Genomic DNA, 72089 nt, shown 5'->3' on the forward strand with positions numbered 1-72089 from the left:
TAGCAAGCATAGTGGAAATCTCCTCATTAGGAATTTTCCTTTTGTTAGTGACAATATCTTTCATATACTTTGAATAAGGAGGCAATTTAATAGCATCAATCAAAGGGATTTGCAAGAATAAAGGTTTCATCCAATCGCAAAATTTATTATAATGTTCTTCTTCCTTTGATTTTAGTTTCTTAGCAGGAAAAGGCATTTGATTTTGAACCCAAGGTTCTCTTTCATTACCATGTTTCTTAGCAATAAAATCTTCTTTAGTATACTTTTTATTTTTAGCATGCTTTTCAGGTTCATCTTCAACCTCTTCTTTATCAGAAGCATCATTCTTATCATTATCTTTATCATGTTCATTACCACTTTCAGTTTCAGCATCAGAAATAGAAATACTATTAGGATCATTAACAGGTTCAGAGGATTCTACAACATTTTTATGTTTCTTCTTCTTTTTCTTTGAAGGTGCATAATTTCTTTAGTTCGTTGAGAATCTTGTTCAACTCTTTTAGGATGCCCTTCAGGATATAGAGGATCCTGAGTAGAAACACCGCCTCTTGTTGTTACTTCAAAAGCATGTTTTTCTTTAGAATTATTTTTTAACAAGTCATTTTGCACTTTAGTGAGTTGATCAAATTGAGTTTGAATCATATGAAAATGTTTAACAATCATCTTAACATCATTGGAGGTTCTCTCCACAATATCATGCAAATTGCTAATAGCTTGAGTATTTTCCATTAGATGATTCTCTACTCTCATATTAAAATTTTCTTGCTTAACAATATAATTATCAAACTCATCTAAGCATTGAGCAGGAGGTTTTGAATACGGAATATCTTCCCTAGTAAAGCGTTGAAGGGAGTTTACCTCAATCATGGATGAAGGGGGAGTTATCTTACATAAATCTTCTATGGGAGGCAAGTTCTTCACATCTTCAGATCTAATACCTTTCTCCTTAAGAGATTTCTTGGCTTCCCTCATATCTTCATCATTTAATTTAATCAAACCCCTCTTCTTCAATATTGGTGTCGGAGTTGGTTCAGGTGTAGTCCAATCATCATGATTCCGGCCTATTTTAGCCAATAATTCTTCAGCTTCGTCTGGAGTTCTTTTCCTCAAAAAACAACCAGCACAACTATCCAAATATGCTCTAGACTCAATGGTTAGTCCACTATAAAATATATCAAGTAAATCATTCTTTTCCAGATCATGTCCAGGTCGAGCTCTGATAAGAGAGCAAAATCTTGCCCAAGCTTCAGGCAATTTCTCTCCATCTTCCTGGTCAAAATTATAAATTCTCTGCAAAGCAATATGTTGAGCACTAGCAGGAAAGTATTTTCGAAAGAAAACATCACGCAAATCACCTGGACTTTTAATAGAACCAGGAGGCAAATTATTATACCAAGTTTTAGCATCATCCTTTAATGAGAAAGGAAAAATTTAGCAACAAAATAAGTACGCATCTTGACATCATCAGAAAACAAGCTACTCATAGAAGTTCAATCATGTGTTCTACAGCACTTTCTTTTTCAGTACCACAAAAGGGTGTTTTCTCAACAATAGCTATATGAGATAGATCAAGAGAAAAATCATAATCTTTATCCTTAATGTTTATGGGAGATGTGGCAAATTTAGGATCAGGAGATAGCTTATATCTAACAGTACGTTGCGCGAGAAACTTTTTAATTTTTCTTGCATCAGTAATAGCATTGCATTTATCAATAAAATCATCATTAAGCTCCACATAATCCTCATCAGGATCATTGCTGCGCGTAGTTGACGTATGTCATTCCGTTCAACACGCGACCGTTGGGAACCCCAAGAGGAAGGTGAGATGCGTACAGCAGTAAGTTTCCCTCAGTAAGAAACCAAGGTTTATCGAACCAGTAGGAGCCAAGAAGCACGTTGAAGGTTGATGGCGGCGGAGTGTAGTGCGGCGCAACACCAGGGATTCCGGCGCCAACGTGGAACCTGCACAACACAACCAAATTACTTTGCCCCAACGTAACAGTGAGGTTGTCAATCTCACTGGCTTGCTGTAACAAAGGATTAGATGTATAGTGTGGAAGATGATGTTTGCAGAAAACAGTAGAACGAGTATTGCAGTAGATTGTATTTGATGTAAAAGAATGGACCGGGGTCCACAGTTCACTAGAGGTGTCTCTCCCATAAGATAAATAGCATGTTGGGTGAACAAATTACAGTTGGGCAATTGACAAATAAAGAGAGCATAACAATGCACATACATGTTATGATGAGTAGTGTGAGATTTAATTGGGCATTACGACAAAGTACATAGACCGCTATCCAGCATGCATCTATGCCTAAAAAGTCCACCTTCAGGTTATCATCCGAACCCCCTCCAGTATTAAGTTGCAAACAACAGACAATTGCATTAAGTATGGTGCGTAATGTAATCAACAAATACATCCTTAGATATAGAATTGATGTTTTATCCCTAGTGGCAACAGCACATCCACAACCTTAGAGGTTGCTGTCACTCCCCTAGATTTAATGGAGGCATGAACCCACTATCGAGCATAAATACTCCCTCTTGGAGTTACAAGCAATGACTTGGCCAGAGCCTCTACTAGCAACGGAGAGCATGCAAGATCATAAACAACACATAGATAGATTGATAATCAACATAGCATAGTATTCATTATTCATCAGATCCCAACAAACGCACATGTAGCATTACAGATAGATGATCTTGATCATGTTAGGCAGCTCACAAGATCCGACAATGATAGCACAACGAGGAGAAGACGACCATCTAGCTACTGCTATGGACCCATAGTCCAGGGGTGAACTACTCACACATCAATCCGGAGGCGACCATGGAGGTGTAGAGTCCTCCGGAAGATGATTCCCCTCTCCGGCAGGGTGCCGGAGGTGATCTCCTGAATCCCCCGAGATGGGATTGGCGGCGGCGGCGTCTCTGGAAGGTTTTCCGTATCGTGGCTCTCGGTACTGGGGCTATCTTCGACGAAGGCTTAAGTAGGCGGAAGGGCAGAGTCGGGGGGCTCACGGGGCCCCACACGCTAGGGCCGCGCGGCCCCCCCTAGGCCGCGCCGCCCTAGTGTGGCGGCGCCCCGTGGCCCCACTTCGTCTCTCCCTAGGTCTTCTGGAAGCTTCGTGGAAAAATAGGCCCCTGGGCGTTGATTTCGTCCAATTCCGAGAATATTTCCTTACTAGGATTTCTGAAACCAAAAACAGCAGAAAACAGCAACTGGCTCTTCGGCATCTCGTTAATAGGTTAGTGCCGGAAAATGCATAATAATGACATATAATGTGTATAAAACATGTGAGTATCATCATAAAAGTAGCATGGAACATAAGAAATTATATATACGTTTGAGACGTATCAAGCATCCCCAATCTTAGTTCCTACTCGTCCCGAGTAGGTAAACGATAACAAATATAATTTCTTAAGTGACATGCTATCATAATCTTGATCAATACTATTGTAAGCACATGTAATGAATGCAGCGATCCGAAGCAATGGTTAATGTAATGAGTAAACAACTGAATCATATAGCAAAGACTTTCATGAATAGTATTTTCAAGACAAGCATCAATAAGTCTTGCATAAGAGTTAACTCATAAAGCAATAGTTTCGTAGTAAAGACATTGAAGCAACACAAAGGAAGATTAAGTTTCAGCTGTTGCTTTCAACTTATAACATGTATATCTCATGGATAATTGTCAACATAAAGTAATATAATAAGTGCAATATGCAGGTATGTAGGAATCAATGCACAGTTAACACAAGTGTTTGCTTCTTGAGATGGAAGGAAGTGGATAAACTGACTCAACAATAAAAGTAGAAGAAAGGCCCTTCGCTGAGGGAAGCATGGATTGCTATATTTGTGCTAGAGCTTTTATTTTGAAAACAAGAAACAATTTTGTCAACGGTAGTAATAAAGCATATGTATCATGTAAATTATATCCTACAAGTTCCAAGCCTCATGCATAGTATACCAATAGTGCCCGCACCTTGTCCTAATTAGCTCGGATTACCTGGATTATCATCGCAATACATATGTTTTAACCAAGTGTCACAATGGGGTACCTCTATGCCGCCTGTACAAAGGTCTAAGGAGAAAGTTCGCATTGGATTTCTCGCTTTTGATTATTCTCAACTTAGACATCCATACCGGGACAACATAGACAACAGATAATGGAATCCTCTTTAATGCATAAGCATTTAGCAACAAATAATGTTCCCATATGAGGTTGAGGATATTTGTCCAAAACTGAAACTTCCACCATGAATCATGGCTTTAGTTAGCGGCCCAATGTTCTTCTGTAACAATATGCATACTCAAACCATTCAACTCATGGTAAAATGCCCTTACTTCAGACAAGATGAACATGCATAGCAGCTCACATGATATTCAACAAAGAAATAGTTGATGGCGTCCCCAGGAACATGGTTATCGCACAACAAGCAACTTATACGAGATAAGATGCATAAGTACATTTTCAATACCACAATAGTTTTTAGGCTATTTGTCCCATGAGCTATATATTGCAAAGATAAAGAATGGAAATTTTAAAGGTAGCACTCAAGCAATTTACTTTGGAATGGCGGAGAAATACCATGTAGTAGGTAGGTATGGTGGACACAAGTGGCATAGTGTTTGGCTCAAGGATTTTGGATGCATGAGAAGTATTCCCTCTTGATACAAGGTTTAGGCTAGCAAGGTTGTTTAAAGAAAACACAAGTATGAACCGGTACAGCAAAACTCACATAAAAGACATATTGTAAGCATTATAAGACTCTATACCGTCTTCCTTGTTGTTCGACCTTCACTAGAAAATATCTAGACCTTAGAGAGACCAATTATGCAAACCAAATTTTAGCAAGCTCTATGTATTTCTTCATTAATAGGTGCAAAGTATATGATGCAAGAGCTTAAACATGAGCACAACAATTGCCAAGTATCACATTATTCAAGATATTATACCAATTACCACATGTAACATTTCCCGTTTCCAACCATATGACAATTTAACGAAGCAGTTCAACCTTCGCCATGAATATTATGAGTAAAGCCTAAGGACATATTTGTCCATATGCAACAGCGGAGCGTGTCTCTCTCCCACACAATGAATGCTAGGATCCATTTTATTCAAACAAAACAAAAACAAACAGACGCTCCAAGCAAAGTACATAAGATGTGATGGAATAAAAATATAGTTTCACTAGAGGAACCTGATAATGTTGTCGATGAAGAAGGGGATGCCTTGGGCATCCCCAAGCTTAGACGCTTGAGTCTTCTTGAAATATGCAGGGATGAACCACCGGGGCATCCCCAAGCTTAGAGCTTTCACTCTCCTTGATCATATTGTATCATCCTCCTCTCTTGATCCTTGAAAACTTCCTCCACACCAAACTCGAAACAAACTCATTAGAGGGTTAGTGCATAATCAAAAATTCACATCTTCAGAGGTGACATAATCATTCTTAACACTTCTGGACATTGCACAAAGCTACTGAAAGTTAATGGAATAAAGAAATCCATCAAACATAGCAAAACAGGCAATGCGAAATAAAAGGCAGAATCTGTCAAAACAGAACAGTCCGTAAAGACGTATTTTTCTGGGGCACCATACTTGCTCAAATGAGAAAACTCAAAACTAATGAAAGTTGCGTAGATATCTGAGGATCACGCACGTAAATTGGCATAATTTTCTGAATTACCTACAGAGACTACTGTTCAAATTCGTGACAGCAAGAAATCTGTTTCTGCGCAATAATCCAAATCTAGTATCAACTTTATCATTAAAGACTTTACTTGGCACAACAATGCAATAAAACTAAGATAAGGAGAGGTTGCTACAGTAGTAAAAACTTCCAAGACTCAAATATAAAACAAAGTACTGTAGTAAAATAATGGGTTGTCTCCCATAAGCGCTTTTCTTTAACGCCTTTCAGCTAGGCGCAGAAAGTGTGTATCAAGTGTTATCAAGAGATGAAGCATCAACATCATAATTTGTTCTAATGATAGAATCAAAAGGTAACTTCATTATCTTTCTAGGGAAGTGCTCCATACCTTTCTTGAGAGGAAATTGATATTTAGTATTACCTTCCTTCATATCAATGGTAGCTCCAACAGTTCGAAGAAAAGGTCTTCCCAATATGATGGGACAAGATGCATTGCATTCAATATCCAAGACAACAAAATCAACGGGGACAAGGTTATTGTTAACCATAATACGAACATTATCAATCCTCCCCAAAGGTTTCTTTATAGCATTATCAGCAAGATTAACATCCAAATAACAATTTTTCAATGGTGGCAAGTCAAGCATATCATAAATTTTCTTAGGCATAACAGAAATACTTGCACCAAGTTCACATAAAGCATTACCATTAAAATCATTGACCCTCATCTTAATGATGGGCTCCCAACCATCTTCTAACTTCCTAGGAATAGAAGTTTCAAGTTTTAGTTTTTCCTCTCTAGCTTTTATGAGAGAATTTGTAATATGTTGTGTAAAGGCCAAATTTATAGCACTAGCATTAGGACTCTTAGCAAGTTTTTGTAAGAACTTTATAACTTCAGAGATGTGGCAATCATCAAAATCTAAACCATTATAATCTAAAGCAATGGGATCATTGTTCCCAATGTTGGAAAAAATTTCAGCAGTTTTATCACAGGCAGTTTCAGCAGTTTTTGCAGTTTCAGGCAGTTTTGCTCGCTTTGCATTAGGAGTAGAAACATTGCTAACACCAATTATTTTACCATTGATAGTAAGAGGTGCAGCAACATGTGAAGCATTAGCATTACTAGTGGTGGTAATAGTCCAAACTTTAGCTACATTATTCTCTTTAGCTAGTTTTTCATTTTCTTCTCTTTCCCACCTAGCATGCAATTCAGCCATTAATCTTACATTCTCATTAATCCTAACTTGAATGGCATTTGCTGTAGTAACAATTTTATTTTCATTATCCCTATTAGGCATAACTTTCAATTTCAAAAGATCAACATCAGCAGCAAGACTATTAACTTTAGAAGCAAGTATATCAATTTTCCCAAGCTTTTCTTCAACAGATTTATTAAAAGAAGTTTGTGTACTAATAAATTCTTTAAGCATGGCTTCAAGTCCAGGGGGTGTATTCCTATTATTATTGTAATAATTCCCATAAGAATTACCATAACCGTTACCATTGTTAAAGGGATATGGCCTATAGTTGTTACTAGAATTGTTCCGATAAGCATTGTTGTTGAAATTATTATTTTTAATGAAGTTCACATCAACATGTTCTTCTTGGGCAACCAATGAAGCTAACAGAACATTATTAGGATCAACATTAGTTCTACCACTCACAAGCATAGACATAATAGCATCAATCTTATCACTCAAGGAAGAGGTTTCTTCGACAGAATTTACCTTCTTACCTTGTCGAGCTCTTTCCGTGTGCCATTCAGAGTAATTTATCATCATATCATCAAGAAGCTTTGTTGCTGCCCCTAAAGTGATGGACATAAAGGTACCTCCAGCAGCTGAATCCAATAGGTTTCGTGAAGAAAAATTCAATCCTGCATAAAAGGTTTGGATGATCATCCAAGTAGTCACTCCATGGGTTGGGAAATTTTTAACCAAAGACTTCATTCTTTCCCATGCTTGTGCAACATGCTCAGTATCCAATTGCTTAAAATTCATTATGCTACTTCTTAAAGAGATAATTTTAGCAGGAGGATAATATCTACCAATGAAAGCATCCTTACATTTAGTCTATGAATCAATACTATTCTTAGGCAGGGATAGCAACCAATCTTTAGCTCTTCCTCTTAATGAGAAAGGAAACAATTTTAACTTTATAATGTCACCATCTACATCCTTATACTTTTGCATTTCACATAGTTCAACAAAATTATTAAGATGGGCAGCAGCATCATCAGAACTAACACCAGAAAATTGCTCTCTCATAACAAGATTCAGTAAAGCAGGTTTAATTTCAAAGAATTCTGCTGTAGTAGCAGGTGGAGCAATAGGTGTGCATAAGAAATCATTATTATTTGTGTTTGTGAAGTCACACAACTTAGTATTTTCAGGAGTTTTCATTTTAGCAATAGGAAATAAAGTAAACTAGATAAAGTAAATGCAAGTAACTAATTTTTTTGTGTTTTTAATATGGCAAACAAGATAGTAAATAAAGTAAAACTAGCAACAAATTTTTTTGTGTTTTGTTTTAGTGCAGCAAACAAAGTAGTAAATAAAAGTAAAGCAAGACAAAAACAAAGTAAAGAGATTGGAGGTGGAGACTCCCCTTGCAGCGTGTCTTGATCTCCCCGGCAACGGTGCCAGAAATTTTACTTGCTGCGCGTAGTTGACGTATGTCTTTCCGTTCAACACGCGATCGTTGGGAACCCCAAGAGGAAGGTGAGATGCGTACAGCAGTAAGTTTCCCTCAGTAAGAAACCAAGGTTTATCGAACCAGTAGGAGCCAAGAAGCACGTTGAAGGTTGATGGCGGCGGAGTGTAGTGCGGCGCAACACTAGGGATTCCGGCGCCAACGTGGAACCTGCACAACACAACCAAATTACTTTGCCCAACGTAACAGTGAGGTTTTCAATCTCACTGGCTTGCTGTAACAAAGGATTAGATGTATAGTGTGGAAGATGATGTTTGCAGAAAACAGTAGAACGAGTATTGCAGTAGATTGTATTCGATGTAAAAGAATGGACCGGGGTCCACAGTTCACTAGAGGTGTCTCTCCCATAAGATAAATAGCATGTTGGGTGAACAAATTACAGTTGGGCAATTGACAAATAAAGAGAGCATAACAATGCACCTACATGTTATGATGAGTAGTGTGAGATTTAATTGGGCATTACGACAAAGTACATAGACCGCTATCCAGCATGCATCTATGCCTAAAAAGTCCACCTTTAGGTTATCATCCGAACCCCCTCCAGTATTAAGTTGCAAACAACAGACAATTGCATTAAGTATGGTGCGTAATGTAATCAACAAATACATCCTTAGATATAGAATTGATGTTTTATCCCTAGTGGCAACAGCACATCCACAACCTTAGAGGTTGCTATCACTCCCCCAGATTTAATGGAGGCATGAACCCACTATCGAGCATAAATACTCCCTCTTGGAGTTACAAGCAATGACTTGGCCAGAGCCTCTACTAGCAACGGAGAGCATGCAAGATTATAAACAACACATAGATAGATTGATAATCAACATAGCATAGTATTCATTATTCATCAGATCCCAACAAACGCACATGTAGCATTACAGATAGATGATCTTGATCATGTTAGGCAGCTCACAAGATCCGACAATGATAGCACAACGAGGAGAAGACGACCATCTAGCTACTGCTATGGACCCATAGTCCAGGGGTGAACTACTCACACATCAATCCGGAGGCGACCATGGCAGTGTAGAGTCCTCCGGGAGATGATTCCCCTCTCCGGCAGGGTGCCGGAGGCGATCTCCTGAATCCCCCGAGATGGGATTGGCGGCGGCGGCATCTCTGGAAGGTTTTCCGTATCGTGGCTCTCGGTACTGGGGCTATCTTCGATGAAGGCTTAAGTAGGAGGAAGGGCGGAGTCGGGAGGCTCACGGGGGCCCCACACGCTAGGGCCGCGCGGGCCCCCCTAGGCTGCGTCGCCCTAGTGTGGCGGCGCCCCGTGGCCCCACTTCATCTCTCCCTAGGTCTTCTGGAAGCTTCGTGGAAAAATAGGCCCCTGGGCGTTGATTTCGTCCAATTCCGAGAATATTTCCTTACTAGGATTTCTGAAACCAAAAACAGCAGAAAACACCAACTGGCTCTTCGGCATCTCGTTAATAGGTTAGTGCCGGAAAATGCATAATAATGACATATAATGTGTATAAAACATGTGAGTATCATCATAAAAGTAGCATGGAACATAAGAAATTATAGATACGTTTGAGACATATCAATCATCACTAGAATAATCAACAGACTCAGGTGAACTAACATGTGTAGCAGCATTAGGAGTTTCAGTATTTTCAATTTGTCTAGACCTAGCAATTGTAGCATCTAGAAAAGATCCCAATGAACCACTATCATCAAGCACAGCAGAAACATTATCAATATTATAAGAGTTTTCAGATTCAGCAGAAGTACCAGCAAGTGAAGCTTCCGGCGGTGAAACAAGTTGACTCATCACAGATGGTGAATCAAGAGCAGCAGAGGTAGTCAGAGTTGTACCTTTTCTTGTAGTGGATGGTAATATGGCGACTTTAGGATCGCGAGATTTACCCATGATGGAGAATTTGCAGCGAACAATATCAATCCAAGTGAACTGCCAAATAAAGCTATGCTTCCCCGGCAACGGCGCCAGAAAATAGTCTTGATGACCCAGAAGTATAGGGGATCGCAATAGTCTTCGCGGGAAGTAAAACCCAATTTATTGATTCGACACAAGGGGAGACAAAGAATACTTGAAAGCCTTAACAGCGGAGTTGTCAATTCAGCTGCACCTGGAAACAGACTTGCTCGCAAGAGTTTATCAGTAGTAACAGTTTATAGCAGTAGCAGTAGTGAAATAACAGCAGCAGAGTAACAGAGACAGTAGTAGTGATTTTAGTAAACAGCAGGATTAAAACACTGTAGGCACAGGGATGGATGACGGGCGTTGCATCGATGAGAGAAACTCATGTAACAATCAAAGCAGGGCATTTGCAGATAATAATAAAACGGTGTCCAAGTACAAAGCAATCCATAGGCATGTGTTCCGTATATAGTCGTACGTGCTCGCAATGAGAAACTTGCACAACATCTTTTGTCCTACCAGCCGGTGGCAGCTGGGCCTCTAGGGAATCTACTGGATATTAAGGTACTCCTTTTAATAAATTACCGGAGAAAAGCATTAACACTCCGTAAACACAAGTGATCCTCACATCACTGCCATCCCCTCCGGTTGTCCCGATTTCTGTCACTTCGGGGCCTCAGGTTCCGGACAGTGACATGTGTATACAACTTGCAGGTAAGATCATAAAACAATGCATATCATGATGAAACAATAACATGTTCAGATCTGAGATCATGGCACTCGGGCCCTAGTGACAAGCATTAAGCATAACAAGTTGCAACAATATCATCAAAGTACCAATTACGGACACTAGGCACTATGCCCTAACAATCTTATGCTATTACATGACCAATCTCATCCAATCCCTACCATCCCCTTTAGCCTAGAACGGGGGAATTACTCACACATGGATGGGGGAAACATTGCTGGTCGATGGAGAGGCGTCGGTGATGATGATGGCGATGATCTCCTCCAATTCCCCGTCCCGGCGGAGTGCCAGAACGGAGTTTCTGGTCCCGAGAATGTGGTGGAGTTCTGGAGGGTTTCTGGCGACTTCGATTTTTTTCCTCGCGTTTTTAGATCGAAACCTTTAAGTAGTCCAGAGGAGGGCGTCAGAGGGCAGCCGAGGGGGCCACATGCTAGGGCAGCGCGCCCCCCTCCAAGCCGCACCGGCCTAGCGTCTGGGGGCCCTGGGCCTCCCCCAGGCCTTCCCTTCTGGCTCCGTGATTCTTCTGGTAAAATAAGCCCTTTGGTATAAATTCCGAGGATTTTCCCGAAAGTTGGATTTCTGCACAAAAACGAGACACCAGAGCAATTCTGCTAAAATCAGCGTTAGTCTGTGTTAGTTGTATCCAAAATACACAAATTAGAGGCAAAACAATAGCAAAAGTGTTCGGGAAAGTAGATACGTTTTGGACATATCAGCTCCCGACAGGAGTCAGGTGTCCTACATTTTGTTGAGGAGGCGAGGTCTCGTCCGTAGAAGGGCGAGTCTCAGAAAGAACCAAAGTCCGTGCCATACTCGTAAGAGAAGTCACATTAACAGGGAGCTCTTCCTCCTCGTCGTCACTATGCATCAATAAATAGTATAAGCAACGTTTAGCAAGCGATGTGTCCAAGTGGAAAAAGACGACAGAAACTTACGAGCTAACAAGGGCGTCATTGTAAGGGTTGAAGGTTTCCTCCTCTTCGGGAGAAGTTTCTTCGGCAGGCGGCGGACCAGCTTTGGAGGTGCCGGAATCTGCAATCTCGCCCCTTTTCCTTTTGTTCTTCGGGGAAATAGCAGAGGGGAGAGACTGCACAGACTCAGAAGCCTCAGACTCAGCATCTCTTTCAGAAGAAGCCGCAGATTTGTGAGAACCTGCAACTTCACTCTCAGGGCGAGAAGTACCCTGTACATCGTCAGCAACGATGTCTCGATTGTCAACCTCCCCACCTTCAGGTAAGGGAGGCAGCAAGGAAGTAACTTGGTGGTCCTGAAAAAGGGAAACACAATAGCAGGAGAAATTTGAGGGAAACAGTAAAACAACGAAATAACAAAATAGCAGTCGCAGTTTTAACTCAGGTCGAAAAAACAGCAAAATAGCAAGTGATGCAGGAAATACAAAAACTTGAGAGGAAGGTTTACTTACTTGGGGCACTATATGGTACCACGCGGCAGGAGGTTGGTACTGGATGTTTCTTGCTCAACGACGAAACACGCCGAACAAGCTTATCCAAGTCCTTCACAGAGAGATCTTTGGAGAGGCGGTTGACATCTTTCTCGCCATCATACATCCACATAGGGTTTTTGCGAGCCTGTAGAGTCTGCACCCTACACCTAAGGAAATAAGCGGTGATTTGGATACCCGACAATTCCTTGCCTCGGGTATTCTGCAGCTCATGGATGCGCTTCATCAGCGCCTCAGTCGCCGTTTTATCTTCATCGGTAGCTTCAACATCCCAGGATCGGCGACGGAGAATTTTTGCGCTACCGTCAAAGGGGGCGATGTTGTATTCTAGCGAGTCGGGACACTCCTCGCGAATGTATAACCATCTTTTGCGCCACCCTTGGACGGACTTGGGGAATTTGACGTCGAAATATTCGACATCAGGGCGAACGCAAATAAGAACACCACCTATGTTGTAGGCAATGTTGTGTGAGCCATTGCGGCGGAGGCAAAAAATGCACTTCCACAGAGCCCAATTAGGTTGGGTTCCGAGGAAGCACTCGCAAAGGGTGATGAAAATAGAAACGTGGAGGATGGTGAGTTTATGAAGTTGCAACCCGTACACGAAAAGCAATCTACGAAGAAAATCATGGATGGGGGCAGAGAGGCCGCGAATGAGGTGGTCAACGAAGCTAACCCGATATTCCATAGGGGGCGACAGGTAGCTCTCTTCGCTGGGGAAGCGCAGCGCGTCCTTCTTCTTCATGAGGCTGAGCTTCTTCATCAAGTTGACATCTTGGTTTGAGATCTTGGATCTCTCCCACTCCGAGGCTCCCAGATCTTGTGCCGCCATATTCGCTTTGGGCGTGCTGTGCTTTGTGAGTCTTGAGCGTGGTGTGATACGTCTCAAACGTATCTATAATTTCTTATGTTCCATGCTACTTTATTGATGATACTCACATGTTTTATACACACTTTATGTAATTATTATGCATTTTCCGGCACTAACCTATTGACGAGATGCCGAAGAGCCAGTTGCTGTTTTCTGCTGTTTTTGGTTTCAGAAATCCTACAAAGGAAATATTCTCGGAATTGGACGAAATCAACGCCCAGGGTCTTATTTTTCCACGAAGCTTCCAGAAGACCGAAAGGGTTACGAAGTGGGGCCACGAGGCGCCGCCACGCCAGGGCTGGGGCCGCGCCGCCCTGTTGTGTGGGGCCCTCGTGACGCCTCCTGACCTACCCTTCCGCCTACTTAAAGCCTTCGTCGCGAAAACCCCAGTACCGAGAGCCACGATACGAAAAACCTTCCAGAGACGCCGCCGCCGCCAATCCCATCTCGGAGGATTCAGGAGATCGCCTCCGGCACCCTACCGGAGAGGGGAATCATCTCCCGGAGGACTCTTCATCGCCATGATCGCCTCCGGATCGATGTGTGAGTAGTTCACCCCTGGACTATGGGTCCATAGCAGTAGCTAGATGGTTGTCTTCTCCTCTTGTGATATCATGTCAGATCTTGTGAGCTGCCTATCATGATCAAGATCATCTATTTGTAATGCTACATGTTGTGTTTGTTGGGATCCGATGAATACGGAATACTATGTCAAGTTGATTATCAATCTATCATCTATGTGTTGTTTATGATCTTGCATGCTCTCCGTTGCTAGTAGAGGCTCTGGCCAAGTTGATACTTGTAACTCCAAGAGGGAGTATTTATGCTCGATAGTGGGTTCATGCCTCCATTATATCTGAGACAATGACAGAAAGTTCTAAGGTTGTGGATGTGCTCTTGCCACTAGGGATAAAACATCAATGATTTGTCTAAGGATATTTGTGTTGATTAAATTACGCACCATACTTAATGCAATTGGCTGTTGTTTGCAACTTAATACTGGAAGGGGTGCGGATGCTATCCCGAAGGTGGACTTTTTAGGCATAGATGCATGCTGGATAGCGGTCTATGTACTCTGTCGTAATGCCCAATTGAATTTCACTTTACTCATGATGATATGTATGTGCATTGTCATGCCCTCTCTATTTGTCAATTGCCCAACTGTAATTTGTTCACCCAACATGCTATTTCTTATCGGAGAGTGATATGTCTCCGACGTATCTATAATGTCTTATGTTCCATGCTTGTTTTATGACAATACCTACATGTTTTGTTCACACTTTATGTCATTATTATGCATTTTCCGGAACTAGCCTATTGACGAGATGCCGAAGTGCCAGTTCCTGTTTTCTGCTGTTTTTGGTTTCAGAAATCCTAGTAAGGAAATATTCTCGGAATTGGACGAAATCAACGCCCAGCATCTTAGAATTCCACGAAGCTTCCAGAACACCCGAGAGCCACCAGAGGGGGGCCCTGTGGGCCCCACACATGTAGGCGGCGCGGCCAGGGCCTGGGCCGCGCCCCCCTACTGTGTCGCCGCCTCGTCAGCCCTCCGACTCCGCCTCTTCGCCTATTTAAAGGTCCCTGACCTAAAACTTCGATACGGAAAAGCCACGGTACGAGGAACCTTCCAGAGCCGCCTCCATCGCGAAGCCAAGATCTGGGGGACAGGAGTCTCTGTTCCGGCACGCCACCGGGACGGGGAAGTGCCCCCGGAAGGCATCTCCATCGACACCACCGCCATCTCCATCAATGCTACTGTCTCCCATGAGGAGGGAGTAGTTCTCCATCGAGGCTAAGGGCTGTACCGGTAGCTATGTGGTTAATCTCTCTCCTATGTACTTCAATACAATGATCTCATGAGCTGCCTTACATGATTGAGATTCATATGAGTTTTGTATCACTATTCATCTATGTGCTACTCTAGTGATGTTATTAAAGTACTCTATTCCTCCTCCATGATGTAATGGTGACAGTGTGTGCATCATGTAGTACTTGGCGTAGTTTATGACTATGATCTCTTGTAGATTATGAAGTTAACTATTACTATGATGGTATTAATGTGATCTATTCCTCCTTTCATAGTATGAAGGTGACAGTGTGCATGCTATGTTAGTACTTGGTATAATTGTGTTGATCTATCATGCACTCTAAGGTTATTTAAATATGAATATCGAATGTTGTGGAGCTTGTTAACTCCGGCATTGAGGTGCTCTTGTAGCCCTACACAGCTAGTGGTGTTCATCATCCAACAAGAGAGTGTAGAGTGGTTTTATTATGTGATCAATGTTGAGAGTGTCCACTAGTGAAAGTATGATCCCTAGGCCTTGTTTCCAAATACTGCAATTATTGCTTGTTTACTGTTTTACTGCATCTGTACTTCCTGCAATATCTCCCACATCAACTGCATGCCAGCAAGCACTTTTCTGGCGCCGTTACTACTGCTCATATACATTCAAACCACCTGTATTTCACTATCTCTTCGCCGAACTAGTACACCTATAGATCTGACAAGTGTATTAGGTGTGTTGGGGACACAAGAGACTTCTTGCATTGTGGTTGCAGGGTTGCTTGAGAGGGATATCTTTGACCTCTTCCTCCCTGAGTTCGATAAACCTTGGGTGATCCACTTAAGGGAAACTTGCTGCTGTTCTACAAACCTCTGCTCTTGGAGGCCCAACACTGTCTACAGGAATAGAAGCGCGCGTAGACATCAAGCACTTTTCTTGCGCCGTTGCCGGGGAGGAAAGGTAAAAGGCACTCACACGCTGGTCCCAGGTAACCAAACACTTTTCTGGTACCTTTTGTGAGTACTCGAAGCTATTTCCTTTAGATCCTGCAATTGCATCTTTTTGTTTCTTGTTTACACTAGTTAGGCTTAATGGAAAACAACAACAAAATTAGAGATCTTTATGAACTTTATCTTGAATTAGGACATGATGTGTTTGAAGAGAGAATTAAAAAACCCATGGAACTTTGTTTGCAAAATAGCAATGTTATTAGCATGAACTCTTTGAATACTATTATTGCTAATGCTATGGAAAATTCTAAGCTTGGGGAAGCTGGCTTTGATGAGCATGATATTTTTAGTCCCCCAAGCATTGAGGAGAAAATTTTCTTTGATGATACTTTCCCTCCTATTTATGATGATTATAATGATAGTAGTCTTTTGGTGCCACCTACTATGGAGAGTAAATTTTATTATGATTATATTATGCCTCCTACACTTGATGAGAATAATAATGATAGCTACTTTGTTGAATTTGCTCCCACTACAATTAATAAAATTGATTATGCTTATGTGGAGAGTAATGATACTTTTATGCATGAGACTCATGATAAGAATGCTTTATGTGATAGTTATATTGTTGAGTTTGCTCATGATACTACTGAAAATCTTTATGAGAGAGGAAAATATGGTTGTAGAAATTTTCATGTTACTAAAACACCTCTCTACATGCTGAAAATTTTGAAGTTACACTTATTTTATCTTCCTATGCTTGTTGCATTATGCTTCATGAATTTGTTTATTTACAAGATTCTTTTTCATAGGAAACATTTTAGGCTTAAATTTGTTTTGAATTTGCCTCTTGATGCTCTCTTTTGCTTCAAATACTATTTCTTGCGAGTGCATCATTAAAACTGCTGAGCCCATCTTAATGGCTATAAAGAAAGAACTTCTTGGGAGATAACCCATGTGTTTATTTTACTACAGTACTTTGTTTTATATTTGTGTCTTGGAAGTTGTTACTACTGTAGCAACCTCTCCTTATCTTTATTTTATTGCATTGTTGTGCCAAGTAAAGTCTTTGATAGTAGAGTTGATACTAGATTTGGATTGCTGCGCAGTAACAGATTTCTGTCTGTCACGAATTTGAGTCGCCCCGTCTGTAGGTAACTCAGAAAAATATGCCAATTTACGTGCGTGATCCTCAGATATGTACGCAACTTTCATTCAATATGAGCATTTTCATCTGAGCAAGTTTAGTGCCCCAGAAAAATTCGTCTTTACGGACTGTTCTGTTTTGACAGATTCTGCCTTTTATTTCGCATTGCCTCTTTTGCTATGTTGAATGGATTTTTTTTGTTCCATTAACTTTCAGAAGCTTTGTGCAATGTCCAGAAGTGTTAAGAATGATTGTGTCACCCCTGAACATGTGAATTTTTGATTATGCACTAACCCTCTAATGAGTTTGTTTTGAGTTTGGTGTGGAGGAAGTTTTCAAGGGTCAAGAGAGGAGGATGATATAATATGATCAAGGAGAGTGAAAGCTCTAAGCTTGGGGATTCCCCGGTGGTTCATCCCTGCATATTTCAAGAAGACTCAAGAATCTAAGCTTGGGGATGCCCAAGGCATCCCCTTCTTCATCGACAACTTATCAGGTCACTTCTCTTGAAACTATATTTTTATTCGGTCACATCTTATGTACTTTACTTGGAGCGTCTGTTTGTTTTTATTTTTGTTTTGTTTGAATAAGTTCATGCTTGTGTGGGAGAGAGACATGCTCCGCATGTTCATATGAACACATGTGTTCTTAGCTTTTAATGTTCATGGCGAAGGTTGAAACTGCTTCGTTAATTGTTATATGGTTGGAAACAGAAAATGCTACATGTGGTAATTGGTATAATGTCTTGAATAATTTGATACTTGGCAATTGTTGTTCTCATGTTTAAGCTCTTGCATCATGTACTTTGCACCTATTAGTGAAGAAATACTGTAGAGCTTGTTAAAATTTGGTTTGCATGATTGGTCTCTCTAAGGTCTAGATATTTTTTGGTAAGGGTTTGAACAACAAGGAAGACAGTGTAGAGTCTTATAATGATTGCAATATGTTCTTATGTAAGTTTTGCTGTACCGGTTCATACTTGAGTTTGCTTCAAATAACCTTGCTAGCCTAAGCCTTGTACTGAGAGGGAATACTTCTCGTGCATCCAAAATCCTTGAGCCAAAAAATATGCCATTTGTGTCCACCATACCTACCTACTACATGGTATTTTCTGCCATTCCAAGTAAATACTTCGTGTGCTACCTTTAAACAATTTAAAATGCTTCTTAATTTGTGTCAATGTTTTATAGCTCATGATGAAGTATGTGGTGTTTATCTTTCAACCTTGTCATTTACTCTTGACAGACTTTCATAATGGATTAGTGGCACATCCGCTTATCCAATAATTTTGCAAAAAGAGCTGGCAACGGGGTTCCCAGCCCCGATTAATCAAATTTCATTAATAATTATCTTCACATGTTTTGCTCTGATTAATCAGTAAGCAACTTAATTTTGCAAATTGACACTCCTCCATGGTATGAGATTGATGGAAGGCACCCGAGGATTCGGTTAGCCATGGCTTGTGTAAGCAAAGGTTGGGAGGAGTGTCACCCATAAATAAAAACTAAAGTACATGTGTAAACAAAAGAGAAGAGGGATGATCTACCTTGCTGGTAGAGATAACGTCCTTCATGGGAGCCTCTCTTTGAAAGTCTGCTTGGCAAGGGAGTTAGAGTACCCACTACCATTCGTTGACAACAACAAACACCTCTCAAAATTTTAGTTTTATGCTCTCTATATGATTTTAAAACTTGAAAAGCTCTAGCACATGATTTATCCCTGCTTCCCTCAGCGAAGGGCCATTCTTTTACTTTTATGTTGAGTCAGTTTACCTACTTCTTTCTGTATTAGAAGCAAACACTTGTGTTAACTGTGCATTGATTCTTACATGCTTGCTTATTGCACTTATTATTTTAATTTATGTTGACAATTATCCATGAGATATACATGTTACAAGTTGAAAGCAACCGCTGAAACTTAATCTTCCTTTGTGTTGCTTCAATGCTTTTACTTTGAATCTATTGCTTTATGAGTTAACTCTTATGCAAGACTTATTGATGCTTGTCTTGAAAGTACTATTCATGAAAAGTCTTTGCTATATGATTCAGTTGTTTACTCATTATCTTTACCATTGCTTTGAATCACTTCATTCATGCTTTACAATAGTATGATTAAGATTATGTTGGTAGCATGTCACTTCAGAAATTATCTTTGTTATCGTTTACCTACTCGGGACGAGTAGGAACTAAGCTTGGGGATGCTGATACGTCTCCGACGTATCGATAATTTCTTATGTTCCATGCTTGTTTTATGACAATACCTACATGTTTTGTTCACACTTTATGTCATTATTATGGATTTTCCGGAACTAACCTATTGACGAGATGCCGAAGTGCCAGTTCCTGTTTTCTGCTGTTTTTGGTTTCAGAAATCCTAGTAAGGAAATATTCTCGGAATTGGACGAAATCAACGCCCAACATCTTAGAATTCCACGAAGCTTCCAGAACACCCGAGAGCCACCAGAGGGGGGCCCTGTGGGCCCCACACATGTAGGCGGCGCGGCCAGGGCCTGGGCCGCGCCCCCCTACTGTGTCGCCGCCTCGTCAGCCCTCCGACTCCGCCTCTTCGCCTATTTAAAGGTACCTGACCGAAAACTTCGATACGCAAAAGCCACGGTATGAGAAACCTTCCAGAGCCGCCGCCATCGCGAAGCCAAGATCTGGGGGACAGGAGTCTCTGTTCCGGCACGCCGCCAGGACGGGGAAGTGCCCCCGGAAGGCATCTCCATCGACACCACCGCCATCTCCATCAACGCTGCTGTCTACCATGAGGAGGGAGTAGTTCTCCATCGAGGCTAAGGGTTGTACCGGTAGCTATGTGGTTAATCTCTATCCTATGTACTTCAATACAATGATCTCATGAGCTGCCTTACATGATTGAGATTCATATGAGTTTTGTATCACTATTCATCTATGTGCTACTCTAGTGATGTTATTAAAGTACTCTATTCCTCCTCCATGATGTAATGGTGACAGTGTGTGCATCATGTAGTACTTGGCGTAGTTTATGATTATGATCTCTTGTAGATTATGAAGTTAACTATTACTATGATGGTATTAATGTGATCCTTTCCTCCTTTCATAGTATGAAGGTGACAGTGTGCATGCTTGATGACCCACAAGTATAGGGGGTGTATCATAGTATTTTCGATAAGTAAGAATGTCGATCCCAACGAGGAGCAGAAGGTGTTGACAAGCAGTTTCGATGAAGGATTCCCTATAAATGCTCACAGACAAGTATTCAGGGGGTTTTGATGTAACAGTTGAATAAAGTACGAGTAAGTAAAGTGCTAGAGTAACAATTGCAGCGAGTGGCCCAATCCTTTTTAGCACAAAGGACAAGCCGGTTTGTTTACTTATAATGACCAAACGTTCTCGAGGACACACGGGATTTTAGTCTAGTGCTTTCGCTACATACGGCTAAATAATCTTCATTGTTATGATAAGTGTTGTGTGGGTGAACCTATGCTAATGTACCGCCCTTCCTAGGACTAATACATACTTGTGATTATACCCCTTGCAAGCATCCGCAACTACAAGAAAGTAATTAAGATAAATCTAACCACAGCCTTAAACTCTGAGATCCTGCGATCCCTCCTGCATCGATATACCAACGGTGGTTTAGGTTTCTGTCACTCCGGCAACCCCGCAATTGACAAACGAATACAAGATGCATTCCCCTAGGCCCATAAATGGTGAAGTGTCATGTAGTCGACGTTCACATGACACCACTAGAAGAATAACACCACAACTTAAATATCATACCATTGAATATTACTCAACCATAGTTCACTACTAACATTTAGACTTCACCCATGTCCTCAAGAACTAAACGAACTACTCACAAGACATCATATGGAACATGATCAGAGGTGATATGATGATGAATAACAATCTGAACATAAACTTGGTTCAATGGTTTCACTCAATAGCATCAACAACAAGTAGAAATCGATACCGGGAGAGTTTCCCCTATCAAACAATCAAGATCAAACCCAAATTGCTACAGCGGTGACGAGGTGCTGCGGTGGAGACGGCGGTGATGATGGTGGAGATGATGATGATGGTGATGGAGATGATGTCCAGCTCGATGACGGTGACGATGGCGTCGATTTCCCCCTCCGGGAGGGAATTTCCCCGGCGGATTCCTGCCCACCGGAGAGCTCTTTTCTCTCTGGTGTTCTCCGCCCCGCAAAGGCGGCTGTAACTCTTCGTGAGGTACCCTCTGTGGCTTAGGTTTTCGGGACGAAGGGTTTCGCGAAGAAAAGGAGGCGAAAGGGGCTGTGGGGCCCCCACAGCACATGGTGGCGCGGCCAGGCCATGGGCCGCGCCGCCCTATGGTCTGGGCCCACCTTGGGTCCAGCTGGCTCCTCCTTCTGGCTTCCTTCGTCATCTTGAAATATAGGATTTTTGGTATAATTTCCTTCCACAGTTGATCTTCCGAAATATTGCGTTCTGACGGTGCTTTTTCCAGCAGAATCCTGGCTCCGGTGCTTGATCCTCCAATAATGATGAAACATGCAAAATAGATGAAATAACATAAGTATTGTATCCAAATATGAAATATATCAATGAATAACAGCAAATTATGATATAAAATAGTGATGCAAATTGGACGTATCAACTCCCCCCAAGCTTAGACTTCGCTTGTCCCCAAGCGAAACTGAACTCAGTAAACAGGACCACATGTTTATGGAGTGAAGAGTCGATAAATAAAATACGGACAAGAAGCATCATATTCATTCACACAAGACATTCTAGTAAACAACTTCCTCATATAACTCAACTTGAAACAAGTATAAAGTAATCACAAATAAAGGTGCATAAGAAATCATAGTTGGTGATGGCAAACTTCGTTCTTGGTCAGAGAACATTTAACAGATTATACTTATCTCATTGAGCAGCGCTCTCATGTTAAAGTTTATAAGGCACAACTTGCATACTCAATCATAATAGTCTCCTTGTAATCATTGATAACTTGCAAAGTTATATTCATTCAGATAAAAATTGTACTAAACAAAGAAGAATAAAAGACATGATGAAGCAAATCACAATATAATGGTTTGATCACAACTACTCAAATGCTTGCTTGAGATGGAGGGAAATAGGTTTACTGACTCAACATAAAGTTAAAGACAGGCCCTTCGCAGAGGGAAGCAGGGATTAAATCATGTGCTAGAGCTTTTTCAGTTTTGAAATCATATAAAGAGAATAAAAGTAACATTTTGAGAGGTGTTTGTTGTTGTCAACGACTGGTAGCGGGTACTCTAACCCCCTTGCCAGACAAACCTTCAAAGAGCGGCTCCCATATTATTTTCATTTTACGTGGCACTCCTTCCAACCTTTCTTTCACAAACCATGGCTAACCGAATCCTCAGGTGCCTGCCAACAATCTCATACCATGAAGGAGTGCCTTTTTATTTTAGTTTTATTATGATGATGACACTCCCCCCAACCTTTGCTTACACAAGCCATGGCTAACCGAATCCTTCGGGTGCCGTCCATCAATCACATACCATGGAGGAGTGTCTATTTAGTTTAATTAATTTGGGACTGGGAATCCCATTGCCAGCTCTTTTTGCAAAATTATTGGATAAGCGGATGAAGCCACTAGTCCATTGGTGAAAGTTGCCCAACAAGATTGAAAGATAAAACACCACATACTTCCTCATGAGCTATAAAACATTGACACAAATAAGAGATACTAAGTTTTGAATTGTTTAAAGGTAGCACATGAAGTATTTACTTGGAATGGCGGAAAATACCATGTAGTAGGTAGGTATGGTGGACACAAATGACATAGGTTTGGGCTAAGGTTTGGATGCACGAGAAGTATTCCCTCTCAGTACAGGTTTTTGGCTAGCAAGGTTAATTAGCAAGCATAAGAGTTGAGGGAAACAAACAAATATACATGTGATAGAAACAATCATGCATCTTCCTTGTAAGCACAAACAATTTTAACTTCAGAATAATAAGCTATGAGCTAACAAGAAAGAAAGACAATGAAACAACTACATGTATTTCTCTTTTCTACTTAAACCTCAAAGTGTTGTTGCTATTGACCAATGCTAAGTTTGCCAAAACCAAATAGATTTATTCAATGCTCCCAAAGTGATACCAATACTAATGATAAGATAAATCATATAATAGAGATTGCAAACTAAAATAAGATGTGCAAAATGTAAATGATAAGACTTCTCATTAATATTCCATAACGATAACTCACACCAAGGGATACATAGACAACCAACTAAAGGAGAGATACTTCCAAACTGCAACCCATCTTATATGATAACTTCCCTACTCATGATATGACACTACTTGACAATAAAAAGTAAAAGATAGTGATGATGTGATACCGCGGCACTCCCCCAAGCTTGGAACAAACCAAGGGGATGCCAATACCGATGATGAATTACTCCTTTGGCGATGATGGTGATGAACTCCTCCCACGCTTCTTACAGATCTCCTTCAGCTTCAGTTTCTCAGCTTGGCAGTTCTGCACTAAGACTCGAAGAGATTCATTGTTATCTGAAGTTGGCGATGATGACCTTGTGATGTGAATCGAGTGGTATTCCAGCATTCTTCGGAGACGGCAATTCTCCACCTGGAGTATCTCCACTTCTCTTCTTAGAGCCCGATATTGATCACAAAACTCATCGGTAGTTCGTAGAGCTTCTTCCAACACAGGGAAGGAGTCGAGGCTAAGAGCGGGTGGTAAAGGTCCCTGCAAGTTATGAGAAAAAGAACGTCGAGTGTCAACAGATCCCACCAAGATTTGCTTGCTCCCAACGGCTTGCTGCTCTTGTCTTGATGGCACCCTCTTCACTTCTTCCTCCGAAAGCCCCTTGCCCTTGTTGTTGGAGGCCATGGTGCTTCTAGACCAAAAACAGATCCTGGCAGAAACAGCTCAAAACAAAACACGTCGAGAAAACGATATACGGACCTCCAGGGGTCCGAGGGATTATATAGCAAAAAATTTCACGACAAACGGAAAGTACCAGATCGAACCAGAGTCGGAAAGGGGCGACGAGGCGGCCAGACCATAGGTCGGCGCGGGCCCAGGTCAGGCCGCGCCGGCCTATGGTGGCACGCCCTCGTGCGTCCTTTCCACTCCGTTTCGAACTCGTAATTTTTCATATTTTCCAAAAACAGCAAAAATATTGTTCGGAAAGTAAATTGCGAACTTTTCATTACCAGTACTGTTACCTATTCAAAGTCGAGTTCTGGCGGACTATCAATTTGTCCTTTAATGAAAGCCTCCGATGTTTCCACTTGAATAATATCAACATCAACATTATAAGAATCACCTGAGATATAATGCTTGAGTCTTTGTCCATTCACCACTTGCGTGGCATTGCCTTGGAGAGAGCTAATTTTGATTGCTCCTGAACGATACACCTCCTCGACAACATATGGTCCTTCCCATTTCGAGAGTAATTTCCCTGCAAAGAGTCTGAGACGAGACCGATACAATAGGACTTTATCCCCAACATTAAACTCTCTTTTGATGATCCTCCTATCATGCCATTTTTTAACTTTCTCTTTAAAGAGTTTAGCATTTTCATAAGCTTCACTTCTCCATTCATCTAGAGAACTTAATTGCAACAACCTCTTATCACCAGCTAGTTTAGGATCTTTATTTAGTTCTCTAACAGCCCAATAAGCTTTGTGCTCTAGTTCTAAAGGTAAATGACAAGCTTTCCCATAAACCATTTTATAAGGTGACATTCCCATGGGATTTTTATAAGCAGTTTTATAAGCCCATAGTGCATCCTTCAATTTACTAGCCCAATTCTTTCTAGTTTTATTAACGGTCTTTCCCAAAATAGATTTAATCTCTCTATTTGATAATTCTACTTGACCACTAGTTTGAGGATGATAAGCGGAAGCAATTCTATGATTAATACCATACCTAGCAAGAGTTTTTCTAAAACCTCCATGAATAAAATGAGAACCTCCATCAGTCATAATATATCTAGGCACTCCAAATCTAGGAAAAATAATGTCTAGAAGCATTCTTAAAGAGGTCTCACCATCAGCACTTTTTGTAGGTATGGCTTCCACCCATTTAGTAACATAATCAACAGCAACAAGTATATGAGTGTTACCTTCTGAAGACGGAAAAGGTCCCATGAAGTCAAATCCCCAACAATCAAATGGTTCAATAACAAGAGTATAATTCATAGGCATTTCATTACGTCTGGAGATATTACCAACCCTTTGGCATTCATCACAAGATAAAATAAACTTTCTCGCATCCTTGAAGAGAGTTGGCCAATAAAAACCTGATTGTAGAACCTTTTGCGCGGTTCTTTCTCCGGCGTGATGTCCTCCATAAGCACTACCATGACATTTACTCAATATCTCTTGTTGTTCATATTCGGGAACACATCTTCGCATAATACCATCCACTCCTTCTTTATATAAGTGTGGGTCATCCCAGAAATAATGCCTCAAGTCATAAAAGAATTTCCTCCTTTGCTGAGCTGAAAAAGTTGGAGGCAAGTACTTGGAAACAATAAAGTTAGCATAATCAGCATACCAAGGACTGTCTCGCGAGCTCACCTTCATTACAGCCAATTGTTCATTTGGAAAACTATCATTAACAGGAACATGATCATAAGCAATATTTTCCAATCTAGACAAATTATCAGCAACAGGATTATCAGCACCTTTCCTATCTACAATATGTAAATCAAATTCTTGCAAAAGAAGTACCCATCTAATAAGCCTCGGCTTAGCATCTTTCTTTGTCATAAGGTATCTAATTGCAGCATGATCAGTATGAATCGTAACTTTTGAATCAACAATATAAGATCTAAATTTATCACAAGCAAAGACTACAGCTAATAATTCCTTTTCAGTAGTAGCATAATTTCTTTGAGCAGCATCAAGAGTTTTACTAGCATAATGAATAACATTCAGTTTTTTGTTTACCCGCTGTCCAAGAACAGCGCCTACAGCAAAATCACTAGCATCACACATAATTTCAAATGGTAAGTTCCAATCAGGAGGTTCAACTATAGGAGCAGTTGTTAAGGCTTTCTTAAGAGTTTCAAAGGCTTCCTTACAATCGTCATCAAAAACAAAAGGTACATCTTTTTGAAGAAGATTAGTAAGAGGCTTTGAAATCTTGGAGAAATCTTTAATAAATCTCCTATAAAACCCAGCATGACCAAGAACACTACGAATACCTTTAACATCCCTCGGATAGGGCATCTTCTCAATTGCTTCAACTTTAGCTCTATCAACTTCAATACCTCTCTCAGAAATTTTATGTCCCAATACAATTCCTTCATTAACCATAAAGTGGCATTTCTCCCAATTAAGAACAAGGTTAGTTTCTTCACATCTCTGCAAAACTTTATCAAGGTTTCGCAAGCAACTATCAAAAGAATTCCCATAGACGGAAAAATCATCCATGAATACCTCTACAATACTCTCGCAAAAACCATGAAAAATAGCAGACATGCATCTTTGAAAAGTAGCAGGAGCATTACATAAACCAAAAGGCATGCGTCTATAAGCATAAGTTCCATAGGGACAAGTAAAAGTGGTTTTCTCTTGATCTTTAGTTTTAACAGCAATTTGTGAAAACCCAGAATAACCATCAAGAAAGCAAAAATGAGTATTTTTAGACAATCTTTCTAGCATTTGATCAATAAATGGTAAAGGGTAATGATCTTTCTTAGTAACTTTATTAACTTTTCGAAAATCAATGCACATTCTATACCCTACGACTACTCTTTGAGGGATGAGCTCATCATTATCATTAGGCACAACAGTCATTCCTCCTTTCTTGGGAACGCAATGCACAGGACTAACCCATCTACTATCAGCAATAGGATATATAATACCAGCTTCAAGAAGTCTTAATACCTCATTCCTTACCACTTCCTTCATCTTCGGAATTAGACGACGCTGAGGTTCAACAACAGGCTTCGCATCATCTTCCATATTAATGGCGTGTTGGCAAATAGAAGGAGAAATCCCCTTCAAATCATCAAGAGTGTAGCCAATAGCTCCTCGGTGTTTGTTCAATATTTCCAATAACCTTTCTTCTTCAAACTCTGTAAGCTTAGAACTAATAATAACAGGATATATTTTCTTATCATCAATATGAGCATATTTAAGATTATCAGGCAAAGGCTTTAAATCAAAGACAGGATCTTCCTTTGGTGGCGGTGTTGTACCCAGATCTTCCACCGGTAAATCATGCTTAAGAATAGGTTGGCGAAGAAAAATTTCCTCAAGCTCATCTCCTTCTTTCCTAAAAACTTCACTCTCGCTATCCTCCAAATGTTGCTGCAAAGGATTATTAGGAACAAGAACAATAGATGCACACTGCTGCATTTTAAAATCATCACTAGGCAAATCAGCTTTATAAGGGGTTTTGGTAAATTTAGAGAAGTTAAACTCATAAGATTCACCAGCAAATTTAGTCAAAATTTTCTCTTTCTTGCAATCCATAATAGCTCCACAAGTATTTAGAAAAGGTCTACCAAAAATGATAGGACAATAATCACTAGCAGCGGAACCAAGTACCAAAAAGTCAGCAGGATATTTAATCTTACCACATAAAACTTCCACATCTCGAACAATACCAATTGGAGAAATAGTTTCTCTATTAGCCAGCTGAATAACCACATCAATATCTTCAAGTTCACAAGAATCAATTTCGTGCATAATCTCCGTGTAAAGCTCATAAGGAATAGCACTAACACTTGCACCAATATCACATAATCCATAATAGCAATGATCACCAATTCTAACAGATAGCATAGGAACACTAACTTGTTTGGGTTTATTAGGATGTGAAACAATATTAGAAGCATCTTTACAGAAAATAATATGACCATCCTCCACATTTTCAGTCACAAGATCTTTAACTATTGCAACAGCAGGTTCAACTTTTATTTGTTCTTCAGGTTCTACAGGTTTCTTTTCACTTTTATGAACCGCACTATTTATAACAGAGTACTCCTTCATTTTAGCAGGGAAAGGAGTTTTTTCAATATAAGCTTCAGGAATAACATGATCAACAGTTTCAACTAAAACGCATTTATTAATAGATGAATCAATTTTATCTTTATACGGTTCATGATACTTATCAAAATTCTTCTTTGGCAATTCATAATGAGAGGCAAACGCTTTATAAAGATTTGCAGCAACTTGAGAATCAAGACCATATATAGCACTCATATTACGAAATTTATCAGTATCCATAAAAGCTTCAATGCATTTATAATCATAAATTGTACCTGATTCTCTATCCTTGTCGTTCTCCCAACCTTCAGTATTTTCTTGGATCCGATCAAGAAGGTCCCTCTTAAACTCTTCTTTGTTGCGTGTAAATGATCCAGAACAAGAAGTATCCAGCAAGGTCTTGTCTTGAAAAGAAAGTCTTGCATAGAAATTATCAATAATAACATTACCAGGAAGCTCATGAATGGGGCATTTGAGCATTAAAGACTTCAATCTCCCCCAAGCTTGGGCAATACTCTCTCCATCATGAGGCCAAAAATTATATATGCGATTCCGATCCTTGTGAATTTCACTTGGAGGATAGAACTTAGAATAAAACCGGGGCACAATATCATTCCATTCAAGAGAATCCCCATTATCCAGTAATTTATACCAATGCGCCGCCTTACCAGACAACGATAAAGAGAATAGTTTCTTCCTCACTTCATCCATAGCAATACCTGCACACTTGTATAAACCGCATAATTCATGTAAGAACAATAAATGATCTCCAGGGTGGACAGTTCCATCCCCTTCATAGCGGTTATCCATAACACGTTCAATAATTTTCATAGGTATTTTATATGGTATCACTTCCTCACCTGGCGCCTCATCCACTACCATTGCAGTAGTAGTAGATTTCCCAAATAGAAATTGAAGAGAAGATCTCTCCATAATGACTTATAGCAAGAAAGTGTAAATAAAATCAGCACAAACAAGAAAGATTTTCCTTACCAATTCCACTTACCAATAGCGCTTCACTCCCCGGCAACGGCGCCAGAAAATAGTCTTGATGACCCACAAGTATAGGGGGTGTATCGTAGTATTTTCGATAAGTAAGAATGTCGATCCCAACGAGGAGCAGAAGGTGTTGACAAGCAGTTTCGATGAAGGATTCCCTATAAATGCTCACAGACAAGTATTCAGGGGGTTTTGATGTAACAGTTGAATAAAGTACAAGTAAGTAAAGTGCGAGAGTAACAATTGCAGCGAGTGGCCCAATCCTTTTTAGCACAAAGGACAAGCCGGTTTGTTTACTTATAATGACCAAACGTTCTCGAGGACACACGGGATTTTAGTCTAGTGCTTTCGCTACATACGGCTAAATAATCTTCATTGTTATGATAAGTGTTGTGTGGGTGAACCTATGCTAATGTACCGCCCTTCCTAGGACTAATACATACTTGTGATTATACCCCTTGCAAGCATCCGCAACTACAAGAAAGTAATTAAGATAAATCTAACCACAGCCTTAAACTCGAGATCCTCGCGATCCCTCCTGCATCGATATACCAACGGGGGTTTAGGTTTCTGTCACTCCGGCAACCCCGCAATTGGCAAACGAATACAAGATGCATTCCCCTAGGCCCATAAATGGTGAAGTGTCATGTAGTCGACGTTCACATGACACCACTAGAAGAATAACACCACAACTTAAATATCATACCATTGAATATTACTCAACCATAGTTCACTACTAACATTTAGACTTCACCCATGTCCTCAAGAACTAAACGAACTACTCACAAGACATCATATGGAACATGATCAGAGGTGATATGATGATGAATAACAATCTGAACATAAACTTGGTTCAATGGTTTCACTCAATAGCATCAACAACAAGTAGAAATCGATACCGGGAGAGTTTCCCCTATCAAACAATCAAGATCAAACCCAAATTGCTACAGCGGTGACGAGGTGCTGCGGTGGAGACGGCGGTGATGATGGTGGAGATGATGATGATGGTGATGGAGATGATGTCCAGCTCGATGACGGTGACGATGGCGTCGATTTCCCCCTCCGGGAGGGAATTTCCCCGGCGGATTCCTGCCCGTCGGAGAGCTCTTTTCTCTCTGGTGTTCTCCGCCCCGCAGAGGCGGCTGTAACTCTTCGTGAGGTACCCTCTGTGGCTTAGGTTTTCGGGATGAAGGGTTTCGCGAAGAAAAGGAGGCGAAAGGGGCTGTGGGGCCCCCACACCACATGGTGGCGCGGCCAGGCCATGGGCCGCGCCGCCCTATGGTCTGGGCCCACCTTGGGTCCAGCTGGCTCCTCCTTCTGGCTTCCTTCGTCATCTTGAAAAATAGGATTTTTGGTATAATTTCCTTCCACAGTTGATCTTCCGAAATATTGCGTTCTGACGGTGCTTTTTCCAGCAGAATCCTGGCTCCGGTGCTTGATCCTCCAATAATGATGAAACATGCAAAATAGATGAAATAACATAAGTATTGTATCCAAATATGAAATATATCAATGAATAACAGCAAATTATGATATAAAATAGTGATGCAAATTGGACGTATCAATGCTATGTTAGTACTTGGTATAATTGTGTTGATCTATCATGCACTCTAAGGTTATTTAAATATGAATATCGAATGTTGTGGAGCTTGTTAACTCTGGCATTGAGGTGCTCTTGTAGCCCTACACAGCTAGTGGTTTTCATCATCCAACAAGAGAGTGTAGAGTGGTTTTATTATGTGATCAATGTTGAGAGTGTCCACTAGTGAAAGTATGATCCCTAGGCCTTGTTTCCAAATACTGCAATCATTGCTTGTTTACTGTTTTACTGCATCTGTACTTCCTGCAATATCTCCCACATCAACTGCATGCCAGCAAGCACTTTTCTGGCGCCGTTACTACTGCTCATATACATTCATACCACCTGTATTTCACTATCTCTTCGCCGAACTAGTGCACCTATACATCTGAAAAGTGTATTAGGTGTGTTGGGGACACAAGAGACTTCTTGCATTGTGGTTGCAGGGTTGCTTGAGAGGGATATCTTTGACCTCTTCCTCCCTGAGTTCGATAAACCTTGGGTGATCCACTTAAGGGAAACTTGCTGCTGTTCTACAAACCTCTGCTCTTGGAGGCCCAACAGTGTCTACAGGAATAGAAGCGCGCGTAGACATCAGAGAGACACCTCTAGTGAACTGTGGACCCCGGTCCAATTCTTTTACATCGAATACAATCTACTGCAATACTTGTTCTTACTGTTCTTTGCAAACATCATCTTCCACACTATACATCTAATCCTTTGTTTACAGCAAGCCGGTGAGATTGACAACCTCACTGTTACGTTGGGGCAAAGTACTTTGATTGTGTTGTGCAGGTTCCACGTTGGCGTCGGAATCCCTGGTGTTGCGCCGCACTACACTCTGCCACCAACAACCTTCACGTGCTTCTTGACTCCTACTAGTTCGATAACCTCGGTTTCTTACTGAGGGAAAACTTGTTGCTGTACGCATCACACCTTCCTCTTGGGGTTCCCAACGGACGCGTGATGTACGCGTATCAAGCTCTTTTTCTGGCACCGTTGCCGGGGAGATCAAGACACGCTGCAAGGGGAGTCTCCCACTTCCAATCTCTTTACTTTATTTTTGTCTTGCTTTACTTTATTTTATTTACTGCATTGTTTGCTTCCTTATATCAAAAAAACAAAAAAATTAGTTACTTGCTTTACTTTATTTAGTTTGCTTTATTTACTAGTGTTAAAATGAATACTCCTGAGAATACCAAGTTGTGTGACTTTACTAGCACAAATAATAATGATTTCCGATGCACACCTATTTCTCCACCTGCTACTACAGCAGAATTTTTTGAAATTAAACCTTCTTTACTAAATCTTGTTATGAGAGAGCAATTTTCTGGTGTTAGTTCTGATGATGCTGCTGCCCATCTTAATAATTTTGTTGAACTTTGTGAAATGCAAAAGTATAAGGATGTAGATGGTGACATTATAAAATTAAAATTGTTTCCTTTCTCCTTAAGAGGAAGAGCTAAAGATTGGTTGCTATCTTTGCCTAAGAATAGTATTGATTCATGGACTAAATGTAAGGATGCTTTCATTGGTAGATATTATCCTCCTGCTAAAATTATATCTTTGAGAAGTAGCATAATGAATTTTAAGCATTTGGATAATGAGCATATTGCTCAAGCATGGGAAAGAATAAAATCTTTGGTCAAGAATTGCCCTACCCATGGACTGACTAGTTGGATGATCATCCAAACCTTTTATGCAGGATTGAATTTTTCTTCACGGAACCTATTGGATTCAGCTGCTGGAGGTACTTTTATGTCCATCACTCTAGGCGCCGCAACAAAGCTTCTTGATGATATGATGATTAATTACTCTGAATGGCACACGAAAAGAGCTCCACAAGGTAAGAAGGTAAATTCTGTTGAAGAAACCTCCTCCTTGAGTGATAAGATTGATGCTATTATGTCTATGCTTGTGAATGGTAGATCTAATGTTGATCCTAATAATGTTCCTTTAGCTTCATTGGTTGCTCAAGAAGAGCATGTTGATGTGAACTTCATTAAAAATAATAATTTCAACAACCATGCTTATAGGAATAATTCTGGTAACAACTATAGGCCATATCCTTCTAATAATGGCAATGGCTATGTTAATTCTTATGGGAATTCTTACAACAATAATAGGAGTGTACCCTCTGGTCTTGAATCCATGCTTAAAGAATTTATTAGTACACAAACTGCTTTTAACAAATCTGTTGAAGAAAAGCTTGGAAAAATTGATATTCTTGCTTCTAAAGTTGATAGTCTTGTTGCTGATGTTGATCTTTTGAAATTGAAAGTTATGCCTAATGAAGATAAAGATATTAAGTCATTTTCTACAGCAAACGCCATCCAAGTTCGAATTAATGAAAATATTAGATTGATGGCTGAATTGCGTGCTAAGTGGGAAAAAGAAGAAAATGCTAAAGAGAATAATGTAGCTAAAGTTTGGACTATTACCACCACGAGTAATGATAATGCTTCACATGTTGCTACACCCCCTACTATCAATGGTAAAATAATTGGTGTTAGCAATGTTTCTACTCCTAATACAAAGCGAGCAAAACTGCCTGAAACTGCTAAAACTGCTGAAACTGCTTGTGATAAAACTGCTGAATTTTTTCAAAATATTGGGGACAATGATCCCATTGCTTTAGATCATAATGGTTTAGATTTTGATGATTGTCACATCTCTGAAGTTATAAAGTTCTTACAAAAACTTGCTAAAAGTCCTAATGCTAGTGCTATAAATTTGGCCTTTACAAAACATATTACAAATGCTCTCATTAAAGCTAGAGAAGAGAAACTAAAACTTGAAACTTCTATTCCTAGGAAGTTAGAAGATGGTTGGGAGCCCATCATTAAGATGAAGGTCAATGATTTTGATTGTAATGCTTTATGTGATCTTGGTGCAAGTATTTGTGTTATGCCTAAGAAAATCTATGATATGCTTGACTTGCCACCATTGAAAAATTGTTATTTGGATGTTAATCTTGCTGATAATTCTACAAAGAAACCTTTGGGGAGAATTGATAATGTTCGCATTACGGTTAACAATAACCTTGTCCCCGTTGATTTTGTTGTCTTGGATATTGAATGCAATGCATCTTGTCCCATTATTCTGGGAAAACCCTTTCTTCGAACTGTTGGTGCTATTATTGATATGAAGGAAGGTAATATTAAATACCAATTTCCTCTCAAGAAAGGTATGGAACACTTCCCTAGAAAGATAATGAAGCTACCTTTTGATTCTATTATTAGAACAAATTATGATGTTGATGCTTCATCTCTTGATAATACTTGATACACACTTTCTGCGCCTAGCTGAAAGGCGTTAAAGAAAAGCGCTTATGGGAGACAACCCATGATTTTACTACAGCACTTTTGTTTTATATTTGAGTCTTGGAAGTTGTTACTACTGTATAAATCTCTCCTTATCTTTATTTTATTGCATTGTTGTGCCAAGTGAAGTCTTTGACAGTAGAGTTGATACTAGATTTGGATTGCTGCGCAGAAACAGATTTCTTGCTGTCACGAATTTGAGTCGCCCTGTCTGTAGGTAACTTAGAAAAATATGCCAATTTACGTGCGTGATCCTCAGATATGTACGCAACTTTCATTAAATTTGTTCATTTTCATCTGAGCAAGTTTAGTGCCCCAGAAAAATTCGTCATTACGTACTGTTCTGTTTTGACAGATTCTGCCTTTTATTTCGCATTGCCTGTTTTGCTATGTTTGATGGATTTCTTTGTTCCATTAACTTTCAGTAGCTTTGTGCAATGTCCAGAAGTGTTAAGAATGATTATGTCACCTCTGAACATGTGAGTTTTTGATTATGCACTAACCCTCTAATGAGTTTCAAGGATCAAGAGATGAGGATGATATAATATGATCAAGAAGAGTGAAAACTCTAAGCTTGGGGATGCCCCCATGGTTCATCCCTGCATATTTCAAGAAGACTCAAGCATCTAAGCTTGGGGATGCCCAAGGCATCCCCTTCTTCATCGACAAATTATCAGGTCACCTCTAGTGAAACTATATTTTTATTCGGCCACATCTTATGTGCTTTACTTGGAGCGTTTTTATGTTTTTATTTTTGTTTGTTTGAATAAAATTGGATCCTAGCATTCAATGTGTGGGAGAGAGACACGCTCCGCTGTTGCATATGAACAAATATGTTCTTAGCTTTATTCTTAATGTTCATGGCGAAGGTTGAAACTGCTTTGTTCATTGTTATATGGTTGGAAACAGAAAATGCTACATGTGGTAATTGGTATAATGTCTTGAATAATTTGATACTTGGCAATTGTTGTGCTCATATAGATCATGTTTAAGCTCTTGCATCATGTACTTTGCACCTATTAGTGAAGAAATACCGTAGAGCTTGTTGACATTTGGTTTGCATGATTGGTCTCTCTGAAGTCTAGATATTTTCTGGTGGGGGTTGTGATGTCTACGCCCCCCTCCTTTTCCTGTAGACAGTGTTGGGCCTCCAAGAGCAGAGGTTTGTAGAACAGCAGCAAGTTTTCCCTTAAGTGGATCACCCAAGGTTTATCGAACTCAGGGAGGAAGAGGTCAAAGATATCCCTCTCATGCAACCCTGCAACCACAAAGCAAGAAGTCTCTTGTGTCCCCAACACACCTAATAGGTGCACTAGTTCGGCGAAGAGATAGTGAAATACAGGTGGTATAAATAAGTAGTGGCAACGGCACCAGAAAAGTGCTTTGCCCAGGACAGTAAACAAGCAGTAGTAACACAGCAGTAGTAACGCAGTAAAACAGTAAACAAGCAGCGATAGCAGTATTTAGGAACAAGGCCTAGGGATCATACTTTCACTAGTGGACACTCTCAACATTGATCACATAACAGAATAGATAAATGCATACTCTACACTCTTGTTGGATGATGAACACCATTGCGTAGGATTACACGAACCCTCAATGCCGGAGTTAACAAGCTCCACAATTCAATGTTCATATTTAAATAACCTTAGAGTGCATGAAAGATCAACACGACTAAACCAAGTACTAACATAGCATGCACACTGTCACCTTCACACTATGTAGGAGGAATAGATCACATCAATACCATCATAGCAATAGTTAACTTCATAATCTACAAGAGATCATAATCATAGCCTACGCCAAGTACTAACACGGATGCACACACTGTCACCATTACACCGTGCAGGAGGAATAGAACTACTTTAATAACATCACTAGAGTAGCACATAGATAAATTGTGATACAAAACACATTGCAATCATAAAGAGATATAAATAAGCACTTCACTATGCCATTCATAACAGTGAATAAGTATTCTGTGAAATATAGCCTAAGAGACCCACACGGTGCACACACTGTCACCTTTACACACGTGGGACAAGGAGTCTCCGGAGATCACATAAGTAAAATTCACTTGACTAGCATAACGACATCTAGATTACAAGCATCATCATATGAATCTCAATCATGTAAGGCAGCTCATGAGATTATTGTATTGAAGTACATAGGAGAGAGATGAACCACATAGCTACCGGTACAGCCCCGAGCCTCGATGGAGAACTACTCCCTCCTCATGGGAGACAGCAGCGTTGATGGAGATGGCAGTGGTGTCGATGGAGGAGCCTTCCGGGGGCACTTCCCCGTCCTGGCGGCGTGCCGGAACAGAGACTCCTGTCCCCCAGATCTTGGCTTCGCGATGGCGGCGGCTCTGGAAGGTTTCTCGTACCGTGGCTTTTCCGTATCGTGGTTTTAGGTCCAGGGGCTTTATATAGGCGAAGAGGCGGCGTCAGAAGGTCGAAGGGGCGCCGACACTATAGGGGGGCGCGGGCCCCCCCTTGGCCGCGCCGGCCTAGGGTTTGGTGGGCCTGTGCCTCCTCTCTGGCGGTTCTCGTGTGTTCTGGATGCTTCCGGGAAAAATAGGAACCTGGGCGTTGATTTCGTCCGATTCCGAGAATATTTCTTTACTAGGATTTCTGAAACCAAAAACAGCAGAAACAAAGAATCGGCACTTCGGCATCTTGTTAATAGGTTAGTTCCAGAAAATGCACGAATATGACATAAAGTGTGCATAAAACATGTAGATATCATCAATAATGTGGCATGGAACATAAGAAATTATCGATACATCGGAGACGTATCAGCATCCCCAAGCTTAGTTTCTGCTCGTCCCGAGCAGGTAAACGATAACAAAGATAATTTCTGGAGTGACATGCCATCATAACCTTGATCATACTATTGTAAGCATATGTAATGAATGCAGTGATCAAAACAATGGTAAATGACATGAGTAAACAACTGAATCATAAAGCAATGACTTTTCATGAATAGTACTTCAAGACAAGCATCAATAAGTCTTGCATAAGAGTTAACTCATAAAGCAATAATTCATAGTAGAGGCATTGAAGCAACACAAAGGAAGATTAAGTTTCAGCGGTTGCTTTCAACTTGTAACATGTATATCTCATGGATAGTTGTCAATGCAAAGTAATATAACAAGTGCAATATGCAAGTATGTAGGAATCAATGCATAGTTCACACAAGTGTTTGCTTCTTGAGATGGAGAGAGATAGGTGAACTGACTCAACAATAAAAGTAAAAGAAAGGTCCTTCAAAGAGGAAAGCATCGATTGCTATATTTGTGCTAGAGCTTTGATTTTGAAAACAAGAAACAATTTTGTCAACGGTAGTAATAAAGCATATGTATCATGTAAATTATATCTTACAAGTTGCAAGCCTCATGCATAGTATACTAATAGTGCCCGCACCTTGTCCTAATTAGCTTGGACTACCGGGATTATCGCAATGCACATGTTTTAACCAAGTGTCACAAAGGGGTACCTCTATGCCGCCTGTACAAAGGTCTAAGGAGAAAGCTCGCATTGGATTTCTCGCTATTGATTATTCTCAACTTAGACATCCATACCGGGACAACATAGACAACAGATAATGGACTCCTCTTTTATGCATAAGCATGTAGCAACAATTATTTTTCTCATATGAGATTGAGGATATATGTCCAAAACTGAAACTTCCACCATGGATCATGGCTTTAGTTAGCGGCCCAATGTTCTTCTCTAACAATATGCACGCTCTAACCATAAGGTGATAGATCGCCCTTACTTCAGACAAGACGAACATGCATAGCAACTCACATGATATTCAACAAAGAGTAGTTGATGGCGTCCCTAGGAACATGGTTATCGCACAACGAGCAACTTAATAAGAGATAAAGTGCATAAGTACATATTCAATACCACAATAGTTTTTAAGCTATTTGTCCCATGAGCTATATATTGTAAAGGTGGAGAATGGAAATTTAAAGGTAGCACTCAAGCAATTTACTTTGGAATGGCGGAGAAATACCATGTAGTAGGTAGGTATGGTGGACACAAATGGCATAGTGGTTGGCTCAAGGATTTTGGATGCATGAGAAGTATTCCCTCTCGATACAAGGTTTAGGCTAGCAAGGTTATTTGAAACAAACACAAGGATGAACCGGTGCAGCAAAACTCACATAAAAGACATATTGAAAACATTATAAGACTCTACACCGTCTTCCTTGTTGTTCAAACTCAATACTAGAAATTATCTAGACCTTAGAGAGACCAAATATGCAAACCAAATTTTAGCATGCTCTATGTATTTCTTCATTAATAGGTGCAAAGTATATGATGCAAGAGCTTAAACATGAGCACAACAATTGCCAAGTATCACATTACCCAAGACATTTATGCAAATACTACATGTATCATTTTCCAATTCCAACCATATAACAATTTAACGAAGAAGAAACTTCGCCATGAATACTGTTGTGGGTATACTTCATGGGTGTACCATCGATAGTGCCTAGATCCGGCAAGCCCGGGTGGCCCACAGATGGTGATGAGGCATGTGGCCCATCGGGCGGCCCAGTTGCTGTTGATCATGAAGGAATAAGTCCAGCCCAGGATCAGTAAGCCAGATCCGTACCGACATTAGGAGGAACCCGGATCCGCGGAGGCCCGTGAGGAACCCGGATCCAGTACGACGTATATGGAAGGCGGATCCTTGACGTACACGGCAAGACATTGTACCGTAGTTAGGCTATCTGTAATCCAGCTAGGACTCTCCATGTAAACCCTAGATCCGTGCGCCTTTATAAGCCAGATCCTGGGAGCCCTAGAGGCAGAACAACCATAACTCATTGTAACATCGCGAAAGCGCCCAGATAATTCCAGACAAGCAGCAGTAGGCCCTGTCATCGTGCAGGTGTTCCGAAGCTGGGTAACTCGCGTACCACCGTCCCGTGTGCACTCCGCCCTATGGCCCCTACTTCTTCTCCCCCTCGTGAGGATCCCTCCTCCGAGGTACCGTCGAATAGGCAACGACAGTTGGCGCCCACCGTGGGGCCTGTGGCGTCTGGAGGCCGGAACAGGGAGGGTTCCGCCGTGGGAAGCTACGACGACACCATCGCTGTGGGGCGCGTCCTCTACGCCGGAAATCTGCCGATCGTCCCTCCGGATGAGTGTTGGATTCCGGCTAGGACAAACCCCGTCAAGCTCTCCATCGTCCCAATAGGCGGCATACACATCTTCATCGGGGAAACCGTCGATTCCGACGGAAACCCACTAGTAAGTAACACAGACGCGACCGCCGCAGAGCTGGACGCTGTCGCGAAGATCCGATCTGAGATGCAGGAGCTTCCCAAGGAAGATTCCGCCTCGGATCTGGAATTTTCAAAGCCCACCCAATCCACCCCTGTGCAGGAAACAACGGTGGAAGACCAATGCAGATCCGCCTGGGTCTCCCAGGTGTTAGAAAAGCAGAGGTGCCACTTCGTACACTTCTTGGCCCATACCGCCGGAACCGCCCCTCAAGAAGACGGAGCTGGCCCTGAGCAGGTAGAGGCACCGGAAAACGGCGCGGATCCGGATCAGGCTGAGCCTGTCGGAGAAAGCAAAGTTCCGGTTGAAGAGTCAATTTTGGGCAATCTGAGCCCAATTTCCGGAGATACCCCCTCCATGGATACTGACGAGTTTAACCGCAAGCTAGGGGAGTACGGTTTCGGTGATCAGCCTGAAGTCGACTCCGCCCAGCCTAAGCAGGTTATCGCAACGGTAGCAGCGCTGGGACAAACTGGATCTGAAGAGCCAACCAGCCAATCCGACTCTCAGCTATCCCGCCAAGGATCTCCAATGTCTCGGGAGCGACCCCGCAGGGATTCTTCCTCGGAGGAACTCCTGTCAGCTGAGGAGATGGTGGCGCGAGCAGTTCTTAACAAACCTATAACCCCGGGCGACGCCGCAGATCTGGAGGCTCTAGAGGCCACTAGACAGGAAATGCTGGCCACAGCCAAGAAGCTTGCCGATACCGAAGCCGCATTAAGGGAAGAGAGGGAACAAGCTGCAGGTTTGGCGGACCAATTCGACAGACTGGATCGCGAAATTACTGCCACACTCGAGCAGGTCAAGAGCATGGCGAAAGAGTGGGAAGTAAAGATGACCTATGCGCAAGCGGAGGCTGATCGAATTGTTAGAGAAGCAATCCCGCCTCGCAGAATCAACTTCACCACGCCCGCAGAGCAGCGGCCGCTGGAAACCCCAAAGGACAACATGCTAAAAGCTGCGGAGCTGTTGAAGAAGAAGGACGAAGAGGTTGATATCAATTACCTTCGCACACTTGTCGCTTCAGCAATGCAGCAGCAAAGCAAGGCGGATACTTCGCGCAGATTGGAATCCAATCCGGATAACTGTGTATCTACCGCGCAGAAGGACGCCCGCGCTGATCGGCATCCCAATGATGAATCACACACTGGATCCTCGGAGCGCAGAAGAAGAACCAGGGAACACCCAAATCCGATCCCCGTTCCGTCAAAGACGCCTTCGTCAGATCCAAGAAAGGGAAAGGATGCAATGTACTCTGGACGAGACAAATATCGCAACCCCTCTCCTCCGCCTAATGGTTACCCGCGACCCCCTCGCCGCCGTAGTCCAGCCGGAAACACCAGGCCCCCAGGGCATGGTGGAATTGTTATCCGCGACAACGTGCTGCCAAGAAACAGAAACAGGGAGCGCTCGCCGGAACCACGCTGGAACCAGAACAATGTTCGTGAGCCCGAGCCCAGGAGGAGTCGGAATGAGGAGCGCGGCCCAGAGCCTCGCCGGAGCCGCGACCCAGAGCCTCGCCGGAGCCGCGACCCGGAGCCTCGCCCGAACGACCAGGGCAGCCAACGCCATGGCGAAGGCAGCCACAGGAGCCGGAGCCAGCACCGGGAAGGACGAGGAGAATCAGATGGCGGAAGCAAGAAATCGGACCGCCCACCTCGCAGGTCTCCCTCACCACCACCTAGCGGTGGCGGCGGAGGTGGAGGCAGAGGCGACGGCCGGAGATCTCGCTCTCGCTCACAGTCCCCTCGCCACAGCCCGCGCGACGCCCGGGATCGCCTTAACGAATACAGAACCGACTACATTGGTCCGAAGTGCTTTGGCAGGATGATTCGAGAGGAACCAAAGCCAAGGATGAACCTCAAGCTACCCGGAAATCTGAAGCATTATGATGGCACCGAAAGGCCGGATACCTGGATTGAGGATTACTATAATGCAGTAACCTTTGCCGGAGGAACCCCTAACATTGCCTGCCGCATGCTCCAGTTGTACCTTGTAGGTCCAGCCCGGATCTGGCTCAGTGACCTCGAGAAGAACTCCATCTTTTGCTGGTTCGACCTGAAGACTGCTTTCGAGAAACACTTCAGAGGCACCTACAAAAGACCTGCCACGGCAAGCGACCTGCAAGCCTGCATCCAGAAGAAGGGAGAAACCTCAAGAAACTACCTCACACGATGGTTGGCATGCAGGAACGAGTGCAAAAACGTCGACCACACCACCGCCATGTACGCTTTCATTGGTGGACTGCAGAGGGGAGGATTGCTGAGGCATACGCTCACTCGTTTGGCTAACTCAAGCAAGCTGACTTTGGATGAGATGATCTCCATTGCCAGTGATCATACTGCCGCCGATGATGATGCAGGCGGTGATCTCGCAGCTACAGCAATCCCCCTACATCAACAGAAGAAGAACCGTGATAACGGCAGCAGTAGCAGCAGCCATAAGCGCAAGAACCCTGATGACCAGAAGAGTGGCGGATCCGAGATGGTCGCCATGGCGTTTCAACGCGGAGGTTCAGGAGGCGGAAGAGGACGCGGTCGTGGAGGCGGAGCCGGCAGGGGTCAGCAGCATGCCACTGAGGTCACAGCTGGCGGATCCCGCGCCCCGCAAACCTACGAGGAGTACAGAGACATGCCCTGCCTGGCCCACCTGGATCCGGTTACAGGGAAGTCCACTCACACCAACCGCAACTGCAAGTGGGTCAATGATCTAAAGAACGACCCGGAGGCAGGATACAAGCGCGCCCGGAAGCACCGCCCACGCGGCAAAGGTGGCAAGGGGAAGAACAAGGACAAAGAGGAAGATAGTTCTGAGGCGATGGATGAGGATGATAACTCGCCGGATCCCAAGGCAGGATCCGCAGGTAAATCCAACCCATTCGATAAAAAGAGCATGGGGGCTTACCATACTTTCCTCGGGACACCAACAGTACGTGCCTCCAAGTCAGCCACCCGGATCCTGAACGCCATAGTTCCGGCTGTGCCGCAGTACGTCAGGTGGTCGGAAATCCCGTGCACATTTGATAGGAAGGATCACCCTGCAATTGTGCTAAAAGAATGCTACGCCTTGGTTGTAAGTCCCCGCATAGATGGGTATGACTTCTCCAAGTGCCTCATGGATGGTGGAGCCAGCTTGAACATCATGTACCTGGAGACTCTAGAGCGGATGAACCTCACCAAGGAACAGCTTAAACACAGTAACACTGAGTTTCATGGCGTGGTTCCGGGTAAGAAGGCGAATTCCCTCGGCAGCATCACACTTCCCGTGGCTTTTGGCGATATTCACAATTTCCGCGAAGAGAAGATCACGTTCGAAGTTGTGCCCTTCAAGAGCTCCTACCACGTCATCTTCGGCAGGCCCACCTACCACAAGTTCCACGCAAGAGCGTGCTACATCTACAACAAGCTCAAGATTCCGGGTCCTAAAGGTATGATTACCGTATCCGGAGACTACAAAAAGGCTCATGAGTGCGAGTTAGGCGAAGCCGCCTTCACAGAGTCTGTGATATCTGGAGAAGACCTGAAAGGCTACAGAGCCGCGGTGGATCCGACTGAGATGCAGACCACCAAGAAGCAGATCTCCGAACAGAAAACCTCCTTCAAGGCCGCGATAGAAACCAAGAAGCACGACCTCATCAAAGGCGACTCTTCCAAGCAGGTTTCAGTCGGAGCCAACATGGACCCCAAATAGGAAGACGCGCTCGTCGAGTTCCTCCGCGCTAACATGGATATCTTCGCATGGCAACCTTCTGACATGTCCGGAGTACCTAGGGAACTCGCCGAGCACTACCTCAACATAAATCCGGGGGCTAAACCAGTGAAGCAAGCAATGCGACGCTTCGGAGATAAGAAGCGCCGCGCCATAGGAATGGAACTAGCAAAGTTACTAGAAGCAGGTTTTGTAATAGAAGTTATCCACACCGATTGGGTCGCGAATCCCGTCCTTGTACCCAAAAAGAACACTGAAATACTAAGAATGTGCATCAATTACTCCGGCTTGAACAAGCATTGCCCGAAGGATCCGTTCCCCTTGCCGCGCATTGACCAAGTCATTGATTCGACGGCGGGGGCGGAACTTCTGTGTTTTCTTGATGCGTATTCCGGGTATCATCAGATCCGGATGAAGGAATCTGACCAAAAGGCGACTTCATTCATTACCCTGTTTGGTACTTACTGCTATGTTACTATGCCTTTTGGTTTAAAAAATGCAGGTGCCACTTACCAACGTACGATGCAGCGGTGCCTGAAGGACCAAATTGGCCGGAACGTGCACGCTTACGTCGACGACATCGCGGTCATGACACGGAAAGGATCCGACCTGATCAGCGACCTCACAGAAACCTTCGACAACCTCCGCAGGTACAAGATGATGTTGAATCCGCTGAAGTGCGTCTTTGGCGTGCCAGCCGGAAAACTCCTTGGCTTCATAGTCTCTCACAGAGGCATTGAGGTTAACCCGGAAAAGATCAAGGCAATCCTGTGTATCAAAAGGCCAACTTGTCTCAAAGATGTGCAACGACTAACTGGTTGCGTCGCAGCAATCAGCAGGTTTGTTAGCCATCTTGGCGAAAAGGCGCTACCTTTGTACAAGCTTCTGAAGAAAACAGACAAATTTGTCTGGGACGACGCAGCTGACGCAGCTCTTCGGGGGTTGAAGGAAATACTTACCTCCCCACCTATCTTGGCAGCTCCAGCAGAGTCAGAGCCAATGCTCCTTTATCTGGCAGCTACCAACAAAGTCATCAGCCTCGTCATCGCGGTGGAGCGAAAGGAAGAAGGTCATTAATATGACGTCCAAAGACCTGTCTACTACATTAGCGAGGTGCTGACGGAGTCAAAGCAAAGATACCCTCACTTTCAGAAGCTAGCCTATGGAGTGTTCCTAGGCAGCCGGAAGCTGAGACACTACTTCCAAGAGCACCCAGTAACAGTCGTGAGCAAGGCTCCGCTGTCAACAATTCTCAACAACGCTGACGCAACAGGACGTACGGCTAAATGGGGCATCGAATTATCCGCCTTCGACATCGCTTACAAGCCTAGGACCGCGGTTAAATCCCAAGTCTTGGCAGATTTTGTCGCAGATTGGACAGAAGCTCCGGATGCAAGTCTGGAGCCGGAACCAGAAACATGGGTCATGCACTTCGATGGATCCAAGCAGCATCAAGGCTCAGGAGCCGGAGTCACCCTGAAGTCCCCTACCGGAGAAGAACTGCAGTACGTTCTGCAGATCCACTTCGAAGCTATAAACAACATGGCGGAATACGAGGCTCTACTACACGGTCTGCGCATCGCTAAGGAAATTGGGATCAAGCACATCATATGCTGTGGAGATTCCGACCTGGTGGCACAACAAGTAGCCGGAACCTGGAACGCCAGAAACTCCGTCATGGCGGCCTACAGAGACGAAGTTGATGAGATCGCCAAGTGCTTCCTCGGATACGAAGTCAAGTACGTCAGGAGAGATGATAACACAGCGGCAGACATGCTATCCAAGCTCGGATCCGGCAGGAAGCAAATTCCACCTGGCATTTTCCTGGAGCATCTCCGGATACCCTCGGTGAAGGGCGCTAACCCGGAAAACCCAGAAGTGGCAGTGTCTCCGGCTAGGGAAGTGATGGCCATCATTCCGGCTTGGACACAGCCTTTCCTGGACTACCTCATCGATCAGAAGTTGCCAGAGGACGAGGTCCTCGCAAGACAGATCGTCAGACGAGCGAGATCCTACACAATTGTTGATGGACAGCTCGACAAACGAAGTGCAGCAGGGGTATTTCTCAAATGTGTCTCCAATCAAGATGGCATTGAAATCATCAGAGAGATCCACGCAGGGGATTGCGGGCATCACGCCGCTCCCAGATCCCTCGTTGCCAAAGCTTTCCGGCTAGGATTTTACTGGCTCACAGCTAAAGAAGATGCTGACAAGTTGGTAAAAACCTGCCGAGGTTGTCAGTACTATGCTACTCAACCAAATGCTCCAGCCCAAGAGCTGAAGACCATACCTATCACCTGGCCGTTTGCGGTCTGGGGGCTCGATATGGTTGGTAAGTTAAAAAGATCATCTCCTGGCGGTTTTGAATACCTCCTGGTCGCTGTTGACAAGTTCAGCAAATGGATCGAGGCTAAGCCAGTGAGAAAAGCCGATGGTGCTACGGCACTAAAATTCGTCTGCAGCCTCGTGATGAGATTCGGCATCCCACACAGCATAATCACAGATAATGGCACAAACTTCGCTCAAGGAGAATTGAAGGATTATTGTGAGACAGTAGGGATTCGTTTGGACCTTGCATCTGTGGCTCACCCACAATCCAACGGTCAGGTTGAAAGGGCTAACGGCCTAATATTATCAGGAATTAAACCGCGCCTTGAAGAACCGCTGCGAAGAGCAGCCGGAGCTTGGGCTGATGAGTTGGAAGCTGTTTTGTGGAGTTTACGAACTACCCCTAACAGATCAACAGGGTTTACCCCATTTTTCCTGGTATATGGATCCGAAGCCGTGCTTCCCTCCGACATCATCCACGATTCACCGCGAGTTTCCGCCTACAATGAAGAAACAGCTGACGAGGCCAGACAGCTATCTGTGGACCTGATCGAGGAAGCTCGGAACTTAGCTGACCAGCGCTCCGCCATCTACCAGCAGAAGCTCCGACGTTATCACAGTCGTCGAGTTCGGAATCGCTCCTTCATGGCAGGAGACCTGGTCCTCCGCCTTCGACAGGTGAAAGACCATAAGCTGCAATCTCCATGGGAAGGACCCTTCGTCGTTAGCAAAGTGCTTCATAACGGGTCGTACTACCTTGTTGATTTCCGCGAGCTGAGGGATCGACCTGCTAATTGGCACCGGAAACGCAAGCGTGAGGATCCGGATGACATCTAAGATGAAACAGATCGCCCTTGGAACATCGCACAGCTACGTCCTTTCTACACTTAGCATATTTTTTCCGAGTTACAAACTCTGTAATAGTTATACATGATCAATGAAATAAAGCTTATGGTTCACTCTTTGAGTCTTTTACCTCCTTTACTTGTTCATTTTAGATCGTGTATGTTTTTTCCGACTAAAACCGCAGAGCTGGATGTTTCCGCCTAGGCGTGTATGAAAGTTGTGATTTTCAAAATCGTCCTTTAGGACGTAAGTTTAAGTTTTCTGGTGGAAAATTTTTCGTTGCGAACTCGTGGATTCCTGGTAGCGACTTCCGGCACCTAGGCTGGGGGCTTGTTTCCGCGGTTATGGACGGACGCCATTGGGCTTCGTCGCCGCAGGCGAGCGTTTCCGGCCAAAGGTTTTCCGGCTCGTGGAAGGTCAAATGAGTAAGCCGGAAAATTAACAAACCAGCACTTGCTTTCCAACATAAAACGAAACACGTGCATAAAATTAACGGATAGCAGGATAAGTGTTCCCGCCGCATGCATAGTCGTTTCGTTTCCTAGCTACTTAAGAATTTAAAGTCTTATTACAAACCCACTCTGGGGCCAAAATGATGCAACTTGTTTCATTGTCTAAACAGGAACTCTACTCGGAGTCCTCTTCTTCAGATTCCTGGTGTAACACCCCAAATTTCAATGAAAAGAAAGTTAGAGAATTCCAGAGAACAAAATTTCAAACCAACAAAAACTTTTCTTTTGCATATAGTACCATGCATAGGACTTGTGCATTTGAGTGATATGCCATGATGATTGTTATTACTTGTATTTTGATGTGCTCTAAAACCCTAGAGTGATCATATGAAGATCACCAACCAAATAAATCAAAGAGGAAGAAAATCAAATAAAAGGCAAAACCCTAAAAACCCTCACATATGCCCTATGGCATTTTTATAAATTTTGACCCTAGACCTATTTGGTCTTCACCATTAGTTGAATAATGTTGTTAAAACACTTATTACAACTTTTGGAACCAGGGTTGCACAATTCAAATGAATTTCACACACATTTCCCACTCACATGTGATGATGACCAAATCTGCCAATTTTAGTCTGATCACCACTTTGAGCCCTTGCAATTCAATTTTCCCAAACCAATTCTTGCTAACTCTTTGCACCATTTCAAAGTCAACATCAAGGTGAACAACTTTGATGAAGATCACCCTGCCAAATTCATCTTTGATCACTAGCTATGCTCATCCAAAGTTGCAACTTTATAACAAGTTCAACAATCTTCACCTAGCCATTTTGGCCAAATTTTGAAATCTAATTTTTCCACCACCACCTCAATTCATCTCTGGTCATTTACAACTTATCTCCACCTTCACATATCACAAACTTTCCCCTTTTGAATTATTTCAAATTTGGATAATTTTGTATTTTCCAAATTTGAACACTATTCACACACTATAGCAAATAGTGATCTACTCAAACTAACCTACCCCAAATTGCACCAAATGGTTCCCCTGCCCCCTCTAACCCTAAAGGAAACATAGTGGAGCTAAGGAGGAGGAGCTAGAGTGCATGGCATGGCCATGCCGGCCATGGCATCACCATGCCGAGCCTCCCCCTCTCTCCCTTGCTTGCCAACCCTGGCCCCCTCGCCACAGCACGCCACCACACTGCCTAGCCTCGCCTAGCACAGCCCTGGTCGAGGAGGAGCTCGACATTGGCCGGACGACGCGCGCCCACACACGCCCTGGACGCCGCTCGCGTCGCGCGTGTGCCCGACGCGGACACACACTGGCCACGTGCCGCGCCACCACCACGAGCACGCCCTGGCCTCCCTGACTAGCCGTTGAGCACGCACGCGCCACCAGGACGTCGCCAGACATGGCCAAGACCACGACCCGTGCCCGCCGCCGCCGGAGACGACGACGCGATCCCGCGACCAGCACGGCAGACCACGGAAGCAATGCGTCGCCTACAGACGCCGCCCGACCGCGCCGTTGCCATCTACAGATTCGCCTGGACGAGGAGAACACCGTAGCACCCTTGCCTAGCCCAACACCTCGCCGGAACCGCCGCACCTCGGTCGACTTCTTCACGGCCACGCAGCACCCTTGGCCATCTATAAATACGGCGTTCCCTGGACGAAGCTGAGCACACCATCTCGTTCACCATCCTCCACTGCTTCTCCTCCACCCAACCACTCGCTCGATTGTCGCCGGAGCTGCTCCAATTTGAAGATCGGAGCCCGCTAGTACCGCACCTCGCCGCCGTCGATTGGAGCCGATCCAGGAGTCGCCGCCGGTACCAGGAGAACCACCGTCTTCCACATCTACATCACGCACACTGCCAGCCACCGCGGGAGCCCTGGTTAGCTCTCCCACCCCCTAGGCTCGCCGCCCGAACCTCTGCTTCTCGCCGGAGAAGACGACGACCGTGCGCCGTTGGATTGCCTTCTAATCCAACGCGCCACGTCGCTCGTACCGTTTCGGGTTTTAAACGCCGCTGACATGCGGGACCCTCTGTCAGGCAGCCCGCGCGGCGCTGGACCGTGGCTGGGCTGGCCTTGGGCCTGTTTAAACCATTTCGGCCCACGTTGGTTTCCCGCCGGCCTGTTTAATTCAAATTCGATTTAAACTTTTCCAAACATTTTCCAATACTGCACAAACTTTGAAATTAAATAGTTTCAAATTGGCTAAACCAAATTTAGTGAGTTTGATATTGTTAGAAAGCCACTGAAATTCTCTATCCAATGCCACTGGCCTCATGGTCAATTTCGTTGTAGAATTAATGTGACAAAAATAACAAGGCAGGGACTTTTCCCTATTCAAATAATTATTAAAAATCAACCAAAATATATATTAAGTTAATTCCAACTCTAATAGCTCACATTTGACTTACACTAATTGTTTATGCAATAAAATGGTGTGGTCACTTTGCATGATCATGCCATGGTTTAGTGAATGGATATTTTGACTAGTTTAACTAGTTGATATTGTCCAAAACTATTAAAGTTAAATTGTGTGAAGTCTTATACTTCATTTAAACTTGTCTCACATGAATTCATGGGATGTTTGGACCCCTGGTTCCAAACTCTCTTATATGAAATTCTTGAGATTTAAATCAAATGTAGTGTTATTTAAATGGTATGAGGTGTTCCACCTCATTTAAATCATTCTCCCAAATGATGATAATGATGAACATTTGACTTAGGTCAAGATGAGTTCATCCATGATTGTTGAAGAGATTAAATCTTAAGAAGAGTTCAATGAGAGGAAATTATTTCTCAAGAACCCTATGGAATACAAATTCTATTTAAATCCCACAACCCATGCACCCTAGTTTATTTATGTGTGTGCATAGAGTAGTTTGTGTGTTTATTTGTGATGTATGGAATAGCCATTGAATTAGTGAGTAATTATACTCGTATTCAAATTTAGACGGTAGCACCGGAGAGTACGCCGAAGAAGAAGGTTGCTACCAGGAGGAGGAGGAGGAACAGTTTGAGAACTACCAAGGCAAGCTAAATTACTATGCAAGCTTTTACTCTTGCAAAGTGCAAAGCCCCTTGGGGCATGGCACCATGTTTCTTATCTTTTCTTATGTGAACCCATCCCAAGTTTTTACTGGTTTTCTAAATGATTTACTTTTATAGTTAACTTTGGTCGAAGTACAAGTTGGGTACTAGAGTAGTGAGTTAGTCTCTTCCAAGCAAGGCAAGATAGCACCCCTCATGAATTAGAGCTAGTGCTAATAAACTAAACTTGACTACTCTAGATGGGAACCTTGTGATTTTGAAAGGAGTTTGAAACCTTGGAATGAAGATGCATTCCATTGAATGATTTTTGAAGGTGAATATGACCAAGAGAAGATGGTGATTTTTGATAAAACATGATGTTGGTTTGAATGCGATACCTTTCCAATTCTCAAGTACCCCCACAATACCTGATTATGGGTAGGGCTTAACTGGAAGTTTATGCGTCTTAGTATGGGTTCCCTCTAAACAAGCGTCATCGGGGTTATGCCGAAAGCTGCCTCTACCACAAAAGAAACGATACGATATGATGCGAAATGAGGTGAATGTCCGGCCCAAGCCTGTGCAGTTCCTGTGTTGACAGCTTGGTCTTCACTGGGAGGCCAAGCTCATGGGGAGAGGTGCTCATACTAGGGTTCGTAAGTGAAAGGTTATGGTTGATGATCCGCGTACTGTGTTACGATTATTCGGGGAAATCCCGACGGATGAAATCAAATGTTGTGGCACAAGTGTGCAACCTCTGCAGAGTGTAAACCTATTCGAATAGCCGCGTCCACGGTTACAGACGGTTGGAAAGGCCATACAGTTTTCGATGTCATATCTTTGAAAATGATGTTGAAAGGTGATGGTGAAATGACTTGTGGTGGATTGAATTGAATTCACCACTTGAATGGTGGGAATGACACTAATGTTCCCACTTGAGTTAGTTAGCACTTGAGTAAGCTTTTCTCAAAACTTTGTGAACTAAAACTAGCTTGATGCAAATAAACTAGAGCTTAGCAAACCCTACTAGAATGTCTAGCACTTTCATTAGTATTAGTTTGCGAGTACTCAACGTACTCACGGCTTTGTCCCTGGCTATTCAAATGGCCAGAGTATGAAGATGACCAAGGAGATGACCAGCAGGACGCCTACGACAACTAAGCGCCTTCCGACGTCAAGCGTTGGCCTGTGGACTAGAGAGTCCTTGTATCTTACGCTTCCGCTATGTTGAACTATGAACTTGTGTTTGTTCGTTGATCGATAGATCAACTATTCGTGTAATATGGATCATGTGATTCCAAATTTGTAAGACTTATGGTTTGTAATGAATGATGACTGTGATACTTAACTATTATGCCTCGCAACAACAATATTCCTGGGATTGCGATGTATGACATAATAGGCATTCGGACTTAAAAATCCGGGTGTTGACAAGTTGGTATCAGAGCCGTTGTTTGACCTTAGAAGACCTTAGTTAGAATGGGCGTTCTGAAAAATTTAACTTTGAAATCAAATGAAAGAACTTATTTGTGAAAATTTACTACACTCTTGTCTTTGAGACTTTGCCAAAATTTGATGAATCATGTTCTATCTTATTTGAATCAACTTAAAACCTTGCCACACTTTGCACTCTCTAAACTTACTCATCCAATTCTCTTTCAGATGGAGCCGAATGAACCCCTCAACACCAAGTTTTATCAGCTTGGAAACGGAGGAAGCTTGATCTTCGAGCATGACCTCGACTCCCTGTCGGATCACCTTGGCCGCCCACACCCCGAGTTTCACGGGATTCAGGTGGACGACCAGCCGGGAGGGGAACTGCAGTGGATTATCACTGCCGACTTGAGGGGCAAGCTGGAGCCTCCCACCTCGGAGAGGATCCTTTTCTCTTTCAGGGAAAGCAACTGGCTCGACGGGCTTGCACGTGCTCTTCAGGAAGCACTTGCTCGTCTGTGCGGACAGAATACAGAAGCCCTTCGTGAGGAACGCTTTGCGCATCTCGCAAGGTGTAACTCTGACGGAAGACCCATGGATGTGCCACTCCACCCCCAGTTGAGGCACCATGTGGATCACTTGGACTTCATGCTCTACCAGACTCAGAGGGACCTCGACGCCTCTCGCGCTTACGCGAACCAGACCCATGCTCACATCATTGAGCAGGGTGAGGCGATCAAGCTACTCAACAACGACCGCAGGAACCTTCTCCAACAGCGTGCCAAGAAGGACGCTACGATTCGCCGCCTTCGCGATCGGATCGCGTCACTTGAGGCCACTGTCAAGGCCCAGGAGGATCAGATTCTTCAGCTAGAGGATGACGATGAAGGCATCGACATTCAGGGAGGAGACGCCTTTCTGAGCGATGACGATGACTTTGAGGAGGACGAGAACACCGAGGAGGAGGACTACGAGTTCCTGGAGGCCGGACAGGATGACTACGTCCCGATCGATATCGATGATGAGGAGTAGTTGCACTAGTCTCACTTATAGTAGGTGTGAGTTGTATCCCGTCCTTTGTATCGTAGCATGAGAATGGTTCTTAAAACCATTGGAGTAGGTGTGTAGTTTGTACGATGTGTTGCATGAATGAATGAATGTTATGTTTGTCATGAAAAAATTACAAGTTTTCAAAAGTTTTTCAAACTTAACCAAAATGAACCATAGAATGCTCCCTCTTATCTCATGATCTTCTATATCCTCAGATGGCCCCTCCGAATCGCACCAACGACGCGATGATGCAACTTCTGCAAACCTTGCTTGCAGACCGGGAAACCGAGAGAGCCGAGCGACAAGCCAACATCATCGCCTTGCAGAACATCGCCAACCAAGGCCATGGAAATCATGACCACCCCGGATCCAAGCTCAAGAACTTCCAGAACACCAACCCTCCGGTGTTTAGCAAGACCGAGGAGCCCCTCGACGCCGACGATTGGCTCCAGACTATGGAGAACAATCTGGAAGTAGCTGGAGTGGAAGCCAACGAGAAGGTGTTGTTCGCCACTCACTATCTCGCTGGACCAGCTCGCGCTTGGTGGACAAGTACCCGTGCCATGAACGGAGGTCAATTCATGACTTGGGAGGATTTCAAACTCAAGTTCAGCAAGTACCATGTACCCCCGGGTCTTATCAAGAAGATGAGGGATGAATTTCGTGAACTGAAACAAGGTCGCATGACGGTGGTTGAATACCGCGACAAGTTTCTCACTTTGTCAAGGTATGCCCCTGATGAGACTGACACCGTTGAGAAGAGGAAGGAGAGATTCCTGAACGGGCTGCATGATGAGATGCAGACTGTCCTCGTCAACATCCCCTTCGCCGACCTCGAAGCCCTTGTTGACTCCGCCATCCAGATGGAGGGCAAGTTAAACCAAGCCAATGAGAACCGCAAGCGCCGCATGGCAAATCAGAGTGGATCAAGCCACCCCCAAAAGTTTCGCCCTAGCTCAAGCGGACGTTTCACTCCGAGACACAACAAACCCCGATGCGTAACTCTCGCCCGGTTATCAGAACCGGAGTGGAGGAAACTCCAAGCCAGGAGGCAACAACAACAACTACAACAACAACAACAGCTACAACCGCGCTCCACCCCGAGCCCCGAACACCAACAACACCAACACCAACACTAACCCCAGAACCGGGAGCAATGCCATTCCCGTTGCGAACAAGCAGGACAAGAGCACTATCACTTGTTATGAGTGTGGTGTAGTGGGGCACTACTCCAACGAGTGTCCTAAGCGTCTTGCCAAGCTCGCCGGCAACACCGCTGCCCCTGCTCAGCAGCAACGCCGTGTCTCCACCGGCAAGAAGTTCGTCCCCAACAATCCCAACAACCGCAACGGCCACCTCTACCACATGAACGCCGAAGAAGCCCAGGAAGCACCAGATGTTGTGCTGGGTATGTTTTCTGTCAACCACACCCCTGCTAGAGTGTTGTTTGATTCCGGAGCATCGCATTCCTTTGTCACCGAAGATTTTGCATCAACAAGTAAAATTCAACCCCTCAGTTTGAAGCACGTTATGATAGTTCAAATCCCGGGTCAACCACCAAAGCCGTAAAATTTTGCAAAAATGTGCCAATCAGAATCCATGATGTAGATTTCTTTGCAAATCTAATCATACTGGGAACCAAAGGTTTGGAAGTTGTCCTAGGAATGGACTGGATGTCCAAGCACAATGGGTTGATAGACTGCGCCAAGAAAGCCATAACCATGACTAGCAGCACCGGTATCGTAGTTGAGCACGTCTCTGAAAAACTACCCAGAAAATTTACCTGCAACCAAAGTGTATCCAAGCCAACTCTGGATCAAATCAGGGTCGTTTGTCGCTACCCTGATGTGTTTCCGGATGATCTATCCGGTATGCCCCCGGACCGGGATATCGAGTTTATCATCGAGTTAATCCCTGGAACTGGACCCATCGCCCAGAGAGCCTACAGCATGAACGCAGCCGAGCTTGTGGAGCTGAAGAAGCAAATAGATGACATGTTAGCCAAAGGTTTGATCAGACCAAGTGCATCCCCCTGGAGATCCCCCGTCTTGTTTGTCGACAAGAAGGATGGTGCAAATCGTTTATGCACGGACTATCGTAAACTTAACGATGTCACCATCAAAAACAAATACCCCTTACCCAAGATCGAAGACTTGTTTGACCAACTCACCGGATCCCGAGTTTTCTCGAAGATTGATCTTAGAACTAGATACCACCAACTGAAGATCCGAGCCACCGACATTCCAAAAACTGCCTTTACCACCAGATATGGGTTGTATGAGTACAACGTCATGTCATTTGGATTGACCAATGCCCCTGCTTATTTCATGAATCTCATGAATAAGATCTTCATGAACTTTTTGGACAAGTTTGTCGTTGTTTTCATCGACGACATTCTGGTCTACTCCAAGTCCGAAGAGGAACATGAACAGCATTTGGAGATTGTCCTAGAAACCCTTAGACAGCACCAGTTGTACGCCAAGTTTAGCAAGTGTGAGTTTTGGCTGGAAGAAGTTGGATTCCTCGGACACATCTTGTCTGCAGGAGGAATTGCCGTAGATCCCGCCAAAATCAAAACTGTTATGGAATGGAAAGCCCCAGCCACACAAACTGAGGTCCGTGCTTTTCTTGGATTAGCCGGATATTACCGCAGATTTGTAGAAGGTTTCTCGAGCATCGCTCGACCAATGACCCAACTGCTGAAAAAGGACAGAAAGTTTGAGTGGACCGACAAGTGTGAAGAGAGCTTTCAACAGCTCAAGAGTAGACTGACCACAGCCCCAATCCTGATCATGCCAGATATTGCAAAGCCCTTTGACGTATATTGCGACGCCTCCAAGACTGGACTTGGATGCGTGCTTATGCAAGAAGGCAAGGTTGTATCCTACCTTTCTAGACAACTCAAGCAACATGAGCAGAATTACCCAACCCACGACCTCGAGCTTGCAGCCGTGGTCTTAGCCCTGAAAGTTTGGCGTCATTACCTCATGGGTAATCGATGCGAGATCTACTCCGACCACAAAAGCCTCAAATATATATTCACCCAGAAGGAGTTGAACATGAGACAACGCCGATGGATCGAATTGATCAAGGATTACGACATGGAGATTCACTACCACCCCGACAAGGCCAATGTGGTAGCGGATGCTTTGAGTCGGCTGCCGTGCCAGTTGAACTCCATGCTCGCAACCGAACAGCCCAGTTTGCACCAAGAGTTTGAACAGTTCAGGCTTGAACTCGTTAGTGAAGGATTCCTAGCCAGCATAGAACTGCAACCCACCTTGGTGGGTCAGATCAAGGAAGCCCAGAAGGATAACGCTAGCATTGACGGAATCAAGAAACAGATAGCCGCAGGAAAAGCCCCCGGATTCACCATTGATGAAGCCGGAGTGCTTTGGTACAAAGAACGTCTCTGCGTACCATCGGACTCTGACTTGAAACAAGTCATCCTGCAAGAAGCCCATGACACCCTTTACTCAATCCACCCCGGAGGTACCAAGATGTACCAGGACCTAAAGGAACAATTTTGGTGGCACGGAATGAAGAGAGAGATCGGTAGCTATATCGCTAAATGTGACATCTGCCAGAGAGTCAAGGCAGAACACCAAAGACCCGCTGGACTGTTGCAACCCCTTCAGATTCCGGAATGGAAATGGGACTCCGTAGGAATGGACTTTATCACCGGACTGCCCAAATCCAGCAAAGGCAATGATTCCATATGGGTAGTGGTCGATAGATTGACCAAAGTCGCCCATTTCATCGCCGTCAAAACCACCTATCAAGGCCCCAAGTTAGCTGAACTTTACATCTCCAGAATAGTTGCTTTGCACGGAACCCCCAAATCGATAGTGTCAGACAGAGGATCACAGTTCACCTCAAGGTTCTGGCAGAAGGTGCATGAAGGACTAGGCACTCGCCTAAATTTCAGCACCGCCTATCACCCTCAGACCGACGGACAGACTGAGAGAGTAAACCAGATACTGGAAGACATGCTTAGAGCCTGCGTCCTGGACTACGGATCCAAGTGGGAAGACTGCCTGCCTTACGCAGAATTCTCCTACAACAATAGTTACCAAGCCAGCCTACAGATGGCCCCCTTTGAAGCCTTGTACGGAAGGAAGTGCCGTACCCCCCTGAACTGGTCAGAAGTCGGAGAGAGTCAAGTTTTCGGCCCAGACGTTCTTCGTGAAGCCGAAGAGAAGGTTCACAAGATCCGAGAGTACCTCAAGACTGCTCAATCCAGACAGAAGAGCTACGCCGACAAGAGACGTCGGGAGATGACCTTTGAGATCGGAGATTACGTCTATCTCAAAGTATCCCCCTTGAAAGGGATGCAAAGGTTTCAGCTGAAAGGAAAGCTTGCACCTCGCTATGTGGGACCTTTTCAAGTCCTCAGCCGCCGAGGTGAAGTATCTTATCAACTGGAGTTGCCTGAAGAAATGTCGGCTGTGCACGACGTTTTTCACATCTCACTTCTCCGGAAATGTCTTGAAGTCCCTGAGAAGACCGAAGTGTTCAAGAACATCGATCACCGATCGGTGGATATCAACCAGGATCTGACTTACCGCGAAGTGCCGATTCGCATCCTAGAAGAAGCGTACAGAACCACCCGCACCCGAAGCATCAAGTTTCTAAAGATCCAATGGAGCAATCATACCGAGGATGAAGCCACCTGGGAACGCGAAGACTTCATGAAGAAGGAGTACCCAGATCTCTTTAGTACCTAACTTTCTTTTTGATCTCGGGACGAGATCTTTTGTAAGGGGGAAGGGTTTGTAACACCCCAAATTTCAATGAAAAGAAAGTTAGAGAATTCCAGAGAACAAAATTTCAAACCAACAAAAACTTTTCTTTTGCATATAGTACCATGCATAGGACTTGTGCATTTGAGTGATATGCCATGATGATTGTTATTACTTGTATTTTGATGTGCTCTAAAACCCTAGAGTGATCATATGAAGATCACCAACCAAATAAATCAAAGAGGAAGAAAATCAAATAAAAGGCAAAACCCTAAAAACCCTCACATATGCCCTATGGCATTTTTATAAATTTTGACCCTAGACCTATTTGGTCTTCACCATTAGTTGAATAATGTTGTTAAAACACTTATTACAACTTTTGGAACCAGGGTTGCACAATTCAAATGAATTTCACACACATTTCCCACTCACATGTGATGATGACCAAATCTGCCAATTTTAGTCTGATCACCACTTTGAGCCCTTGCAATTCAATTTTCCCAAACCAATTCTTGCTAACTCTTTGCACCATTTCAAAGTCAACATCAAGGTGAACAACTTTGATGAAGATCACCCTGCCAAATTCATCTTTGATCACTAGCTATGCTCATCCAAAGTTGCAACTTTAAAACAAGTTCAACAATCTTCACCTAGCCATTTTGGCCAAATTTTGAAATCTAATTTTTCCACCACCACCTCAATTCATCTCTGGTCATTTACAACTTATCTCCACCTTCACATATCACAAACTTTCCCCTTTTGAATTATTTCAAATTTGGATAATTTTGTATTTTCCAAATTTGAACACTATTCACACACTATAGCAAATAGTGATCTACTCAAACTAACCTACCCCAAATTGCACCAAATGGTTCCCCTGCCCCCTCTAACCCTAAAGGAAACATAGTGGAGCTAAGGAGGAGGAGCTAGAGTGCATGGCATGGCCATGCCGGCCATGGCATCACCATGCCGAGCCTCCCCCTCTCTCCCTTGCTTGCCAACCCCTGGCCCCCTCGCCACAAAGACGCCACCACACCGCCTAGCCTCGCCTAGCACAGCCCTGGTCGAGGAGGAGCTCGACATTGGCCGGACGACGCGCGCCCACACACGCCACGGACGCCGCTCGCGTCGCGCGTGTGCCCGACGCGGACACACACTGGCCACGTGCCGCGCCACCACCACGAGCACGCCCTGGCCTCCCTGACTAGCCGTTGAGCACGCACGCGCCACCAGGACGTCGCCAGACATGGCCAAGACCACGACCCGTGCCCGCCGCCGCCGGAGACGACGACGCGATCCCGCGACCAGCACGGCAGACCACGGAAGCAATGCGTCGCCTACAGACGCCGCCCGACCGCGCCGTTGCCATCTACAGATTCGCCTGGACGAGGAGAACACCGTAGCACCCTTGCCTAGCCCAACACCTCGCCGGAACCGCCGCACCTCGGTCGACTTCTTCACGGCCACGCAGCACCCTTGGCCATCTATAAATACGGCGTTCCCGGACGAAGCTGAGCACACCATCTCGTTCACCATCCTCCACTGCTTCTCCTCCACCCAACCACTCGCTCGATTGTCGCCGGAGCTGCTCCAATTTGAAGATCGGAGCCCGCCAGTACCGCACCTCGCCGCCGTCGATTGGAGCCGATCCAGGAGTCGCCGCCGGTACCAGGAGAACCACCGTCTTCCACATCTACATCACGCACACTGCCAGCCACCGCGGGAGCCCTGGTTAGCTCTCCCACCCCCTAGGCTCGCCGCCCGAACCTCTGCTTCTCGCCGGAGAAGACGACGACCGTGCGCCGTTGGATTGCCTTCTAATCCAACGCGCCACGTCGCTCGTACCGTTTCGGGTTTTAAACGCCGCTGACATGCGGGACCCTCTGTCAGGCAGCCCGCGGCGCTGGACCGTGGCTGGGCTGGCCTTGGGCCTGTTTAAACCATTTCGGCCCACGTTGGTTTCCCGCCGGCCTGTTTAATTCAAATTCGATTTAAACTTTTCCAAACATTTTCCAATACTGCACAAACTTTGAAATTAAATAGTTTCAAATTGGCTAAACCAAATTTAGTGAGTTTGATATTGTTAGAAAGCCACTGAAATTCTCTATCCAATGCCACTGGCCTCATGGTCAATTTCGTTGTAGAATTAATGTGACAAAAATAACAAGGCAGGGACTTTTCCCTATTCAAATAATTATTAAAAATCAACCAAAATATATATTAAGTTAATTCCAACTCTAATAGCTCACATTTGACTTACACTAATTGTTTATGCAATAAAATGGTGTGGTCACTTTGCATGATCATGCCATGGTTTAGTGAATGGATATTTTGACTAGTTTAACTAGTTGATATTGTCCAAAACTATTAAAGTTAAATTGTGTGAAGTCTTATACTTCATTTAAACTTGTCTCACATGAATTCATGGGATGTTTGGACCCCTGGTTCCAAACTCTCTTATATGAAATTCTTGAGATTTAAATCAAATGTAGTGTTATTTAAATGGTATGAGGTGTTCCACCTCATTTAAATCATTCTCCCAAATGATGATAATGATGAACATTTGACTTAGGTCAAGATGAGTTCATCCATGATTGTTGAAGAGATTAAATCTTAAGAAGAGTTCAATGAGAGGAAATTATTTCTCAAGAACCCTATGGAATACAAATTCTATTTAAATCCCACAACCCATGCACCCTAGTTTATTTATGTGTGTGCATAGAGTAGTTTGTGTGTTTATTTGTGATGTATGGAATAGCCATTGAATTAGTGAGTAATTATACTCGTATTCAAATTTAGACGGTAGCACCGGAGAGTACGCCGAAGAAGAAGGTTGCTACCAGGAGGAGGAGGAGGAACAGTTTGAGAACTACCAAGGCAAGCTAAATTACTATGCAAGCTTTTACTCTTGCAAAGTGCAAAGCCCCTTGGGGCATGGCACCATGTTTCTTATCTTTTCTTATGTGAACCCATCCCAAGTTTTTACTGGTTTTCTAAATGATTTACTTTTATAGTTAACTTTGGTCGAAGTACAAGTTGGGTACTAGAGTAGTGAGTTAGTCTCTTCCAAGCAAGGCAAGATAGCACCCCTCATGAATTAGAGCTAGTGCTAATAAACTAAACTTGACTACTCTAGATGGGAACCTTGTGATTTTGAAAGGAGTTTGAAACCTTGGAATGAAGATGCATTCCATTGAATGATTTTTGAAGGTGAATATGACCAAGAGAAGATGGTGATTTTTGATAAAACATGATGTTGGTTTGAATGCGATACCTTTCCAATTCTCAAGTACCCCCACAATACCTGATTATGGGTAGGGCTTAACTGGAAGTTTATGCGTCTTAGTATGGGTTCCCTCTAAACAAGCGTCATCGGGGTTATGCCGAAAGCTGCCTCTACCACAAAAGAAACGATACGATATGATGCGAAATGAGGTGAATGTCCGGCCCAAGCCCTGCGCAGTTCCCAGGTTGACAGTTGGTCTTCACTGGGAGGCCAAGCTCATGGGGAGAGGTGCTCATACTAGGGTTCGTAAGTGAAAGGTTATGGTTGATGATCCGCGTACTGTGTTACGATTATTCGGGGAAATCCCGACGGATGAAATCAAATGTTGTGGCACAAGTGTGCAACCTCTGCAGAGTGTAAACCTATTCGAATAGCCGCGTCCACGGTTACAGACGGTTGGAAAGGCCATACAGTTTTCGATGTCATATCTTTGAAAATGATGTTGAAAGGTGATGGTGAAATGACTTGTGGTGGATTGAATTGAATTCACCACTTGAATGGTGGGAATGACACTAATGTTCCCACTTGAGTTAGTTAGCACTTGAGTAAGCTTTTCTCAAAACTTTGTGAACTAAAACTAGCTTGATGCAAATAAACTAGAGCTTAGCAAACCCTACTAGAATGTCTAGCACTTTCATTAGTATTAGTTTGCGAGTACTCAACGTACTCACGGCTTTGTCCCTGGCTATTCAAATGGCCAGAGTATGAAGATGACCAAGGAGATGACCAGCAGGACGCCTACGACAACTAAGCGCCTTCCGACGTCAAGCGTTGGCCTGTGGACTAGAGAGTCCTTGTATCTTACGCTTCCGCTATGTTGAACTATGAACTTGTGTTTGTTCGTTGATCGATAGATCAACTATTCGTGTAATATGGATCATGTGATTCCAAATTTGTAAGACTTATGGTTTGTAATGAATGATGACTGTGATACTTAACTATTATGCCTCGCAACAACAATATTCCTGGGATTGCGATGTATGACATAATAGGCATTCGGACTTAAAAATCCGGGTGTTGACACCTGGTAGGCGGAGCCGTCGTCGTCACTGTCACCGGATCCGGCTTCAGAGTTGTCACCAGAGCTTCCTCCGGAATGCTCGACGCTTGACCCGGAGCCTTCCCCATAATACTCTGGCTCACCTTCCTCCTCCTCCTCTGCATCGGAAAATCCCTTGGGTAGAGCGTGTTTGTTATACCAGAACGAGTGATTCACTCGCCTGACAAACAACTGCTCATAGCCTTGGGTTTCCGCAAGAAGGGCACCCATGTCGGAACCCTTGGGGGCTCCGCGTGCAACATTCGCAAAGTCGAGCGAGGGGACGTGAGCCTTGCAGGTGGCCAAGACCAGGGAAGCGACTCCGCGTGCTGAAGATTTTTGCCAGTCCTTGATGAAATCCGGCACTTGTTCCATAAGTTTGGTCATCGTATCGATGATTGTGGTTTTGGCCTTCTTCAGAGACAGAGTCTTCGCGATTCCGCGACAGGCTTCAAATAACGCGTCAATAGAAATCCGCGCTTCATCGTATGCATCCGTCCTCTTCAGGTTCGACTCTTTTGACCACTCGAAGCCAAGGCTCGCTGTGGAAGAAGAAGGTCCAGTTCCGTTAGAAAGAAAGCATATAAGGCAGTCGGAACAATGACACGGAAAAGAGCTTACGGAAGATAAGTTGGTCGATGGCCTCCGCCTCCGCTTCTAGAACCTTGTTCTTGGCTACCAAGGAGATCACGCGATCCTGGCTCGTCTCTAGTTTTTCGTTCAGATCCGCCAGGACGCGGGCATGCTTGTCGGAGAGCTCCTTCCTCGCCTCAGTCTCCTTGTTGGAGGATTCTTGGATGAAGGTTTTGAGGGATTCGTTCTCCGCCTCAAGCACCTTGACCTTGGCGGATAGCTCATCAAACGAGGAGTGCTTGGCAGTTTCTTCTGAAGGCAGAAAGTTGCACATATTATGCATCCTGAACAACTATGTCAGCACAAAAAGTAAAGACCCGGATCTCGTACCTTGAAGGCGGGTCTCAAGCAGCTGGATATCTTTTTGGCTATTTTCCGCGTTCTGGCGCAGCCCCTCGATCTCCGCGATTTGCTCCAGCACGTGCACGCGCAGATCTTCGTGCAATTTCCGCGTGGTCTGCGAAGCAGCAAGGAGTTAGTCGGATATTAAAATCTTGGGGGCTAGCGAAGAATTCAAAGTCTTGGTATAAATTTCCGCCTAAAAGTACATTTTGGGAAAGCATCGGCTAATACATGTTACACGGAAATATATCACCCAATGCTTGGGGGCTAGTATCACCTGCCGCACTTCCTTGTGCTTGGCGAAAAACTCCTTCAGGCCGTCCTCCAGGTCAGCGAGTTCTCGCATCTCCTCGTCCGGCTTTCCCCACACTTTGTTCAGCATGGTGGAAACTTCCGCGTGACGCTGTGCAAGGGTAAGCTTTTGGAGGGACGGAGTCGGTCGAGGGTCGACCCGAGGCGCGTTGGTGACTTGAAGGAGCTTTACCTTTTGCTCCTGTTGATCTTCTGTGGGCTCCGCGAAAGCGGCGCTTGGTTGATCTTGCGGAGGAACAGATGAGGAGGTCCCCTGGGCGGAGTCGCCATGGTGAGCGGGATCTTCAGGAAGGTCATCAAGGTTGATGACATCTTTCGGATCCGGCTTGGAGGCGGATGAAGCCTTGGGCGGAACTTCAACCTCGGGAGTAACAGGAATTGAAGCCGGAGATGGCTTGGCTCTTTTCTTCGGGACCCTTGGGGCCTTGGGGGCTGGCTTCCGGAGCTTCAGAAAAAACATAAAAGTATAAATAAGAGTTTGAGCGTGAAACCGGAACTTGGATCTCGAAAGTAGGCGCTTACCCGGAAGGCTTGAAGAAATGCTGGATGGCAGGCTGCCCCTTGTTGCTGGTATTAATCAGTGAAAGGCGCTTCTTTTCCGCCTCCGCTTTCCGGGTAGCCGCAGTGCTAAGCACTTCGCGGGCGCGTTTCGCATAGGGGCTGGAAGGAGCTGGCTTCTTCCTCTTAGCAGGGCGTGGGGCCTCGGGAGCTTCCGCCTCCGATGCAGCTTCCGGATCCGTGTTACCGGTGGAAGGAACCCGGAGGAGAGTTCCGAGTTCGTTTTCTTCAAGCGCCTCGAGCTAATGCAAAGTTAAACACTTAGACAAAAAAGTTTGAATGCGAAGAGAAACAATAGACTAAAGTCAAGACGACGTACCGCGGTTCCGGAACCATTCGTGTGAATGTCTTTGTTGCACACGTGAACGTGAAGTTCACGTGGGATTTTGATGAGGAGCCGGATCCTCTTGTCGATGGCGTTGGCGGAGAGATTGTCTTTTGTGGCGCGCATTGGGTCGTCGCGCCCTGTGTATTGGAACATCAGGCGGTCCCTGTGTTGGCGCGGCTGGATCCGCTTGGTGAACTAGGAAAGGGTTAAGTCCTTCCCCGTCAGCCCCTCCTCCGTCAGCTTACAGATCCGCTTGACGGCGCGTGAGAGCTGGGGCGATTTGGAAAGGTGGGGGCAGTGCGACCATGCCGGAAGCTCGATGGCGGGGCAGTTCTTGAATGGCGGCAGCTTTCTTTCACTCGCGGGGTCGGAGACGTCCTTCAAGTAGAAGAAACCCCCCGACCAGTACCTCGCGGATTCGTGGCGGTCGGTGGGGGGGTAGACGCGGCCCGGGCGGATCATGAAGGTGATGGATCCGCATGTAGCTAGTTCGCTGGATTGCCGGATCCTCTCCTTCTTGACAGTAAAGTAGTACTGGAACAGAGAGAGCTCGGGGGTTACCCGGAGATGGCATTCGCAGAGGGTGATGTGGTTGCAGATTGCAAGCACGCTGTTCGGAGAAATGTTGTGGGGTTGGAGCCCATAAGTCTTCAGAATCTCTAGGAAGAAGTCTGAAGGCGGAAATGAAAAACCGCGCTCCACCAGTGCTTTCGTCAGCACCATCTCGTCGTCCTTAGGAGCTGGAGCTAGTTCATTCGGAATTGACCTCCAGCTTCCGTGTTGCAGGAAGCCCTCCGTCTCGAGGTTCTTCAGCTCCATCTCGGTGGTGGTGCAGGGCCACCATTTTCCCTTGGCCTCGGAGTCTCGTTGGCGAGCTTTCGACCTTTTGACGACCTCTTCCGCCTGGTGCTCCATTTGATCCGCCCCGGAGGCTTTCTCCGGGTGAGCAGAGGTCCCTTCAGCCTCCTTGCCGGAATCCTTTGAAGGATCCAGCCGGATTGGAACGAAGGGTGGAGGGGCGGAGGAGATCGGGGTCGCCATGATAGGTTCTGAGGTCGGAGGCGGAGTCGTTGAAGATATCTGAAGAAAAGGTTTTGGCGGAAACATTTTTTAGTCGGATCCGGCATCGTCAACCTAGCGATCATCCCTACCAACTACGGCAAAGGGTCGAAGCTCGGAGAACTTACCATAATGGATTTCGCGGTGGTCGGAGTCGCCGGCGACGAGGTTTTCGTGCGGTGGCTCGCCGGAGTTAAGAACACGAAGAACACCACGGTGGTGAACTCGCTCCGGTGATGCTCCGGCGAACTTTCCGGCGGGTTTCGGCATGGCGGAGGAAGAGCTCGCGAGTGGCGCTGCGTGGAGAGGTGAGAAAGGGGGGTGAATGAGGAGTTAGGGTTGACGGTGGATATTTATAGGCCGGAGGGATGAGATTCGTGCTCCGCATCCTGTGGTCGGAACGCAAGCGTCGCGCCATTGGATGTGTGACACGTGTCCAAAACCCTAGACGGTAAAAATGGCTAGAGATAAGTTACCGCACAAATCGCGCGAAAATGGCGCCGGAATTGGCGGAACCATTTGAGTCTTTTAAAGATTCCGGGTAATAGCGCGAGGGAAAGTTGGTTCTCATTTGACGCAGGGGCAACCCGGAAACGTATTCAAAGCGTCGATGGATGAAGTCCCGCGGAATGAGAGCATTTTTCCGACTAAAAGTTGGGAAACGAAGAAAATGTGAAGTTGAGTTCTTCAAGTTTCTCCGCGTTACTGACATTGTCGGATCCCATGATGGGCTAGCAAAGGCGGAAATAGCAGGCGAAACTCGGAGAACTCTGGGGGCTACTGTTGCGGGTATACTTCATGGGTGTACCATCGACAGTGCCTAGATCCGGCAAGCCCGGGTGGCCCACAGATGGTGATGAGGCATGTGGCCCATCGGGCGGCCCAGTTGCTGTTGATCATGAAGGAATAAGTCCAGCCCAGGATCAGTAAGCCGGATCCGTACCGACATTAGGAGGAACCCGGATCCGCGGAGGCCCGTGAGGAACCCGGATCCAGTACGACGTATATGGAAGGCGGATCCTTGACGTACATGGCAAGACATTGTACCGTAGTTAGGCTATCTGTAATCCGGCTAGGACTCTCCATGTAAACCCTAGATCCGTGCGCCTTTATAAGCCGGATCCTGGGAGCCCTAGAGGCAGAACAACCATAACTCATTGTAACATCGCGAAAGCGCCCAGATATTTCCAGACAAGCAGCAGTAGGCCCTGTCATCGTGCAGGTGTTCCGAAGCTGGGTAACTCGTGTACCACCATCCCGTGTGCACTCCGCCCTATGGCCCCTACTTCTTCTCCCCCTCGTGAGGATCCCTCCTCCGAGGTACCGTCGAATAGGCAACGACAAATACTATGAGTAGAAACTAAGGACATACTTGTCCATATGCAACAGCGGAGCGTGTCTCTCTCCCACACAAAGAATGCTAGGATCCATTTTATTCAAACAAAACAAAAACTAAAACAAACCGACAATCCAAGCAAAGCACATAAGCTGTGATGGAATAAAAATATAGTTTCAGGGGAGGAACCTGATAATGTTGTCGATGAAGAAGGGGATGCCTTGGGCATCTCCAAGCTTAGACGCTTGAGTCTTCTTGATATATGCAGGGGTGAACCACCGGGGCATCCCCAAGCTTAGACTTTTCACTCTTCTTGATCATAGTATATCATCCTCCTCTCTTGACCCTTGAAAACTTCCTCCACACCAAACTCGAAACAAACTCATTAGAGGGTTAGTGCATAATCAAAAATTCACATGTTCAGAGGTGACACAATCATTCTTAACACTTCTGGACATTGCCCAAAGCTACTGGAAGGTAATGGAACAAAGAAATCCACCCAACACAGCGAAAGAAGCAATGCGAAATAAAAGGCAGAATCTGTCAAAACAGAACAGTCCATAAAGACGAATTTTAAAATGGCACCAGACTTGCTCAAATGAAAATTCTCAAATTGAATGAAAGTTGCGTACATGTCTGAGGATCACTCACGTAAATTGGCATAATTTTCTGAGTTACCTACAAAGAATTAGGCCCAGATTCGTGACAGCAAGAAATCTGTTTCTGCGCTGTAATCCAAATCTAGTATGAACTTTTCTATCAACGACTTTACTTGGCACAATAAAACACTAAACTAAGATAAGGAGAGGTTGCTACAGTATTAAGCAACTTCCAAGATACAAAATAAAAACAAGGTACTGTAGTAAACAAACACATGGGTTATCTCCCAAGAAGTTCTTTCTTTATAGCCATTAAGATGGGCTCAGCAGTTTTAATGATCCACTCGCAGGAAATAGTATTCGAAGCAAAAGAGAGCTTCAAGAGGCAAATTCAAAACACATTTAAGTCTAACATGCTTCCTATGCATAGGAATCTTGTAAATAAACAAGTTCATGAAGAGCAAAGTAACAAGCATAGGAAGATAAAACAAGTGTAGCTTCAAAAATTTCAGCACATAGAGAGGTATTTTAGTAACATGAAAATTTCTACAACCATATTTTCCTCTCTCATAATAACTTTCAGTAGCAACATGAGCAAACTCAACAATATAACTATCAAATGAAACATTCTTATCATGAGTCTCATGCATAAAATTATTACTCTCCACATAAGCATAATCAATTTTATTAGTTGTAGTGGGTGCAAATTCAACAAAGTAGCTATCATTATTATTCTCATCATCAAATATAGGAGGCATATTGTATTCATAATCAAATTCATCCTCCATAACAGGTGGTAACAAAAGACTACTATCATTATAATCATCATAAATAGGAGGCAAAGTATCATCAAAATAAATTTCCTCCTCAATGCTTGGGGGACTAAAAAGATCATGCTCATCAAAACCAGCTTCCCCAAGCTTAGAATTTTCCATAGCATTAGCAACAATAGTGTTCAAAGCATTCATATTAATAACATTCCCATTAGCATGCATATAAAGTTCCATGGGTTTTTTAATTCTCTCTTCAAACACATCATGTCCTAATTCAAGATAAAGTTCATAAAGATCTCTCATATTTTTGTTGTTTTCCATTATGCCTAACTAGTGTAAACAAGAAACAAAAAGATGCAATTGCAGGATCTAAAGGAAATAGCTTCGAGTACTTACAATGCGCCGGAAAATAGCTTAGTAGCCGAGATCCGGAGTGTGAGTACCTTTTACCTTTCCTCCCCGGCAACGGCGCCAGAAAATAGCTTGATGTCTACGCCCCCTCCTTTTCCTGTAGACAGTGTTGGGCCTCCAAGAGCAGAGGTTTGTAGAACAGCAGCAAGTTTTCCCTTAAGTGGATCACCCAAGGTTTATCGAACTCAGGGAGGAAGAGGTCAAAGATATCCCTCTCATGCAACCCTGCAACCACAAAGCAAGAAGTCTCTTGTGTCCCCAACAGACCTAATAGGTGCACTAGTTCGGCAAAGAGATAGTGAAATACAGGTGGTATAAATAAGTAGTGGCAACGGCACCAGAAAAGTGCTTTGCCCAAGACAGTAAACAAGCAGTAGTAACGCAGCAGTAGTAACGCAGTAAAACAGTAAACAAGCAGCGATAGCAGTATTTAGGAACAAGGCCTAGGGATCATACTTTCACTAGTGGACACTCTCAACATTGATCACATAACAGAATAGATAAATGCATACTCTACACTCTTGTTGGATGATGAACACCATTGCGTAGGATTACACGAACCCTCAATGCCGGAGTTAACAAGCTCCACAATTCAATGTTCATATTTAAATAACCTTAGAGTGCATGAAAGATCAACACAACTAAACCAAGTACTAACATAGCATGCACACTGTCACCTTCACACTATGTAGGAGGAATAGATCACATCAATACCATCATAGCAATAGTTAACTTCATAATCTACAAGAGATCATAATCATAGCCTACGCCAAGTACTAACACGGATGCACACACTGTCACCATTACACCGTGCAGGAGGAATAGAACTACTTTAATAACATCACTAGAGTAGCACATAGATAAATTGTGATACAAAACACATTGCAATCATAAAGAGATATAAATAAGCACTTCACTATGCCATTCATAACAGTGAATAAGTATTCTGTGAAATATAGCCTAAGAGACCCACACGGTGCACACACTGTCACCTTTACACACGTGGGACAAGGAGTCTCCGGAGATCACATAAGTAAAATTCACTTGACTAGCATAACGACATCTAGATTACAAGCATCATCATATGAATCTCAATCATGTAAGGCAGCTCATGAGATTATTGTATTGAAGTACATAGGAGAGAGATGAACCACATAGCTACCGGTACATCCCCGAGCCTCGATGGAGAACTACTCCCTCCTCATGGGAGACAGCAGCGTTGATGGAGATGGCGGTGGTGTCGATGGAGGAGCCTTCCGGGGGCACTTCCCCGTCCCGGCGGCGTGCCGGAACAGAGACTCCTGTCCCCCATATCTTGGCTTCGCGATGGCGGCGGCTCTGGAAGGTTTCTCTTACCGTGGCTTTTCCGTATCGTGGTTTTAGGTCCAGGGGCTTTATATAGGCGAAGAGGCGGCGTCAGAAGGTCGAAGGGGCGCCGACACTATAGGGGGGCGCGGGCCCCCCCTTGGCCGGGCCGGCCTAGGGTTTGGTGGGCCTGTGCCCCCTCTCTGGCGGTTCTCGTGTGTTCTGGATGCTTCCGGGCAAAATAGGAACCTGGGCGTTGATTTCGTCCGATTCCGAGAATATTTCTTTACTAGGATTTCTGAAACCAAAAACAGCAGAAACAAAGAATCGGCACTTCGGCATCTTGTTAATAGGTTAGTTCCAGAAAATGCACGAATATGACATAAAGTGTGCATAAAGCATGTAGATATCATCAATAATGTGGCATGGAACATAAGAAATTATCGATACGTCGGAGACGTATCAGTTTGCACAACAAGGAAGACAGTGTAGAGTCTTATAATGCTTGCAATATGTTCTTATGTAAGTTTTGCTGTACCGGTTCATACTTGTGTTTGCTTCAAACAACCTTGCTAGCCTAAGCCTTGTATTGAGAGGGAATACTTCTCGTGCATCCAAAATCCTTGAGCCAAAAACTATGCCATTTGTGTCCACCATACCTACCTACTACATGGTATTTCTCTGCCATTCCAAAGTAAATTTCTTGAGTGCTACCTTTAAAATTCCATTCTTTGTCTTTGCAATATATAGCTCATGGGAAAAATAGCTTAGAAACTATTGTGGTATTGAATATGTACTTATGTATCTTATTTCTTAATAAGTTGCTTGTTGAGCGATAACCATGTTCCTGGGGACGCCATCAACTATTTCACCTTTGTTGAATATCATGTGAGTTGCTATGCATGTTCGTCTTTTCTGAAGTAAGGGTGATTTATCATGATAAAATGGTTTGAGTATGCATATTGTTAGAGAAGAACATTGGGCCGTGATAGCGTGTATACACACGTCCGTTGGGAACCCCAAGAGGAAGGTGTGATGCGTACAGCAGCAAGTTTTCCCTCAGTAAGAAACCAAGGTTTATCGAACCAGTAGGAGCCAAGAAGCACGTTGAAGGTTGATGGCGGCGAGATGTAGTGCGGCGCAACACCAGGGATTCCGGCGCCAACGTGGAACCTGCACAACACAACCAAAGTACTTTGCCCCAACGAAACAGTGAGGTTGTCAATCTCACCGGCTTGCTGTAACAAAGGATTAGATGTATAGTGTGGATGATGATTGTTTGCAGAAAACAGTAGAACAAGTATTGCAGTAGATTGTATTCGATTAAGAGAATGGACCGGGGTCCACAGTTCACTAGAGGTGTCTCTCCCATAAGATAAATAGCATGTTGGGTGAACAAATTACATTTGGGCAATTGACAAATAAAGAGAGCATGACAATGCACATACATGATATGATGAATATTGTGAGATTCAATTGGGCATTACGACAAAGTACATAGACCGCTATCCAGCATGCATCTATGCCTAAAAAGTCCACCTTCAGGTTATCATCCGAACCCCTTCCAGTATTAAGTTGCAAACAACAGACAATTGCATTAAGTATGGTGCGTAATGTAATCAATAACTACATCCTCGGACATAGCATCAATGTTTTATCCCTAGTGGCAACAAAGACATCCACAACCTTAGAACTTTCTGTCACTTGTCCTGCATTTAATGGAGGCATGAACCCACTATCGAGCATAAATACTCCCTCTTGGAGTTAAGAGTAAAAACTTGGCCAGAGCCTCTACTAATAACGGAGAGCATGCAAGATCATAAACAACACATAGGTAATAGATTGATAATCAACATAACATAGTATTCTCTATCCATCGGATCCCAACAAACACAACATATAGCATTACAGATAGATGATCTTGATCATGTTAGGCACCTCACAAGACCCGACAATGAAGCACATAAGGAGAAGACAACCATCTAGCTACTGCTATGGACCCATAGTCCAGGGGTGAACTACTCACTCATCAATCCAGAGGCAACCATGGCGGTGTAGAGTCCTCCGGGAGATGATTCCCCTCTCCGGCAGGGTGCCGGAGGCGATCTCCTGAATCCCCCGAGATGGGATTGGCGGCGGCGGCGTCTCTGGAAGGTTTTCCGTATCGTGGCTCTCGGTACTGGGTGTTTCGCGACGAAGACTTTAAGTAGGCGGAAGGGCAGGTCAGGGGGCCACACGAGGGCCCCACACGCCAGGGCCGCGCGGCCAAGGGCCAGGGCGCGCCGCCCTGTTGTGTCGGCGCCTCGTGGCCCCACTTCCTTTCCCCCTCGGTCTTCTGGAAGCTTCGTGTGAAAATAGGCCCCTGGGCGTTGATTTCGTCCAATTCCGAGAATATTTCCTTACTAGGATTTCTGAAACCAAAAACAGCAGAAAACAGCAACTGGCTCTTCGGCATCTCATTAATAGGTTAGTGCCGGAAAATGCATAATAATGACATATAATGTGTATAAAACATGTGAGTATCATCATAAAAGTAGCATGGAACATAAGAAATTATAGATACGTTTGAGACGTATCAAGCATCCCCAAGCTTAGTTCCTACTCGTCCCGAGTAGGTAAACGATAACAAAGATAATTTCTTAGTGACAATGCTACCAACATAATCTTGATCAATACTATTGTAAGCACATGTAATGAATGCATCGATTTGAAACAATGGTAAATGACATGAGTAAACAATTGAATCATAAAGCAAAGACTTTTCATGAATAGTACTTCAAGACAAGCATCAATAAGTCTTGCATAAGAGTTAACTCATAAAGCAATAATTCAAAGTAAAGGTATTGAAGCAACACAAAGGAAGATGAAGTTTCAGCGGTTGCTTTCAACTTGTAACATGTATATCTCATGGATAGTTGTCAATGCAAAGTAAAATAACAAGTGCAATATGCAAGTATGTAGGAATCAATGCACAGTTCACACAAGTGTTTGCTTCTTGAGGTGGAGAGAAATAGGTGAACTGACTCAACATAAAAGTAAAAGAAAGTCCCTTCGCATAGGGAAGCATTG

Source organism: Lolium perenne, chromosome 6 (genome assembly GCF_019359855.2).
Source record: "Lolium perenne isolate Kyuss_39 chromosome 6, Kyuss_2.0, whole genome shotgun sequence".
NCBI classification, from domain to species: Eukaryota; Viridiplantae; Streptophyta; class Magnoliopsida; order Poales; family Poaceae; genus Lolium; species Lolium perenne.